Source organism: Sturnira hondurensis, unplaced genomic scaffold (genome assembly GCF_014824575.4).
Source record: "Sturnira hondurensis isolate 20B ecotype Veracruz unplaced genomic scaffold, ASM1482457v3 Scaffold0014302, whole genome shotgun sequence".
NCBI lineage: Eukaryota > Metazoa > Chordata > Mammalia > Chiroptera > Phyllostomidae > Sturnira > Sturnira hondurensis.
This window is the reverse complement of record NW_028086933.1, coordinates 5,519,170-5,591,258: the sequence shown is the minus strand read 5'-3', so window position 1 is coordinate 5,591,258 and position 72,089 is coordinate 5,519,170. Positions and strand designations below refer to the sequence as shown.

Below are 72,089 nucleotides of genomic sequence, written 5' to 3'. Positions count from 1 at the left end.
AATAGATTTACTTGCTTTTTACATTTTTAATTCCATTTCCCTCCCCAGAACTTTTATTTTCCTTCAGTGCCCTGTGCTCACATCTAGGGCAGTATCAGGTGTAGAATGGATGCCCTTTAAACATTTCCTGGGTGAATGAATGACCTTGTCAATGACTAAAAACAAAGAATGTCATTGTCTGTCAACTCAGTTTTCCCTCACAAAGAGCCCATGATGACAATGGGTCGGGAATTCTGAGTTCTGTGATACAAAACAAAAAACGAAGACATCAGAGTGTCTTAGGATTCTTGTGATTGCAGGTAACAAAGACCCAGAAAAACAACAGAAAGAACGCCAGCATCATCACAGAGTGTGTCTTACAAACCAGAGTGTAAATGCACAGTCACATCTTCAGGCAGGATTTCAAATCCCTGGTAGGATGGGAACACTGCAAGGTGACTCTTGCTCCTTCCCTTGGATGGCTCAAGAATGCACTAAGACTCAGTCTCCCTTTCCTGTATTTGCTCTTCTCTTCCTCTCTGCCACATTATTTTTTCCCTGCAGATTAGTCTTTTCTGCTCCTTTGCCCATGTGGCGGAATGAAGCTTTCCACAGTTTGCCTTTTATCAACCGTGCTGGGAGAGAAAATCTGATGGGTAAGATCCAATTAGCTATGAGTAAAATGTATGCAGATAAGACAGGCAAGGTTCCCAGAGACGTGGGAATCATTTTGAACTGATCCAAAACCCTTAAAACTATCTATTAAAAAGTAAGAAAGACATGTTCAAAAAGTAATACATCTAAGTAGGGGCAGAGGCTGGACTTGAACTGGGGTCTTCCTTTCTAAATCTTGGGCTTTTTGAACTTCCCCACACATACTCTTTAGTGAGTTACCCATGAAGCTTCTATATTCCTCTAATGACCATAAACAAAAGTAATTACTTCTTCTTTTTTTTAATTTTGAACTTTTTAAAGGAAAAAAAACATTTAGTGAAAGAAAAAATCAGCATGTAAGGATGAGGACTTGGATATTCTGAGAACCCAACTCCAATTACCATGCTTCTGGGAGGATGGCGGCGGCAGCCAGCTTGCTCTGCCCGCTCGTTCAGAGCTGCAGTACCGGGGAACCTGGGAAAGAGAAGTACGTGCTTCTTTCGTGGTCCCGGAGAGTATACCCAGTGCTGCATCAAGGGCATTGGTCTGGCATAAGTCCACCACTGGTGAGCATAGCCTGCTCTGTAAAATATTTATTTTATCAAGTTTACTTCAACTTCATTTCTCTGTGAAAAAGAAATAGAGGCAGCTCAGTGCTCCAACTAGCTTATAAAAAAATGTAATTTACTTTACTTTTTGCCCACAGTTAATTAAGCCCCATTGTGCCCTTGCCCCAAGTTCACGGAAATGCGACTTCACTGGGGAAGAATCCATGTAAATATTGTACATTATATGTTAATGTCAGAAAGGTGGATGAGTTGACATCGCGTAATGGAGAGTGTATCACCCTTTTACTAAGAGATGTAATAGCAGAAACAGTCTTGACTGTGGCGACTGCCATAATAACTGCTCTGCTCATATTTTATTGATGATGGATAAAAATTCTCATAATACTGAAGCACAGTAACTTGCTGGAATATAGCTTCAGGCTGCCCCTGGGGCAGACTTTATTAATGCTTCCCTACTTTCACTATTTGTAATGATAACAATAGTGTTAATAATAATAATAATAATAAATATCAGTGTTTTCTGAAATATAATAAGCACTAAAAGTCTCAGCTATTTGCACCTCGACCTATCTTTCTGCATCTTCTTTTAAAGATGTACTGCAAGAAAAACCATATAATCCTTACCATTGTTCTGGTTGCTAATAGACCTATGCTAGCAATTTGGAACAGAAAGCAAAATCTGCCCACTGTGGGTTTGGCTGGTTTTACAACTATTATGGTAGGCTTTTTAAAAATTATTAATTTATAAAGTGCCCTGAGCCTTACAGAACATAAGCAACTGAGCAGGCTGGGGAAATAAAGTTAACGTAAATCTCTATTTAGTAGGACAAACCACAGTGACCCTACAATGACTCAATGCAGTCATTTCAGGAGAACAGACACAATCAGGAATTTTCAAAACCCTGGAAAAGAAAGTATATCAAAAAGTAAGTAAATTTGTCTAAAGGTTTATAAAGGGAGTGCCTTAAATGGAGATTGATGGAGATTGCAAAGAATCACAAAAAATTCCCGTAAGTTCAGGGGAATGTGTGAAATTCTCATTTAATTTGATATTTTAATGACTTTAGAATACTTGTGAGAGCATAAAATCACAAACATCAAGAAGATGACTCACGGTTGCTAATCATGGTTTCCCTGAACTGGACATGTAATTCACCTCATCTTGTCATCACTAGATTCATTGTCTGAAAGCTGTTGGGGACGCTGTTCAATACACTGTGTTACAGCGTAACTTTGTCGGGCACAATTCGAGAAATTCCTCTCTGAGCTTAGTATCAACAACAGTGGTCCTTCTGAGTAACGCAATTTTCTTTCTTTTTTTTCTTTTTTCCAGTGGGCCCTGGGAACTGTATAATTGACCAAGTTTCCCTTCTCATACTGGTTATAAGATGGAAAATTCTCACTTATTGCCTTTCCATTATCATGTATAAGTTCTTCTTCTGTGTTTTCATCATCATTTCTGGATCCACATCCTGTTCCTACACCACATTTAATTACATCCAGTTAGCTTTATACATCTACTTAATGGCCTTACCTAACTCCTTACTGGAAAGAATGTGGGGGTTAAGGAAGACAAAAAAAAAAAAAGGAAGAAAGTTGAAAATTTTAACTGAGACCTGAATATAATCTTCTATGACTAATTATAAAATCCAATTTCCTGTATTTATTAAAAATTACTATATTCCTCTTGAGAGACCTGTATCTTTAATGCTAAGTAGCTTTGATAGTAGACATCAGTTCTAATTTGTGTCATATTTCTGGGTATAACCATATTAATCCACATTAAAATCACCTCACAGTTTAATACTACAGGATTTTTGCTAGGTTTCTCAATATAAGTTTCAATTTATTCAACTATAAAATGATCATAATTGTATATACCTTGAAGGCTTGTTGCAAAAATTAAAGGAAATCTATATGAAGAGCAAGTCTTAACCTTCTTGTGTCTCAGTTTTCTCACCTATAAAATGGGCATAAAATAGTACGTATATCACAAATAGGTTGTGAAGATTAAACAAGTAGGCATGTGTATTATATTTAGGAAAATTTCTAGCACAGAATAAATGGGGTTATTATTATTTCTTATATTTTTATTTTACAAAGGTGTTAGAAATAGTCTAAATTAATTTTTTTCAATTTAAGGGTTTGAGATATAAGTTTACTCTAACCAAGTACCACAGTAACCTTCTTAAATGATCTAAAAATGGCCATTAAAAAATTATATGGCCCACCATAGAGCAATAGTTCTCAACCAGGGGTGATATTTTCCCCACCACCCCCAGCCCAGAGACCTTAGGTAGTGTCTAAAGTCATTTTTGCCTGTCAAACCTGGAAGGAGTGTTAATGGTACTTGGGTAGAGGCCAGGGGTACTGGCCAGGGGTACTGACCAGAGAGGGGTACTGGTCAGGGGTACTGGCCAGAGAGGCTATTCCACAGGACAGTCCTCACCACAAAAACTACAGAGCCTCAGATGTCTGTAGTGCCACGGGTGGAAAACCTGGTGTTGAGTTTTATGCCAAAAGGAGAATATCAGAGGGGATGTCAAAGAGCTGGTGGAAATCAAAACCTTTCTTACTCAATTATTGATGTTTCTGGCTTTTTCATTCAGATCATAGTTTCCATTTTTTGTCAGAAGCCTATCAAATATGAAAAGAAAATAAGGAAGCATAGACTGCCTTAACCATCTGCCTCTAAAAATTTTTCATAAAAAATTTCACTTAAAAAAAGCCGCCCGGGCCCAAATTAAGAGCCTCAGAAATATCGAGCAGAGGTCACACAGACACCTGTTCTAGATTAGCATTTGTGTTGGTGAGTCCGACGGGCTATGTAGAGCAATACTTCCTGACAACAGTGAAACGTAACACACAATGTGAATAAGCATGAAAAAGAAACGGATGGTCATGGGGACGTGAAATGCAACAGAAGGAATATAGCCAGTGATATTGTAATAACTATGAATGAGATCAGGTGGGTACTAGACTTAGAGATGATCACTTTCTAAGGTGTGAAAGTGACTAATCACTATGTTGTACATCTAAAACTAATATAATATTGAATGTTAACTGTAATTGAAAATAAAATTAAAGTGAAAAATGAGAAATGGTTGTAAAATGTAAATTTAAAAGTAAGTGAGCTAGATATGTATCAAAGTGGATTGAAATCAAACATAATATTGAGTGAAAAAGCAAATTGTAGAACAACTTGTTAGGGTAACACCATTTCTATAAAAATCTTAGAAGCAAAACAATATGTTACCAGTTAGGATTGTGTTTGGCTGCATTTGAAGAAATGTAACAACAGTGGCTTAACCAAATAGGGCTTTTTTATTTTGCCTTAAGTTCAGCAGAAGGTCATCGAAGTGAAGGTGTCTCCAAGATGCCATCTCTCGGGTCCCACAAAGGGAAGGGGTGGACATTCATCCGTGGACCAGGTCTGGTGGTCCAGAAGGGGAACAGGGTATATAACACATGGAAATATGTTGATTTGTCCACATTTGCTGGGAGACCCAAAAATTACTTTCAGGTGGGCTCAAACCTGCAAACCAGGGACCCTTCCTCAAGGCTCATGGCTCATTCTATCTTGTCTTCAGTCCTCAGGATTGCAAGACAACAGCTTTGGCATCACGCATTGTAGCCGTGCCTATCCACGCTTTGGATCCAAAGACAGGGACCATAAAAGATGAATCTGAATAAAACCCCTCTTACCAAAACAAAGGTTTTCCTAGCAGCCCCACCTTTTAAAATTGTTTATATCTCCTTGACTAAAACTAGATCACATCCTTTCTACCTACCCCAGCACTCTTTAGCTGCAACAGAACCTGAGGGGGGGAATAATGGAACTTCTGGGGCCACTGCTGCCTAGATTAAGACCAGTGTTCAGATAGAATGCAAAAAGGGCATAATAACAATTAGGTGGGCAACTGGATTTTTTTTTGCCTCAACTATAACATAATGTTTAAAGATAAGTAGTAAGATATAAAAACTGGAAGAATATATCACAAATGTGCGAAAGCGCACGCCTTTGGGAAGGAAAAAAGAGGAATACAATTGAGTAGGAGTACAAGGAAGATTCTCATTTAATCTCTGTTTTATTCATGTATTTAATATAAAATTATCCAAAGCAAATGGGAGAAAATATTACAGTTTTTTGATCTGGGTGTTAGATGCCTGAGTCTTATATTCTGTCCTTTTCTGTATAATTTTTCAAAATTAAGGAAAATTGTATAACTTTCATTAACCTTCAAAATACGGGGAGTAGTGGTGAATATTTTCTGCTTTGAGAGAAAGAGAGACATGAAAGCATTTGTCCAAACAATGAGAGGAGACCTTGAACCGAAAATTCTGTGGAGCTATATTCCTGCCAGCCACTGAACTGGACAATTCTTGGAAGCTCCAACTCTCAAACTCACATTGCATACACTGTCTCCCAGGTGTATACTCTTGAAACAATTAAGCTAGGATTTAAGCTGAACCATGGGGGGAAAATTTTAAGTATTCATGATTCATCTTGTTCTTACTGAAAGTCAGCATGAAAGCTTGCACGTACAATGTTTCCAAATAGCTGACTGTCCTAACATTTTCTTTCATAAGAGATAGGTCACGCAGGATACTCATATAAGAGGTGCTTTTATGAAAGGCACTTCATCCACCCCACCACCACCTAAAAAAAAAAGTGTAATGAATTATTTTCCAAAGCTGATGGTTTCAGAGCATTCATTTTCATGAAAGTCAAAGTCACCCCACTCAGTAATGAATTCCTTTTGGATGTGATTCAGACTTTCCAAGGTTACCAATTCAGGTTTTACAGAAAAAAATTCTATCAGTCTGACAAGAGCTATCCCTGGGAAGTTGAGGGACAAAAAGTTAAGGAAGCAGAAGACAGGATGCGGTGACTGGGTGTTTAATGAGCACTTGAAGAACTTATTTTCATGCCAAATAAAGAAGCCAGTTTACAATAGATTTTAATTTATGCAAATGAAGAAGTCAGAGAAAGAGGAGAAAGGAAGACTTACTGTTTCAATTTCCCTTTTGCTTGCTGCTCACTCTTGTCCCAGGTCACCTCAAGGGCTCCAATGAAAGAGGAAGAGCTGGGGAGGGCAGGGTGGGGCAACATCCGTGTCAGGGAAACTCAACTGTCTTCTGTAAGAGGCTCCACGTACTCCCTGTCCCGTGACGTTCTTTTATTATCTTAATTGACTTAGAAAAGGTGGTATGGGTTTCAATGTGGGAAGGACGAAAAATGAGTTTTACTTTTCTCAGCTCCATTAAATATAGAAAAGAAGAGAATCAGAAGAAAAACACTCTGACATAAGGAGTCTCAGTACCACAGAAGCGGCGGCAACAGTTTTCTTTGAACAAATGTGTACAAGCACGTCTCTCGCTGGGAAGAGGCATTCAGCTGACTCCAATATTCCTAAAGATGGAAGCTGCTGGGAGCAAAGCAGTTCAGGCCCAACAAAATAGACTGGCAATTTAATTCCATCTTGATTATGCTGCTGACATTGTTGTCATTTTATGAAAGTGGCTTTGGACCCACTTTCAGGGACAGCAGAACCATTTTGCCAGTCAAAGGTAAGTTTGGAAAATTTCAGACCAATGGACAAGGCAGATCTATTCAGATTTTTAAGTTGGTTTGTGCTCACTGCTGCTCACTGATGGAACAGCATCATTTTGTAACTCATTCCTGCTTGGGAATCTTAACCTTTGGACTTGAACGTCTGCTCAGGCCCAAAGACATAGATTGCCAGTCTTTTGGCCCCTCTGAGTATTGATTTTCTCATTGGACTAAGACGGAAAAAACCTCGCCTTCAGAGTGGTTTTGAGGATGGAAATGAACCACTGATGTGAAATCATAGAAACTCTAAAATGTTGGGCAGATCAAATTATTTTAAGGGTATTATAGATATTATATGTCATTAGCAGAAAACTAAATGTTTAATTTTGTGTGTTTTATTTTATATTTTGTTTGTATCTTGTCCTTGTAACAGGCCATTTGGCTTGGAATTTGCCACTTACCGGAGCACAACTGGGACAACTTGTCCCAGGCTTTCTTCCTCGGCTTTCAGAGAGGGAAGATCCAACGTCCCTTCAAGCTGAGAGGCACCAAAGGTATGTGACTTCAAGTACAAATAAAGAGCAGAATCTATCCTGAGTAAAACCCCATGTGGCAACATTGGAAAAGAAATCAATTGCATGATTCTAAGTGAAAGAGCATTTTTGAGGCACACAAAGCTAAAAAGTAGAATGTATAATTGTTTGCTTTGGCTTCTCCAAGAAGTTGAAGAAACGATGTCTATATTCTTTGGGAGATTTTGACTGAAAAGAGGACTTTTATTAAGTTTTAGAAAAGCCACAAGGCAAGGATGAATTCCGTGATAGCTGCTCACATATTTCCCGAACATTATCCCTTTCGAGGGACTGGAGCTTTGATGAATGTGGCTGTCATCCCCAGAGATGCCACATTCCGTATAATAAATGGATCGGTGCCTGGGCATTTAGTCTTCTGCGGAAGAACACAGCACACAGAGATTTGAGGGTAAGCTTATTTTGCTGGGTGCTGATTTTACATCTGTGCGGGGAGGTGTGCGATTTCATTTTAAAACACAAATTACCAGGATGCTATAGATCACCAGCGCTTAGTCTGCGAAGAGGCGTGCATGTGCGGCAGAACCAGAGATGTCTGTGAGTTCAGTCAGGTCTGACTCAACAGTCTCTAAAGTAGAAGCAACGGCAGATCCAGAAATACCAGCCATCGCCACTCAGGCTGCTGACTCTCAAACCAGAATAAACTGGGCTGGATGAATTTTTTGTCACGACTGATTCAGCAGCATGCAGCGTAATGGGCTGCCTCCCCAAAGAGAGACGTGGTGGACATCTGCTCTCAAAACATGACTGGCATGTTCCCCAAACTAGCATTTTTCTCTAAGGCTGTTATGCCATGTATGGCTTCAGTAAAATTTTAAACTTTTTGGAAAGGACTTGCAGAGATTTAATGGAGGAGATGGTAATCTTCAAGTATAGCCAAAATATGTCTTTCTTCTAAGATGGTGTTGCTATCATTCAGATTTCTAGATTGTGATGATCCTCAGTATTCTTCCCTTCAGCCCAGGGAATCTATAAAAATAAAGCTCCCTCACACGTGACAGCTGAGCCTCATCTGCCTTGGACATCTGCTAGGAATGCACATTATGTTATTCTGAGGGTCCATGCGATGCTTTCAAGCCATCCATGGTACTTTCACATGAGTAGAATCCCGCCATGTTAAGCACAGAAGAATGGTTGGGTTCAGGCAAAAGCCTCTCCAGAATAGCTGTATCCTTTGAACAGAAGACAGCAGAGTATATAGCCAAAATCATTACAACTGTGAGATGAGCTCTTGCCGTGTTTGAGAGGTCTTACAGTGGCCAGCCCACAGTGATCAAGAGCCATCAACCTACAAAACGTGTTTCAAAAAACAAACCACTCTCATTCCTTTCAAATCAGCCCTCTCAGATCTCCTTTCTTGTTTGCATCCCTCTCAAGTTTCAAAGTTCGTGTTGGGAGCAAGGCTGGGGACATCAGGTTCTGCACAAAACCCCCAGAGAACCAAAGCAAGCCCTTCACTGGCATGAAGAGAGGTGGTAGGGACCAAAGTATATGGAGGTTATAGTAGCATTTTAAAAAAAACCATGGATATAAATTTCCTCAAAAGCAGGGGCAATGTCTTACTCATTTGTGTATACCTCGCACAGCTGGCACTGGCTTGTGTGTAGAGGACATGAGAGGACACTTGTTGATGCCACCCATCATTCGTAGGGACAAAAATTGTTCCACCTGTTCCCTGAGAGTCTCTGTGGGCCACGGAAGGATGGATAAAACACGGTTCCAATTCCAGAGCTTCTCATATCACCGTTTTGTCCAAATCTCAAGTTCACAAAAGGCCTGAGAGACAGACCCTTTTCCTCTCTCCACATGAAGTTATTCATGCCTTCACAGAGGCGACACTGACAAGTTTGGGAGCTGAAGCTAATTCATCAAACATATTTAAAGTAAGCCACAATTTTTGTAACTCTTGTGCTGTTTTTATTTGTAAATATTTAATTAGTACATTATCCCATTTGTGTGCACTATACCTATCTACCATCAACCTATTTATCTATCATCTATTTTTCTATATGAAATAAAAGATTCATCAAAGAATGACCTCCAAAGTACTCATAATGAACGTTGTAGTAAGATGGATGTTCATGGGATTGTTACTCTCTTCCTTTTACTGGCCTGTGTGTTTGAAATCTTACACTGAACATGTGTGACATAAGATCAAAGAAAAGCAACAAAATTTTATTCATTATGCAAAACAAGAAGTAAGATTCAGCAAATGTGTGAATGAGGAGAGTCAATCAAAGTGCTTGAGCCAAAGTGACTGAAAGGATGGTCGCTCTATGAACAGAGCAGATATTGAGGGTTCAAGAAAAGGCACTGACTTGGGAGAGGACGGCGCATTTCAAAACCAATTGTGGATACGTTGGCCTGGAAGGGCCAGAAGAGCACCCGCCTGGAACTGTGGGAAGGGCATTTGGGGGAAAGCTGGGATGGGGCCATCGGTGGGAGGGAAATGGCAAAGGGAGAGATTAGTCCACATGGACAAAATAAAACCTGTACAATTACGGAGTGAAGGAATGAAACAAACCCAGGGATGCAGAAGGAACCTAACACCAGGGGAGGGGAGGAGGCCACGAAGAAAAGGGTTTTACAGCCCCCAAGGCAGAGTGGCAAGGCAATGATGGCTGGGAAAGCCTTAGTGTTTGGTGTTTTGTCCTGCCTTCACACTGAGGAGTAGGTCGGCATTATGTTCTCAAGACCAGTTAACATTCAGAAAAGCTTAAGAAATGATAACAAGTGGATAAAACAGCATATACGTAGTATGCATTTAGTTTTGTAAGAGAATTATAAATATAAATAGGCACAGAATATATAATGTACTGAACCGTAGTTTTGAAGCAGCTAGCTACTGGGGACACAGAGATGAACAACATAGATACCCTTGACCTCTACATTATAGGTTGGATAGACAGTAAATAAATAAACATATAAAGTAAAGATAATGCTGACTAGTGGTAGATGGTAGGAATAAAATAAAAATCAATGTGATGGGAAATATTGGGAGAGGGGACAGTGGCAACCTCTCTGAACACCTTGTATTTAAACTGGAATCCCAACGAGAAGAATCCAGCTGTCAGAAAATGGGAGATGGAGCTAAGGGCTGGCCTAGGAAGGAGCACCTGCAAGAACAAAGTCCGGAGACAGACAGAGGCTTGGTGAATGCTGGAAATGGACCAAATTTCTGCCTGTCTGGAGCTGTGTGGTCATTATAAGATATGCCTGTGCCCTCATACAGATCACAGGCTTGGTGGAGACAGGCTTGCAAACAAACTGTTACATATAGTATGATAAATACCAGGACAGAGAAAGGTACAAAATGCTATGAACGCACAGTAAAGAAGAGGCTGTTCTGGAAGCAGGCAGGTGTGGTGTTTGAGCTAAGCCTTCTGAAGCGTTTGTGGGAGTTTTCGTTGATGTTGGTGACTGCTGAGTGGGAAATGTTGCTAGGAGGGAGAATTTTTGCAAGGAGCAGGAGAAGGCATCACTACGGCAATGTAAGTAGAAGCCTTTAGGTTAGCAAATACCGGAGAAACTGCTTAGTTCAGCCAGACTGGAGAAGAAGAGGGGACCACTGACCTGTTGCTTATCCTGCAGGCCCTGGTCCAAGACCATGATAAGCGACAAATTCCACAGCTCTTCATCCTCATTGTCCTACCCAGTGTCCTCATCAGCACTGCTTCCTTGAAGGAAGCCCTAGAAACTAGGGATCCAGGACTAGAGAATGTCTCTGCTTTCAGACGATGCCCGTGCTCGCTGTCCTGCGGTTCCCATACAATACAGAACAATCTCCTCCTCCCCTAGCTGTCAATTCTGGATGGGGAAGTGGGCCGCCCGTGAGAGGTAGGAGATGAATAAACAGGAATCAGTAATGGAGTGGTGGCAATGGAGGACATCACTGAAAAAAGACATAGCAATGTACACAAACACATAGCAGTACAAAGAATATATAATGACCAGTTTAGGGGAGCATGAGTACTATGTTATGGTGGCAGCTGTGTCTATGTGCGTGTGTGCTGTGATGGGAAGCAACGTTGAAAAGTAGGCTTAGAACCAGCTTGGGAAAGCTGCTCAATAGTGAATTTACCTGGGACTTTTTATGCTTGATCTTGTTGGCACAGAGGCATTGTCAATGTGTCTTAAATAAAAGAGACATATGATCAATTATGCATTTCAGAGCAGCTCTGAATGCAGTTTGAAATAATACAAGGGGGAACCCCCAAAACCTGGAATCATCTTGCGGGCAAGCCCCTTGTAGTATAGAATTCCCATATTAGGTGAGTGTTCTAGGAACCCACCTGTATCAGTGTGCCAGCTGGTGTTGTTGTGAGAGGCTGTGCTCAGCTTCAGTGACTTTTCTTTGAAGACTCCTTCAGCGCATTGCCCATTTCATGATGAGTGATTTATGAGCACACCTGCCCATACCACACTGAGTGTTCAGCAGTTTTTTGACCAAAAATAGCATGACACCCATGCCAGGGGTCTCAATTCACTCAATCTCATCCAAGTAACTTTATTTTGTTTATCTGGATGAAAAATGTTCTCAAAGGGAAACATTTTGCCCACACGGAGGAGGTGAAACAAACAAATGAAAATACCAAAAAAATGACAGAGGCACCAAAAGACACCAACATTGACAAGTTCCAAAACTGTTTCGAGCAGTGGAGAAAACGCCTTGATAGTTATATTGTATCAAATGGAGAGTGCTTTGAAGGTGACTGAAGCTTAAACATATAAGAATGAATATATACTTTTTATGAATAAATTCTGTTTTGGGGGGAGAGTCTCCTCTTGTATTACAGAGTATTAACCAGGAGGTTGGATGACCAGTTGGGAAGGGACAGCAGTCACTGAGGCAGGAAAGGATGAGGCCCTAAATTAGGATAGTAGCATTTGAAACAGAGAGAGGAGCTTCAAGACTGAAAGGAATTACAAGCAACAGAACTGAAAGGTCTTGCAGATGAGTTTAAGTAGAGGGGATAAAAAAAGAAGAGCCAAGGGTGCCTGAGTGGCTGGAGATGCTGCTAAGCATTATACGTAGCACAGAGTGTGGTAAGATATGTACTCTACATGTACTGAGTGTGTGATGCTTGCAGAATACCCAGGAAAAGAGATGCAAATTCGGGCATGGAGTCCGGGAAAGGTTGTAAGTAGATACCAATAAAAACTGCCAGTTAGAGGAGTCTGTTGAAACCAGGAGAACTGATGGAACAATTATAGCTTTCAACCCAGCTATTAGCTGTCGCTCAGGTGTTATGGGAACCTGTGAGAAGCAGGGAAGAAAATTCTTTGCCAGAAAGTAGAAACAACCCCCAAGATCCCAGAATCACCGCCATCTGAGTTCTCCAGCTATGTGCTTGGCAGAAGCTGAACAACAGCACCCACAGAGAAAACATATTTTGTCTTGTAGATCCAATTTTCCCTGCCCAAAAATTTTAGTTTGGATATAAAAACTATATGATATCTGGCATATGGTTGGTTAAGGAATTTTTGTTTTCCTCATTCATTTGGTCAGATTTGCATGTGATCCATTTGATCGCTTATCACAATCAATTGTAGGGTCAGTAAATATTTAACAAAAATCTAAAAAGCTTATATACACATGAGTTAGACATGCTATGAATATGAACTAGGAAATAGATGCAAGGTTTCTTTCTGAAGTTTTCTCTTTCAGGGTTCCTTCCCTTTTTCATTTCTCCAGGGGAAATCAGCTGGACAATAATTCAATGTGAAATTCTTCTATGGTTTTTTTTTTTGGTGGCTCCATGAGTGTCAGAGAGGTGAAAACATCAGAGTGGTTATTGCGAAGTATCTCCATGGTACTCATCAACATCCAATGTGTTTTAGTCAGTTGGATTTTTTGTGGTCTTAAAGATCTAGTCATTGTGTAAATGTCCCATAATTGTTTCATCCACTCATCTACTGATGGACACTTGGGCTGCTTCCACATCTTGACCATTGTAAATAAGGCTGCCAGGAGCATGGGGGTGGTGCTTATGTCCTTTCAAATTAGTGTTTTGGGTTCCTTCAGATATATTCCCAGAAGTGGAATCACTGAGTCAATAGGCAGATCCATTTTTAATTTTTTGAGGTATCTCCACGCTGCTTTCCACAGTGGCTGCACCAGTCTGCATTCCCACCAGTAATGCAAAAGGGTTGGAATTCTACTTGGCCATTAAAAAGAAAATTTTACCATTTGCAACAGTGTGGATGGACCTGGAGAACATTATATGCTAAGTGAAATAAGCCAATCAGAGAAAGACAAATACCATATGATTTCAGTTAAAAATGGAATCTAATGAACAAATTGAACAGGCAAAACAGAGACAGACTCATAGATGGAGAGCAGATGACAGCTAGTGGGGAGAGTGAGGTTGGGGGTAGAGGGACTGGGCAAAAACAAAAAAAGATTCATGGACATAGACAACGGTGTGGTGATTGCTGGGGGGATGGGAGTGTAAGGGGACTAAATGGTAATGGAAAAAAATACAATAAAGATTAAAATTTTAAAAAAGATCTAGTCATTATTTTACTTTCCTAGGTCTGGTGTTTCATAGGGCAAACAGTATTTGACATGGTTTAAACCTTTGATTTATCTAAAGCATCTGAAAATCATACTTAGTTACAATGGCTGTTTTTCTTCGGTGAAAGTGATTGAAGTGTTTTTGTTAGGGATATCAGAGTAACTGTACACTGTAGTAGTCTCTGTAAGTTGGTGAGCTTTCTTTTTATTAATAATTGTTTTTAAAATAATAAAATAACACACACACTTCAAACTTTCAAACTATGGCCCTGATCGGTGTGGCTCAGTTAGTTGGGCATCGTCCTGCAAAGCAAAACGTCACCCAGTGGCTGGATTCCCAGTCATGACACACACCTGGGTTGTGGGTTTGGTCCCTGCCCAGAGAGGGTGCAAGAAGTAACCAATGGATGTTTCTCTCTCTCACATTGATGTTTTTCTCCCTCTCTTTCTCCCTCTCTTCCCCTATCTCTAAAAATAAATAAGTAAAATCTTAAAAAAAACTTTTAATCTATAAAAAGCATAAATGTAACCTAAAAAAGGAAAAGGTGGGAACGTCCATGGTCACTGGAAACTTGGGCAACATTTCATACACTTAATAGCCATCTGTAAAGGAATGGATAACATTTCTAAAAAGAATGACACAGTAACATCATGGTTTGTACTCTTACTTTTACCTAACAAAACAAAACAAAACAAAACAAAAAATCTGTGATTGTTCCTTATCAGCGCTTATGGCTCTACTTCATTCTTTTTTTTAAAGGTTTTATTTATTTATCTTTAGAGGGGAAGGGAAGGAGAAAGGGAGAGAAACATCAGTGTATGGTTGCCTCTCGCGTGTCCCCTGCTGGGAACTGGCCTGCAACCCAGGCATGTGCCCTGACTGGGAATCGAACCGCAATACTCTGGTTAGCAGGCCTGAGCTCAATCCACTGAGCTACACCAGCCAGGTCTACTTCATTCTTTTTAAAAGCTATATGGTAATATGTAGTGTGAATGTTCCAAAATCTATAATGACCCTATCAATGCAACTACAGCAACTACTATTGGTGGATACTATACTGCTCAGAACAGACTTATACACACATTTTTGCATACATTTCTCTGTAGAATACATTCTTAGAAGTTGGGTTGCTGGCTCAGATGATAAATGAATTTTTAATTCTGACTCATATTGCCAAACTGTCTTCCAAAGAAGTAACAATTTGCATCCTCACTAGCAATGAATAAGAATGTCTGCTTCCCTTGATCCCCTCTAATACAGCATTCTAAAATATTTTTGTATCTTTGCCAACCTGATGATTCAAAAATGGTATCTTGTGGCTTAGTTTGCATTTGAGAAATGGCATTTCATTGTGGTTGGATTTGCATTTCCATAACTATCCCTTTTTCTGTGAATCATATACTTACATATTTTCTCATTATCCCAATGGGTGTTTTCTACTTTTATTTTTTCAATTTTTTTCTAATTTTCTCATTAGGAAAACTAACGTGTTGTTACATTTGTTGCAAAAATATCTACCCAGTGTGTTTAATCTGTGAATTCACTTATGGCATTTTTATGATGTTATAAGTTTAATTTTACAACTTGAAATTTATGAATAGTCTATGCCTATGATTTCTTTTGTACTTTGCTTAGAAAATATTCTCAACATTACAAATAAAAGGCAAAGTTTTCTATGTTTTTAAATTTTTATATTTAATTCTTTGATCCATCTGAAATGTTGTGGAGATAAGGAATGAGGTAAGGGTCCAGTCTGATATTTTAAAAATCTTAAACCACTTATAATACTCTATCACTTCCTCATGATTTATCATATATCAAAATCCTTATGTAATTTAGTCTATTTTTTGACCTTATTCTGTTTTTGACCTTATTCTGTTCTATTCTTCTGCCCGACAAAATCAAATTCTCTTGGTTTGTCATCTCTTTCTCTCAATTTTTTTCTCCTGTTACTATTTTCCAGGTAATCTTTCATGCTTGTTTTATCATAAAATATTTAAAAACAGCTTGGGTAGTAAATAAAAATTAAAATCTTATTGATAACATTTGAAAGATTGTTTTAAATTTATATATCAATTTAGGATAAATTGATACATTTAAAAATATTGTCTCCTTACCACTCCCCAACAGAATATATCTTTCCATTTGTTAAATTAGTCACTGATGGTCCTCAAAATTATTTCAAATTTTTCTTCACATGGATCTTGTACATTTACTAGACTTATTCTTATTCATTTTTCATTTCTAGTTCATGTTGTATGTAAGTCTATCACTCAGATATGTACTCTACATGATGTTTATACATAAAAAAGCCATTGATTTTTTTCAGGATTTTAGATTAATTTTAATAGTTTCTTTGGTGTTTATATGCTTTTCTTTTTTGTTTGAGACTCAATTTTCTACAAAAAATAAGTTGGTTCTTCCTTTCTAATTTCTATACCAGGAAAGAAAAAAATAGCAATGTATTCATGATGTCTTTAGCGACTCAGAAATTCTAAACCCGTAGATAGGAAAAGCTGTCAATCTCCACTTTCAAAGCTTCTGAAGTTCCTATATTGCTTTGAAAGTCTTTCCCATTCTGCAAATGCTAAAGACACATTCTTCTATATTTTCTTCTAATATTTTATAGTTTTCAGTTTTACATTTAGATCTTTAATCCATCTGGAATTTATTTCTATATATTGCGTGAGATAAAAATCTAACTTTATTTTTTCCAGATGGTTCGCAAAATTTCCCAACATCATTTATAAAATTGGTCAGTCTTTCCTCACTAGTTTGAAATGCCACTTTAGTCATACTCTAAATAGATCAGTTTTTTTTTAAACCAGAGCTTAAAAACTAAATGAAATGAATTACAGTAGAGAACAAAGACAAGAAATTCAAGGAAAAAATAGACATCGAGGTAAAGCTGGAGGCAAATTACTTTATGTATATAAAACAAAATACAAAGGTCATTCATAGCAAAATATTATAAATATGAATAATTCAGAGAAAATATTCTTATAAAATACAGGCTGGACACTCATAATATATAAAGCCATAGCAGTTGTTATTCAAATGTTGTTTAGAGTTACTCCTGTCATATGGAAGGTTATTTGGAGTCTCAGAGCTATAAACACCCTCCAGCTGTAGTTTAATCCCAAATCAGATCTTTCAGAGAGTGGATCAGAATGTCCATTAAATGAAAAACACAAAGTCTGACATTAGAAAAAGAGTAACAATCTTTCCTTGTAATTCAGTTGTTTGCTTTTTCAGTTAACTCTCCAAGGCTCTGTAATATTTCAGATTCTCACTTTCCTGGCACTAGAGTAGAGTGAATGTGGACAGAGACTTGGCCTCTTGCAATTCTTTCTTTTAGCAGGAGAGTTGATTAAGAGTCATGGAGATTAAATGCCAAACATGGTGAGAGTCAGTGTTGAGCTCTGAAACCAGGGTGGAACCCCTAAAGCATGAGCACCTACAATGCACGCCTTCCAACACTTTGAAAAATTGCTATTAAGTTAGCAATTAATATTACAATAGTAAATCCTGATATTTCTTAGCCTGTCTTCCTGATATTATGAGTCCTGAACTGCTGCTGCATGTTAGTGAAACAGCAACAGAGCCAGCTGATACATTTGGGTAGCAATCTTCATTTGGGAAGATTAAAAAGAATGTTATTGACAACTCAAATTTTTATTTTTATATATCATCTGTTTCAGTTTAAAATGAACTCACAACATCATCAAAGACAGAGACAGTTTACTAATCTTGCAATGTCAGTTACGTTCTCTGAGATTAATCTAGGAAAGGTAAAGAAAACACACAAAATGTTTATGAGATGAGTTTTTACACAGATCCACTAAAACATGTACATTGTGATTTCTCACAAGTGAACTATGTTTTGAGAGAGAATGCTTGACTGAGCTTTAGTCAAGCAATTAAAATAAAACAGTGGTAACAAATAAGCCACTTTCTTCAGTGGCAGGGCACTGGCCTGTGTCTGTACAGGATACACAGGGTCTGTACAGGTACAGAGGTGTGGCCTGCATTACATCATACAGATGATCAGAGTCACTGCTCTATTACAAATTAAAGGGACACAAGTCCCAGGATGTCAGCATATTCCAGCCACTTTACAGCAAACACTTGGATGCTTTCAAACATCCCCATGTTTAGCATTCTACTAAAAAAAAAATTCTACTAAAAAAATAAATTTTTAGCTTTTCATGAGGGGTGCTAGGGACACAACTTACGCTTAAGTTTTATTTTTAAATGAGCTAAATGGATATAGATTTTCTTTCTACAACAAGAACAGTAATTTCAAAAGACTTGGAGCACTGGCAGTTAGGTTAACAAATGATGCCCCTAGTAGATTTTCCCAGAAAATGTTGCCGGAGCATGTTTCTGTTCTTCTCACCATCAGTTGCTGGGATGGTCCCGGGTGCTCTCTGCCTTCTTGGAGCTCTAAGTGCAGCTAAGCTTTGAACTTCATAGTTCCCAGGCCTTTGGAAGAATGCTAATTACAAAATACTTCACTTAAATACTAGAAACTCATTCACAAAGCCGTGCCAAGTCTTAGATGCGAAAGCGTTTAAAAATATCCTTGCAACAGCCCGTATTACTTTATACTGATCTATTTTTAGAGGCCCACTGTTTGTTTTGCTGGGAAAAAAATTAAAACATGAAAAGTATGCCATGAGCAAATCTGCAATAATAAGTAGCACATACATGTTGTGCAGGAAAACATTCGCCATAAAATAGTCAACATAAAAACAGACTGCTGAGGCGTCTTTATAAATAGCAGTTATTATTTTGCTTTCAGTTGTGAAGCATTTTAAATAACATGCCCTTAAAAGTTGTCAAGTTTCTTCCTTTATATAGATATGATTTCCTGATCTTTCCATGAAATTATTATGGAAAATTATAAATGCATCCCATTAGTTTCATGTGTAACTTTACAATCATATTGTTAAAATGAGAAACACATGGAAGAAAAACAGAAACATGGTACTAGGCACTGAAGAACGCGTTAGTTGGAAATTACTGATTTCTCTGTATAAAAACAGAGATTGCTTATGAAACTTTTTATCACATGTTTGGAACAGATCTCATGTCACATGGATTTATAGATAAAATTGTCCCAGTTAATTGTCAGTAAGTTGCACCTAATCTAAGGTTATACCCTGCGGTATCTCAGAGTCTCTCTGTGTTCCTGAGGGTAATAAGAGGAGTAACTATGATTTGAGCCCCAAAAGAATAGTTTTGAAACTGTTTGCCTCATGCAATTACTCTGATATGGCCGGGTAAGTTTGCCATGTTGTATGTTTAAAAGCAAAAATAAGAAAGAAAACGTTCTGAATCACCTCCATCTGGAAAGTACAGCCGTGTATAAAAAAAAGTGTGACTGTCTCAATATCGGAAAAATGAACTCTTAATGCAGAGAAGAAAGGCAAATGGCCTGATTTCCATAATGCTGTACCATAGGTATTCCAACCCCTATCACTAATCGAATGCCGTGGGCCGTGGATTCGGCTGATGCAAGCCTCCCTCACCCGTCCCTTTCCTGAGACCCAAGGCCATGTCTTGTTGTGGTGGCTGAGAGGGGCTGCAGTGACTGCTGGCAGGCACCAAAAACTACTGTAGGTAACCCTTAAAGGGCCTGAAACCCCATTATTCACTGATTCAGTGCTTCCTTGCACCGACTCACAAAATTCGACTTGGCTATACAGAAAACAGTGAAGTGCAGTTAAGAAAAATACTGACAAATTCTGCACATCACGTTCGGAGTGGAAATTGTGACTTTGCTAGCATTACCAGTATTTCCTGCCTCGCAACCAGTAGATCTCTAACTGAAATGGCTTGCTGTGAATTTTGCGGAGCCCAAGCCAAAAGCAATCAAATTTCTATAAGGGCATATGCGCCATGACAGAACACCACATCAGCCCAGAAAAATGACTTTCTGGGAAGGCCTGTGCAGCAACGAAGAGGGCTCTCCGTGCTGCAGCAGCTAGGCTGAGATTTTCATTGTCTCTAGCACACCCTGAGGTAATTTTAAAGACACATTACCCTTTATTTGTTCTGCATTCACAGAATGTACTCTTTTTTTTTAATGTCAGAGGGACATTGCAGAAAAGATCACATGAGATAGTCTGACAATGAAGCCAAAGTTCAAAGCTTCTCTGTTTTCAGGTAACAGCTGGAACAGTTTGTCTGCCCTGAATCTCCCGAGGGCATGTCATTGGAACCCGGTCCACGGCTTTGCAAACCGTTCAGGACAAACAAATCACTTAGTCGTTGAACAACTCTAACATCTGATACCATCACACAGAAGTCGTAGCCATGGCCACTAATCAAAGTTCTTTCCATTCAGTTAAAAAAAAATTCTCAGCTTTGTTTTGATAACCTACAACTACAAGCCCTTCCAATGTGAAAGGCAATAAACATTTATTTGAGATCGATAAAAATAGCTATTCAGAAAGCACCGATTCAGGGGGAAGCCCAAACAATGATCCATGAGGAGACAAAGACAGGGGTGGTTTTGAGAAAGGGAAGGAGAACAGTTGCATCAAAAGAAGGAAGGCAATTAATTCTATAGGTGCACGTGACATAATACTCGGATGCTAATGCTGAACAAGGTTTTCAACTTTTGGTCAGGTAGCTGGGAAGTCCTGCAGTCAGAATCTCTACTTTCTTGTTATCCTTGCAAACAGTGTTTTGGGATACAATGTTGCTTTAGGCCCCATCCAAACAAAGGTTGTTTTGTTCTGTGGTTTTAACCTTCCGAAGTGTGAGGCATCAGGCCTGCAAGGCGGTTCCTCCCCATGGCAGCTCCAGCTCCATCTCCATTTTAAAGTGACTCCATTGACATTACTTTGACTGGTTTAAGATCATTTTTTATGTTGTTCTTTTGAAAATTATTATAGGCAAGGTTTTTTTTTTTTAAAAAAAAGGAAGAAGGAAATTCTGTTTGTAAGAAAAACTGGCAAGTCAATTCACTTGCATGCTGCTGTCAACAAATAACTAGGGCGTGGGGTAAGCATCCTCGGAGGTGACTGGCGAGCCCCGCAAAGGCATAGCCACGCCCTCCTTGGAGCCCCTCTCCGGGTCCCCAGGTGAGCCCCCTCTGTCAGCTGCTTCGGGGGGACCACTGTGCTCTCCCCGCAGGACCTGTGGCTGGCTTTGCAAGGAGGCGCGGACAACCAAGACCAAGATCACCAAGCGGTAGAGGTGTAACACCACCACGAGGAAATTCTTCACAGCGAAGAACACCAGCATCTGGTTGATCACGTTGAAATGGGTCATCAGTACGAGCCGCACCGTAAGGAAGGGGCCGTCTTGGAGGAAGACAGTGATCCCGATGTTCCACAGATCTGCACTGTGCTGGCAGAATAACACGCTGGGGAACGCCCTCGCTCTGAACGACGAGGGGCACATGTCATGCTGCACTGAAAACACAAGACAGACCAGTTAATGTCTCTCTCCGAAACGTCGAAGAGTAAGTCAGAATGAAACGGGGACAAGCCTTCCACAGTGGGTGCTATGCTAGTTCATGATCGGGAGTGACTGACACGTTGTTCTGTCGGAACGGGTGAAACCACCCCGCCGTTCAGCACCCTCGGTCATTTTACAGTCCAGGCTGACAGGTTGCGTTTCCAATCAGACGCACCAGAGAAAGCCGGTCTTCCGGTTTACACCCACGTGGAAAATGCAGATCGCCTTCTAGTGCTCACACCGGGAAAAGCACAATTACCACGGATAGAGAAAATAAAGAACGGAGGAAACCTTCCTGTCTGTCCCTGGGGTCTACAGGTGCAGGGAGGTGGCCCAGCCGGTGCTCTAGGTCTCAAGTCAGGGGGCCTGCCTGCCTCTCCTTGGCTCCCTTGTTCTCTAGCACGGAGATGCTGGGCAGGTTATTTCATCTGCCTGGGCCTCAGTCTCCTTCTTTGTAAAGTGGGAAACTGGTATCTGTGAGGAGAGGGGCCTATTCTCTGATTCATTTATTTCTGTTGGAATAACACGCTTGGCTCCTTTCTCCTTTCTCACACTATCTTTCCCTTGGGGTAATGAAGGACTTTCCTGGCGGCCAGGTGTGGAGAAGAAGCAGCGGATGCGTTGCTCCTGGTTCTTCGGGAACCTCTCTTTGAGATCTACCTGTTCACTGCTTGACCTACTTGACCCTGTGTGTGTATCATGCTGTGAAAATTCTAGCACTTATATTCAGATTCAAACTGCATTCGCGTTGAACATATTTTTCTGATGGCGGTAAAAAAAATGCCATTGTTATTTTATTTTGTCTAATTCCTCATGGTTTTGTTTCACAGTTTATAAGAAAAACTGGATATAATTACTGATTTTCCAGTTGAACAAAAGGGGGTCCAATCAACACGTGAAACTTTTTGGTTTAAATTCTAAAATGTGAATTTAATTTGGGGTCAACGGCAGAAAATAATTCTTTAATAATAATTATGCCTTTCATTTGGAGTTTTCAAACAAAGAATGCCTTGTCTACTAAAGCCAGCAAATATTGTGAAGCTGCTTTGATATGAACGTACTGCTCTGTTTGCTGGAAAATACAATGGTAATTTAAGCAGAAGTAACATTTGGTCTTTGTTTTTCAAACAGCTGCATAACATTATCACCCCTGAAAGTTTACACAATTTCTTTCTTAAATAAAAATATTCTTAGCAAGGCTGTAAACCACAAGATATGGGAGGGTGATGACCAACAGAATGAATGACAAAGGAAAAACCAACATAAGATCAATAGCCTTTCCGAAGAAGTTAGGGTCAGGAAAAGGCTTCCAGGGGAGCCCCTAAGAGTATTGTTCCACATCTAGACTGTTGGTGCCTCATATTTTGTCAGAAGACACCAGCTGACCAAATGGCTATAGGGTACCTTCCAGGGCACATTACGAATAATCTCTCTCTCTCTCTCTCTCTCTCTCTCTCTCTCTCTCTCTCTCTCTCTCTCTGTTATTGGCGTACATTTGTTTGTAATTGTTTACTAGTAACTAGGTAAAGCTACAGCCACTCATTCCATCTATTCTGGTGGTAATTTTGTTTCAAAAAAGTAGATGTTTAAGTCAAAAATGGCCTCTGAAACCTCTGGGCCTGCCAAAGTGAGCCCCCAAAAAGATTNTAAGAAAAACTGGATATAATTACTGATTTTCCAGTTGAACAAAAGGAGGTCCAATCAACACGTGAAACTTTTTGGTTTAAATTCTAAAATGTGAATTTAATTTGGGGTCAACGGCAGAAAATAATTCTTTAATAATAATTATGCCTTTCATTTGGAGTTTTCAAACAAAGAATGCCTTGTCTACTAAAGCCAGCAAATATTGTGAAGCTGCTTTGATATGAACGTACTGCTCTGTTTGCTGGAAAATACAATGGTAATTTAAGCAGAAGTAACATTTGGTCTTTGTTTTTCAAACAGCTGCATAACATTATCACCCCTGAAAGTTTACACAATTTCTTTCTTAAATAAAAATATTCTTAGCAAGGCTGTAAACCACAAGATATGGGAGGGTGATGACCAACAGAATGAATGACAAAGGAAAAACCAACATAAGATCAATAGCCTTTCCGAAGAAGTTAGGGTCAGGAAAAGGCTTCCAGGGGAGCCCCTAAGAGTATCGTTCCACATCTAGACTGTTGGTGCCTCATATTTTGTCAGAAGACACCAGCTGACCAATGGCTATAGGGTACCTTCCAGGGCACATTGCGAATAATCTCTCTCTCTCTCTCTCTTTCTCTCTCTCTCTCTCTCTCTCTCTCTGTTATTGGCGTACATTTGTTTGTAATTGTTTACTAGTAATTAGGTAAAGCTACAGCCACTCATTCCATCTATTCTGGTGGTAATTTTGTTTCAGAAAAGTAGAAGTTTAAGTCTAAAATGGCCTCTGAAACCTCTGGGCTTGCCAAAGTGAGCCCCCAAAAAGATTTTAAAAAATTAACTATTCCTGCCCTACGGTTAATTCTAATCCTGGGGGTAGGGCGCCATACCAAATAAGACAGACTTCTGGAAAATGTAACTAGTAAACCCTGGAATTTTTGAAGTAAAGTGGGGTCCAGAAGAATTCACAAATCAGGATTTCAGTGTTCCTGGAACTTACAGAAAACTCCGAATCAGTCCGACGGGGCCTGAGATGGTAGAAATGTTCTGTATCAGCGCTGTCTATGACTGTAGCCACATGTGGCAACTGAGTGGTGAAATGCGGCTGGTGTGACTGAGAAACTGTACTTCTAATTTTATTCAATTTTAATTAAGTTTAATTTTCAACAGCCACATTTGACTGGTGGATACCATTAGACAATATAGTTCTTGATCATCTCTAGTATGAAATATCTAGAAAATGATTTACTTCTTGCCAAGTCTTAGGGGTTTATATCTTTATTAAAAGAAGACCAGTGAGATTTCTAGAGCCACTGAGAAAAATTTTAATTTTCCATATGGCCCTGAAACTTCTTTTACTCCCTGTGATATTCCAATACATAGGCCTGACAAAGCCATGAAAATAACCCCTTAAAAATATCAAGAGGTAACAATTATGTGCCAGCAACTGTGCTAGGCACTTTACAAATGATATCTGATTTAGTCCTCAGAAGAACCCTCAACCCCAGCTCCCAGGAGGATCATCCCCGTTCTGGGGGTGAGGAACTGACACACAGATGTGTTCACTAATTCGCAGGAGGTTTTACCAGCTTACCTAATGGAACCCCTCCGGGAGGTGAAGGTAGAGCCACGCTCTTACTCACTCGGCTCTCTCAGACTCATCACGGACCACAGTGAATCTCGGGTGGCTTTTCTAAATTTTCATCTACTTTGTGTCTAAACTAAACTGGAACTAACACTGAGATAGCAAAAGATAGAAATGGTAATTCTCTCAAATTCCCCCCTTAGCTTCATTACAATCAAGAGTTGCAATTTTCTGTTTCTTTGAGAAAATATCAAGACACTTACCTGCCAGGTCGAGTGGAAACTGCAGCAGGCCCCAGGTCCATATAAAAAGGATGGCATAGACGAGGGCAGGGTTGTTCCTAAAATGGAGATGAAACTTTCAATGAGCAATAAAAATATTTTCATGTGCAGAAAAATCTTTCTTCTTTCTTCTTGTATTTGTGTAAACCCTAATAAACCTCTTTATTATATCATATACCTTATTTTATAAGAAAGATACATTTTTGTTATATTTTGGTGATATAAAAAATCCATGAATAATCTTTGCATAATTATCATCAAATAGTTTTTTAAAAAGGGACAAACAGCCTCCAAAACAACAAAATTCAGAGAGGTTGGTTTCAACCACATGTGCGACATCTGTGTGAATTATGGCAAAGCCTCTTAGTCCTTTATTGCTGTCTGTAGCTTTGCAAAATCAGGCCAGTGTTAAAGGAGAGAATGCTAGGAAAAAATGTCAGACATTGACTTGGAAATTCAGAGGGCTGATTTCAAGACATTTCAAGGATAAAAGTGAAAATAGTTCTAAGATCCCAGGATTGGATTCTAACTTAAAAGTACATCTCAGAGAGCTAGATGATGTCCAAAAATTACAAGCACAGCACACAGAGGAAAGCTATCCTCAGTTGGAAAACAAGTGGGAAGATAAATCCAATAATCAGATTTACACCAGACTTTAGGAGGTGAGTCAAGGAACAGGACTCTCTTATTCCCCTCTGCATCCTCAGTGCCTAGAACAGTGCCTGGCCAATAGGAAACTCTCTCCAAATCTCTGCAGAAGGAATCGTTGAATATGCAGAGGAAGGGCCCATACTTAGCCAACATACAAAGGGCCTAGACCTGGAAGAATGATCTTGAAGACTAAAGTCATTAAGAATAGAGGTTACAAAAATACAAACCATATTTCAAAAGTATCAAAGTTACATTTTCTTAGCAAAAGTAGGAATGAAGTTATCAATTTCAGGTTAATGGTGTAATAACAGATTTTGTTGCCAAGTTCTGTGTCAAGAGGGATTTTCAGATTGGAAAGGAATAGAAAAGCATCAGGGAAGAGTAATTGAAAGCAAACTAAATGAGGTGTTTGGAATGAATACCTTGAAATGCTTCAAGTATTGAGGTCTCCAAAAATTAGATCTCAAAACTCTGAGAGAGTTTGTAAATGAGATTTCTAAGCCGTCATTATCTGTCTTGGCAGTTAATAGTGGAGACACAGTTGGTGACAAAAAAATAAATAAAGTCCTACCTTTCAAAATGAAACAGAAGTATAGCTTAAACTAAGTAAGGTACATTTACTATTACTCCCTAGTTAGATTATATGTGATTATTTGAAAGATTTCTGAGAGCCCTTAGGGGAGAGAGTAATGACTAGGAATCAGCATAGGTTCCCTGAGAACAACTGCACTCAACTCTGATTATTCTCTCTCTCTCTCTCTCTCTCTCTCTCTCTCTCTCTCTCTGGCTCTCCGTCTCTGTCTCTGTCTGTCTCTGTCTCTCTCATAGAATTTGGATTACGAGGCAAGTAGTGATATATGAATTAATAATAGACATTGGGATTTTAACTAGGCTTATGAAAAAGCCTCTCATGGTGTTCTTATTAACAGGATTAAGCTATGTTCTGGGTGCGAGTAGAGTTAGGTGGATCCTAACTGCATCAATGACTCCCCAAAGGTAGCTCTCTAATGGGCTGCGGCAGGCTCTGCCTCTGATTCTGTTCTACTTCTGTTTCACAAGTGGCTTGGTTGCCAACACTGATGGAAGCTTCTCATAGGCACATATGAGAGGTTGGATGAGAAAACTAAACCCTGGAAAATACAATCAGGATCCTGAAAGATCTTGACAGGGTGTAACTGGATAATCTAGAATAAGATAGAAGCAGTATTTCACAGCAACAGCCATGAAAAGGCCCAAAGATTTTTCCTTACTCTCATCCAATAATGAGCTTGCAGTGTAACATGATTCCTGATTTTCCAAAATCAAATGCAATCACAGGTCACTTCGCAAGAAGTATAAGGTCTAGACTTTTAGGTCGAAATGCCGAGGGAACGCAGGCTGTAACTTTTCCCTCTCTGCAGCTCAGTGTCTGTCTGTAGTAGGCCTTCCATGAGTGCCAGAATTTTTAAATAACTTCACGGACAGTGTCTGAACTATGTTCAGCCTGTTTTCTAAATGTTTAATTCTGTGATCACACTTCATCCTCATACCAACTCTACAAAGTACATACACTTATCATCCTTACTTGACCAGTGGGGAAACTGAGGCATAGGGAATTGAAGAAACTTGTTCAAAGTCATGTAGTTAAAAGTGTTAGGAGCAGGAATAAAAAAAAATAGTTGATTTCAGCATCCACCCTTTTAACCACTGTGCTGCACTATTTCCTGGGAGGAAATGGAAAGTTTTATCTCTGCTCTATTCTACAATGTTCAAAATATATCTGAAGTATCACCTGATGTGTTTTGTTTTAGGAGGAACACTTAAAAAGTTTTGGGTCTGAAGGCAAGAGACCAGGATGGTGGGAGAACGCAGAGCCATGTTATGTGTGGAGGCGCTCAGGAAACTGAACACTAGAGAAGATTCCTTTAAATTTTTGTTTTATCCTTATTTAAAGAGCTATCATGTGGGAAAGGAATTAAACTTATTTCTTGTGACTTCAGGGGCAAGTTCAGGTTCAAAGGATTTTAGTTGCACCTATAAGAATGAAAATTTCCTCACAATAGAGGACAGTAAACTCTAATAACATTAACTTAAAATAGAATGACAAATACCATATGATCTCACCTTTAACAGGAAGCTAAACAACAAAACAAGCAAGCAAGCAAAATATAACCAAAGACACTGAAATAGAGAACAGGCTGACAGTGACCAGAGGGGAGAGGGGAGGGAATTTCAGGGGAAATAGGGGAGAGATTTAGAGGAACATATATAAAGGATACATGGACAACAACTGAGAAGGGTGGAAATGGCGGGGAGAGCACGGGGGGTGGGATAGGATGGGAGTAATAAACAGAAAATTGTATTTGAAAAATAATTAAATAAAAAAATTGGAAAAAAAATAGAATGACCTGTCCCTGGGGTTAGTATATTCTCAGTTAGTGAAAAACGTCAAAGAAAGGCTGGACAAAAACTAGTTGAGAAAATTTTGAAGAGGATGCTGCAGTAGATATAAAATAGATTTTTCAATAGGTAGTCACTTTTGAAGTTCATCTAATCCAAAACTTCAATAATTATACCAAAACCTCATGTACAATTTGTCTTCAAGGCAGCAGAAAGTGGTGATAAAACATAAGCTTTGGGACTCGTTGCTCAAGTTTGAATACAAGCTCCACTCCTCGCCAGAGAGATGTGCACCTCCAATCTCAGATTGGTCATTAACCAGCTACACGAATAGGAACAACTGATTTAACATCTATACGCTTTAATGCACCCATCTACAATATGAGGATAACGACGTTACTAGCTACTGTTTTTATATGGTGATTTTCTTAGGTGTGTTGTTTAAATACATTGGACATATCAAGCTCTTAGAACAGCGCGCCGTACAGACTAAGCATAGTAGATCACTCTACTGGTTGGTTATTTTATTTCTATTTGAGCTTGAGACTGTCTCAACTTCTCTTTCCCGTCACTCTTCAGTTTTTAAAATGATGGCAATGGTAGTATTTACCTCATGAAGTAATTCTTATAATGACTACATTTATTACGACTAAAACCTTTAGAACAGTGTTTAGAACACAGCAAGTGATAAATAAATTAGTCATAGTAGTTGTTCTGTTTTTATGATTATGTGAATATACTTCTTTTTTTTTTTAAGATTTTATTTATTTGTCTTAAGAGGAGAAGGGAAGGAGAGAGGGAGAGAAACATCAATGTATGGTTGCCTCTGGTGTGTCCCCTGCCGGGAACTGGCCTGCAACCCAGGCATATGCCCTGACTGGGAATCGAACCGTGACCGTGTGGTTCACAGGCCCGCGCTCAATCCACTGAGCTACACCAGCCAGGGCTTGATTATGTGAATATACTTCTTAAATTCTTTATGTTTTAATTTCGTCACTACAAAATAGAGATAAATAATATACTAACCTTAACCCAAAGTAAGCCCAATTCTAACCCTGCAACAATGAATGTCTTCTGCATATGCAAGGATTATATGAGCACACACAAAATTCAGGACAATGTGTGTGCTGAGAAACTTATTAGTAATGTTATCAAAAATAACTTTGGAAATGATGGCCAGAAAATTTTTGAAGCAGACAAATTCATATTATTAAATCAGACAGTTAACATTACTCAGGAAGGTTAAAGGTTGGAATGTAGATAAATCACAGAATTTAAATGGCAAATATTCAAAAAAATTGTGAAGGGATTTTGGAGTGAATTTGTCCAACATTGTCTGCATTGTGTAACTGTCTCCCGCAATTGTCTTGCTCCATTTTCTCATGTGTAATCTGTCTTCATAAATGTCAACTGAGAAGCATGTAAGCAGACAATGAACTCTATTGATAAAGAGACAAAAGATCTGGAGAAGTATAATTATAGGTGTGAGTATCACTTCTATACTTGGAAAACTGGGAGGATGAAAGATTGGAATTTGATAGATCAGTACACCAAATCTACTGAGTGAAAAATAAAAATAAAGTCATACATTGTTAATTTGCCTAACTGTTTTTTGGAATTATAAATATTCCTGCGGATGAGAAATAACCAGTGACTAGAATTCACCTAGTTTTTTAAAAAGCATCACACAAACCTCTTTAGAGGGGATGGGGAGGGATTAAATGAAAGAAAAAGAAAAATAAAATATTAATTTAGCTCGGAAGAATGTTTCACAAAGAAAAAAGAGTTACATAGAAAGAAAACAGTGTAAACATAAGGAAATTCTTTTTTGTGCATTTAAATATAGTAAAGTAACAGTAATGCTATGAGAACAGATTTTATCTTTTTAATGAATGACCTGAGCTAAAAAAAAAAACTGCACAGAGTGAGCCCCCAAAGGTGCAAATAGCCACCTAGCTCTTCCCGGCAACGACACAGTGATTTAGACTCATTAAGATGTCAGAGGATGGCTGTGGCAGAAGGAAAATGACAGCGAGTCCTCTCCCCGACAAACATACATAAAAATGGATGAATTGTCAAAAAACAACAATTAAACAGACAAAAACACTTCAAGTCTATGGAAATCAACCAAAGGTAAATAACAAACCGAGTAATATTTATTCATGAAAATTTGGTAGAACTTTGGTAAGAGCAGTGGGAATCTGAGGCACTCAGGCCCAGGGGATGGTCCCATGCTCTCCAGCTTGGCTACGTCAAGGAAAAATTGCAGCAGGCAGAGGTAATTAGGCAGGGGAGATTTTACTCAGGACTACTGCAGTAGTGGAGAGAGACTGAACTCACCCCTACTGAAACAAAAGGCAGGAGGGATTTAAGCACCAGGTTAGCGAGCCAGTGGAAACGTAGTAGAGGACATTAGAAAGGGAAAAGTGGTGTCAGAGCCGTACATTAAAAATCACAAAGCAGCCCTGGCTGGTGTAGCTCAGTGGATTGAGCGCAGGCCTGCGAACCACATGATCACGGTTCCATTCCCAGTGAGGGCACATGCCTGGGTTGCAGGTCAGTTCCCTGCAGGCCAACCCCCAGCAGGGGATGCACAAAAGGCAACCATACATTGATATTTCTCTCCTTCTCTCCTTCCCTTCCCCTCTAAAGATAAATAAATAAAATATTTTTAAAAATTACAAAGCATTGCTGAGATAAATTAAGGGACATTTGAATAAAATAGGAGATATTCATGTTCACAGATTGGAAGGCAATATTAAGATGTCGTTTCTTCACAAATTGATGCTTAGATTTAACACAGTTCTAATCAAAATTCACACAAGATTTTTGTGTAGAATCTGACAAGCTGGTTATAAAACTTTTAGGGAAATACAAAGGACCAAAAATAGCCAAATGATTTTTTAAGAAGAACAATGTTAGAGGACTTACATCTAGTTTCAAAAATTAACATAAAAGTCCAGTAATCACAATAATGTGGTGCTATCATAAAAATAGACATACAGAGCAATGGAACCCAGTAGAATGTCCAAAAACAAAAAAACCTACTACATATGTGGTCAATTGATTTTTGAAAAGATGACAAGGCAATTGAATCGGGAAAGGATAGTCTCCTCAACACATGGTGCCAGGGCAATCGGTCCCAGCTGAGACAAAAAATAGTACTGGAACAATGCCCACAACCAAACAAGACAAAACATGAAATTAGACTCTTACCTCACACTACACATAAAAGAAATAAGTCAAAATATTACTGCAGAGAGTATTTCTAATTTTAGGTGGGGAAAATATTTCTTAGCTATGACACCCAAAGTACTACATAAAAGAAAACATTGGTACATGGGAATATATCAAAAATTTTTATCGGTTCTTCTTCAAATGACATTAAAGAATAAAAACTAAGCTGTATGCTGGGAGAAAACATCGGTATTTATATATCTGATGAAGGACTTGAATCCAGGATATAAATAGAACCCTTACAACTCAATAATAAAAAATCAACCCAGTGAAAACTGGGCAAAAATTCAAGCAGACAGTTCACCAAGAAAGAGATAGCTATAAATAGCCAATCAGTACATAAGACGATGTTCAACACACTAGTCATCAGAGAAATACAAATTAAAACCACAATATGATACTACTATGAACCCATTAGAATGGTGATCATCGAAGACAAAGGAAAGTGTTGGTGGGGTTGTTGGAAAAATGGAACTCTCATTGTTGGTGGGAATATAAAAAGGTATATCCACTTTGGAAGAGTTTGGCAGTTTCTTAAAAGTTACTCATGTGCTTGGGAGAAAACCCCGTCATTATACTTCTACTTATCTCCTTAGTAGAAATGAGAGCAGTTCCATCCAAAGGCTTGTAAATGGATGTTTATAGTAATATTGTTCTTAGTAGCAAAAACATAGCAATACACATGTATGTCAACTATGAAGTTGGTAAGTAAAATGTGGTATATGTATGGAATACTATTCAGGAATTTCAAAGGAATTAACTACTGACCGATGCAACAATGTGAATGAACCCCAAGACATTAGGCTGTGAGAAAGCCAGACACAAAAGACTATGTATTTCATGATTCCACTTACGCGAAGTTTCTAGAAAAAGACAGAAGGCATATTGATGATTGCTGAGTGTTTGTAATGGGAAAGAGAATTGACTGCAAATAGTCATAAGGAATCTGGATTCTGGTGATGGTTATACAAATCTATAAATTTATTAAATATCATTGGACCACAGAATTACAATAGATGAATTTTATAGTGTGTAAAGTCAAGTTGTTAAGAAAAAATTCAATATGTTAATTTATAAGAATAAAGCAGATTAACTTCATGTGGGCATAATGAAGGAATTTGATTTAGGTTAAAAAAATGAGCTTGAGGTTTCAGCCAGAATGAAGGAAGGAGGTAGATATTATTGAATGTACCCATCATTACAGGCTTTTTCCTAATCAGCCCAAATTATGAAATAGAATAACATAGAAAATACAATTTTGTAATGATATAAGTAATGCTAAGTAGGCCGTAATGAAGTAACCCTCTTTGTATTACATGTAAATATCCTCCCCACGTATATTAAATTTATTCTGCATGATTGTCTCTTTGAGACCTAAGGGGAAAGCTATGCCACAGTGGGAAAGGGTTAAACCTCTCCTTTGAAGAAAGGGACATTTGAAGTGTCAATTCTTGCAATACAGATGGACCCTAAAGTGAAACAAAAATTGGAGGTGGGGTATGTTTTAGGACAGAAAAAAAAAACCCTAGGTTCTTTCTGGGCCTTATTTTGGAGTCTTTGAGTAGTGAGGGAAACTGCAGGGGTGAAGTAGAGACTACAGAAGGTCACAGACACAGTGCAGCTATGTTAAAAGTAAAATGCCTTCCGCCGGAGACCATGAAACCTGGAAAGAAATTTAAAAACAAAAACCATGGCATAGTTGGTTTAATCTCGTTCTCAGGATATACGGCAAGTTTAAAATGAGAAAAAGAAGATTTGTGAAATCTTCTTTTCATAAATCTGTGGCAGAAGAAATTGCGGAACTGAAATTACCTGGGCTGGGGTGGGACTGTGTGTCCTTTCACTCATCACACGTGCACCACTTGCCCCCCAGTCTCTGAGAAGCATGTTGCCTGGCACACGCCAGGTAACCAATCAATACTGGGTGGGTCAAGGAATGTCTCATGACATTCATATCGCTCTTGAACACCCCATTTCTTACCTAATACCCCTCCCATCCCCTATGATATTTGGCATGTATGTGTTAATTTTTATATAGATATAGTTAATTGTCTTTATATTCTCATGTCTGTCACTGTGCCTTTAGTTATTTATTGTTTTTATGTGCTTGGTAAGGATTTATATTTTTCTTGTAACTGCTTTGCATTGTAAGTGTCCCAAAGTATATGAAATTTGTCATATTATGTAAATCACTGACAAAATGGAAAGTATTAAAACTACCCAACTAATATCAACATTTTGAAGATAATGGATGGACTTAGATTGGATTCTTTTTAAAATTCTATGTCCACTTAATAAGGGATAAGAAAAATAAGTGTAAGTGAGACAGGGAATGATAATGTGATGGTAACCATTGGTTATAGATACACTTTGTGCTATAATTGGGATATTAAGTTTACTGAGTAAGTCAGTGTATTTTGCTCAGCTTTATGGGTTTTTTTTTTGTCTTAGAAACACAGCACAAAGCAAACTGTAGCATTTAAAGCCAGCCTCATTGCAATTTATTTTTATAGCATAGTGCAAAACAACCCAAGCTGAAAGTACATTCAGGCACTGAGATTTAAATCCCTAATGGTAAGAAATAAGTTCCATGAACAGATGTGATCATGGATTCTGAATGTATTTGCTTGTGGCAAAAATAAAAATACCAACTCAATAAGTTTTAATTTATAGGCATCTACTCCAGAAAGCCTTGGGCACTTTGAACAAAACTTACTAAAAATAAAATTTAGTAAAATAAAAGCTAATATTCCCCATTCCCCATTCACACTAGGGAATATAAATTTTCCAACTGGGTAGGGGAGAGATTTTGCCAAGTTTCTTGTAGGTGCTTTCTTGGAATTATAGCTGGGTTGTGCTCTAGAGGAGACTCTGTGACTGACCACGTGCCTGGACACATGAGAATGTGAAAGGAGAGCCAGTGATGGCCATCCATTGCCAGAAGGTTTTTCAATAACAATAGCCATACCTACCCTGGGGTCCTGCAAAAATGCAGAAATGTTTTCTTTTCACTTGTGGGAAATATTTGTTGTCCTATTTCTCTACCAGAAACCTTCTTCTTGTATTTGAATCTGTATTTTTATAGCCATATCTATATCTACATCACCTATCATCTATATCTACATCTATATCCATGCATCTCTCTCCACTATGCTAGTACCCAACATGTATCTGAACAGTAACAAATTCTATGATTCTACCCTTGGGCATATAATATACTGAAAATCCTTATCCATGCAGTGTATAAATGATGGAACAAAGGGAGAGGTGTGTGACTCTGACCTTGGAAAGAAGGTCTTTTCATTGCAGGGCCTTTCATTGCTTACCTCACATTTTTTTCTTTCAAGGTCTCACTTGTGAATTCCAGTATGTCAGCAGCTGTCCCCACAAACATAAGGAGAAGTTCAGAGAGTTGGTTCCGAGTGATTGTGCCCCCAATAGGTAGAAGCCATCTCCCAATTATGAGCATTAACAAGAGTGTCTGATGGAGCGCCAAAGTCCAGTCTTTCTCGGGGACTTCAGACAAATTCTGTATAAACACTCGGGCCTGTTTGATAGAAATGTCAGATAACATGGAGGATGAGTTACCGGCTTGGAGAGAGAGCCCTTCTTCACCATGGCTTTCAATCAAGAGTTAGCTTTTGTGGAAGGTTCTTTTGAGAGGATGATTCTTCACTTACTAAGGAAAGTCAAACTCTTTTCAACTGAATGATGTGAAAAAATAAAAAAAAACGAATGTGGTCCTGAAAATGAACAACCCTTTCACTAGAAGTAAGTTAAACCTTACACTTGCTAGTGGGAATTCTTTTGTGTGATATTTAAAAGCCAATGTTAAGCCATTTTAAAGATCATTATGTTATTCTATTATTCTCTGGAACAGACTATGGCACATAAAATTCTTAAATCCCATGTTACATATTTTTTTAAATTCCTATAATTTTTTTCAGTGATTTTAAGTCTGAATTTACAAATCTGGGAATACCTTAGCATGGTACAAATCTTCTCTCTTCTTTTTTATTGCTTTAAAACATACTATATCAAATAAAAATATATCATAATGTTTATTCATTACCTAAATGTAAATAAAGAGAATAACTTTGAAATTATTTTTATTCTGAATATTTAACATATTATTCAAACATCCATATATAAACTAGCAACCACATTTTATTCTGCCCTTATTCTTGGACTCTAGGAAAACTTATATCCCATTCATACATCCTGGATAAAACCTCTTGCCCATTTAACTTCTGGGTAAGTTTTGAAGTATATCATTGACCCTACAGGTTATGATCTAGAGGATATGATTCTCAAGTGGATTTCATAGTGATTCCAAATAATTTATGCAAGTAATTTAAGTTTGCGTAAATCTATTCGTGCCTTTCGATTGCTTGCTGATGTCAAGTGCAAAGGTAGGGAGGATAAAAGACAAGTCAGGACGCCAACCCGATTGAAACCATGATGGAGGTCAATAACCCTTCATTACATACTTCTTTATATTTCTTCTATGAGACTTCACATGCATTTTATTTCATTCTTATGGGGAGCATACTAGCAAGGGGTACATTAATATTTTCAATTGTCAATGAAAAAAATGGCAATACAGAGACATTAAGTGGTTTGTTCAAAGTGATATTGGTAAGCTGTGATTGGAACTTAAATTAGAACTCAATGCTAGTTCTAATATACCTCATGAATCACTAGCCTATCTTATTGTTGAAAATGTGGTTCATTGGTAAGGGCCTTGGCCTTGAGTATTTCCCGTGTATTATTTTCTAACAAGCTGCAGTTAGTTTGCCAAATATCGGGCATGTGAAGAACAAAAAAAGCAAATTGATTTTTCCTGGGAATGTTTCTTATTTTATTAATATGAATGCCTAATATATATATATATATATATATATATATATATATATATAGCAGACTCCAATCTTATATATTCCTTCACAAATATATGTGTTTCTCTCTATACATACATTGTCTGAAGTATTACAGTTTCTTTAATGCTGCAAATTAAATATATCTATCTCTATTACACATGTTAACTATGTTTAGTAAATATAAAGATACAATTGTTTTGCAAATTCCTGAGTCAGATAAACAACTGGCAAATTTCCTTAGCAAAGAATGAACTGAAAGGTGTAGAGCACATTTTCCTTTTGAAGTGACAAGATTTGCTAGACCTTTTGACATGCTGTGGGGAAAGCACTCACCGTCTCAAAGAGACCGTCCCCTCCACTGGTATGTTCTCTTGACATCAGCGTCTGATTGAAGTCTTCCTTGCTGCTGGTATTCTGTGACATTCCTTCAGATTGGCTACTGTAAGACTAAGAATTTTTTAAAAAGCCAATTTGTCAAAAAAAAAACACCCCACAGTAGGTAGAAATTAAAGTGGCTTCAATTATCTAAGAAATTATGAGCAGATATATGGAATTTAAACAGCATGCATAAACATCTCCAGAACTCAGACTATACGATACAAAACCAATTTTCAATTAATAGACTGAAAAGACAGTCTATTATACATGTCTTATTTTTCCACAAGTCTCGGAAGACATAGATTCTCTGAGTTCATTGTAGAAATCTGTTGAATTTACATAATTGGGATTCCATTTTGAACATTGGGACAATTGTAAAACAAGCCAACAGCTAATGACAGCATGGAAACCTGTATGATCCAGGTCAAAGCACTCACTCTGAGAGTTTGTTTCTTGTCTAGAAGCCTCTTTACCAAAAATACGATTTTTCTTAAGTAGATGATCCAATTATTTTCAATCTCGCCTGTTAAGCACTATAACAACCAAAAAATTAACACATTCGCCCACAAAAATATATATTTAGTGCCAATTTAGAAGTCAATTTAGGTTTATATAAAATTTGATAATAGACCTAAAATAAATGACATTTTTCCCGTCTCACTCCTTCACTTTGCAGGTAAACACCTGCGAGTGAACTGTGCAAGATTCTTAACCAGCCAGGTGCTAGGACTCTGAGGCAGAGAGAGAGAAAGTAAATAGGGAGGAAAGGGGTGGCCCTTGAAGATGGAGCTGTAGCAACGATAATTACACAAACAAGTAAAAAAAATTATAAGATTGAAGATTTCTGTGTACATCCACAGGGCTAACATACTTTTGAATATAGCACACACACCACCATTGCCCATCCACGGTCGCACATGTGGATTTAGAGAGAAACTATTTTCTTAAATGCTAACACTGTAAGAAATGCATTTTTCTTAATTATTCTGGATGCTTTGCCAATCATTCTATGAGCTATTTTAAAAAGTAGAAAAGCAAGTCTGTCAAGGAGCTATTTTTTTCTATCCTCCATCAAAACCGTTAAGTATTAGGGGTGAAATGACAAGAATAATTAAGAAAACTGGCGGTGTGCCATATCTCCGAGAGGACAAAACAGCTGTTCACACACTTTTTTTGTATAGCTAAGGCTCTAAGGAAAGATAATAAAAATAAAAAATAAAATGTTGAACCAAGCAACAAATTCTCCTTGCAGAGTAACTCGGTGACTCTCGTTGAGAACCCAGGGGTCAACGGGAAACAAACTCGGACCATTCTGCTTGTAGGCATTGAAGCAGATTGTATATTAAAAGTGTGACATTTTATACCCTTTTATATGTTTTTATATCCTTATCACTAAAAATCCAAAGACAGTTTCTTGTTTTGAAGGAAAATAAGTTACTGCTCTGCAGTAACTTGATAGCAAACAGCTCAGCCATGCACATTGTGATGTTTGTTATAACCTGCAACCCCTTCTCTCTCGTAATTCCATTTATAATGCATTGATGAGACTTTCCTTTGAGTGGCAGCTGCCTTAGGACAGAAGAGAGCAATTGGCTTGACTCTTTAACCTAATCTGACTTGACTGTGTTTATGATAATAACTGTTCGCATTCAGCCCCCTGTAGGTGAGTTTGTATACATAACCTGGGTGCCAACAAGCCCCTTTTCTTATGGGCTATGTCTTTAAAATTCTTCTGAGCTTCAGAACTATTCCTTTGGGTCAGACTAGACTGACATCATCAAGACCAACAAGTTTCCATTGCTTTAACTGTACAACTTCATGAATAAACCTAAGAGTGAAGGTCATGATTGTTGTCATAACCATTTTGTTTCCAGTCATGCAGACCTTGCCAGATTCAGGAATGAAGGTACATAATTGACCATCTAGGAGAAGTGTCTGCATGGAATAGGTTATTCCAGGCAGTTGTGGAATAACCACGAGTCAAAAATTAAACAACTGTTAAAACAGCCTTTGTAGGCTGTTTTAAAAATTAAACAGAAAACAACTTATTAAACAGTTGTTTTTCTAATAACAAGTCATAGGTCAGAACATTTAGGACTTAGAGTATATGGAGAATTGAAAGGAAATTAAATCACTCTTTTCCATCAGAAAAAAAATTAGATGATTTTGACACTCACTCCTCTAAAACAGAGTACATAACTGAGACATGGGTCAGGATGTAGGTTCTAAGTCCCAGGACATAGGTGGTTAGCTGTGTGGCCTTGAGAAAATTACTTAATCTTGTTTGAGTCTTGGAGTCCTCTTCTGTAAGACAGAGAAGTATATACCATGTCTACTCATGTAGTTGCTGGGCTTATAAATGAGGAAACATATCTGAAAATACTTTGAAATAAAGAGAAAGAGTGATTATTATTACAACCAAAATTTCCTATATGAATGGACAAAGAGCATTCCTTAGTTCTCATTTCTTTAAATGTACCTTTTTGTCTCTTTTGCTCTCACCCTTGTTCTCTTTCCCACTCTGCCCACCCTGCCCAATTCAATCTTTGGGCACTTATGTTAATTCTTTATGTCAAAACAAGTCAAATCCATTACTACAAAAGGTTCAATTTCTTTTGTAGTAAGAAAATTAGAGAGGCACTGCCTGTGGCTCAAAAACCTTTTTTTTTTTTTTTTAGTTAAAAAAGAAAAAGAGGTTTTGGTTGCAGGCTATTTGTTGTAACAGGATTTGACCTGTGTATCAATTAACTGTGCCACCCATTTATATTATAAAAGCATTTGGGGAAATGAATTGTTACTGTGGATGATAGTCATGTCACAGAATTGGATGGGAAGGGAAAAAATGATTTAAATCACCAGAGCCTATTTCCATACCCCTTAAAGTAGTAAGCAAGAAGGAAATTGAAACAGTCCCCTAACTCCCCGTGGTACAATTTTTAAAAGCCGTGGTAACTTGAATGAACCAATCTACTGTCACAAAAATACTTTGGCTGCAGGGATGGAGCTCCCCTATCACTGTAATATTTTTAAGTGGGAGATTTAAGACAGGTAAATGTGTTCTTCATGCCTGTATTATGGTACATGCTTGTGGAATTGTTCAAAAATAGTCCACAGAGCTAAATTCCCCTTTGTGGGGTAAAAAGTATGGGGCAGGTATTTTCTGGATAGGTTTGAATATCGGAACCATATCTAGGGGGTTTCACTTTGCTATAAAATGACCAACTATAGCAAAGAAATCTGTAGAGGGGCAAATTCTCACAGATCTTGCCTAACCTATTTTATCAGTGAAGGTAATAAAGTAATATTATATCATAACTACGGTTTATCCGTAAAGTGTAGTCTTGTAACCTGGCCCCTGAAGATGTGAAGTCCAAGCTGGTGCCTGATGGACTTTACTAACGGACCTTCCTGGTGTTGTGCAGGTGCACAGAAAATGAGACAGGGCTGAATCCAGCCTATAGCCCGCTACCTAGGTTTGCCTAAGTAAAAAACCAACTCACTTAAAAATCAGAGACCCTCTCTCTCTCTCTCTCTCTCTCTCTCTCTCTCTCTATATATATATATATATATATATATATATGAGGGTCTCTTATTGAAAGCCATCATTTATTTTCTAGCTGACTGTGGTTCTAATACATATAGCCCACGTTTTCTGATGGTGGTTTCATGACTCTTCTCCTTCACCGTAAGTCGGGGCTCCAAAGTAAAATCCCTGTTTCATTAAAACAGCCCATGAAGCCCTCAGAAGCGAATTTCTTATAATTTGCAAAGCCTGTACTTTAAGACTACGTGAACAACAATTAAAGTAAATAAATTTAGAAAACAAATTTTGCTTAAACAAACTTTTTTAACTATTAAAAAAAGATAGACGATCTCAAATATCCTCTCCAAGTTTGATTGCATTTGTATAGCAGAGTACAAATGATGGGGCTTTCTTTTTGTTTTCATTGTTCTTAAAAATGTCACTTTGTAGAATGTTAGATAATCCAGCTTTGGCCATTCTTAGTCCAGTATAGAAACTCACTGATGCTGCAAGGGTTAAAAAGAATTTTTACAGCCCCATGTAAACTCTGGCATGTTAGGGGGTGGGGAAGTCTCAGGAACAAAATCTCTAACACAAATCGTTAATTAATTAATTGTATAATCTAAAGTTTTAAATGAATGTAACATTTTAATTGGTTTTGACAGATCATGAGTTCACTTCCTTTTGCTGATAAACTCTTATTTATTCTATTCTTGATAACTCCTGTTTCTTAGAGAAAGTGCATTTCTGACACAAATTGGATTAAAATATGAAAGGAGTTTACTGCTGAATATTCTACTTTTCTAATTTCCGAAAGGACGTACCTGGGTCCCGTGGTGCACCTCAAGAATCCACAATGATGGAACGATGTTAATTAGATATACAAATATGGCTGGTGAAAACCTGTGAAAGAGGGAGGGGGGAAAGATAGTTCAGCTTTTACAAAAAAAAAAAACTTTAAAAAGAAAGAAAAAATAAATGCACATGTCCTGACCACAGTGAGTCAAACCTTTTTTATCTCAAGTGTTTATTTCAATGGGGAAAAGGCATTATGTGATTTCTGCCATATGGATTATAGAGAAACAAAGTAACTGTAAAAGGCGCTAGCAGCTGTCATTCTCACTGAATTTCTAATCCAATTAATAGAGGTTAATTTTAATATGGTTTAATGGGACACTGCCAATTAATTTCAGGCACAAAACTGGATATTTTGTATTTAATACATTTTGTAAAAAGCAAATACAGCAAGAGTAAATCTTGGATTTTTTTCAACATCGTGATATCAGGAAGAGTGATTATATTTTTCAATATTAACGTGGGATTCTGAGAGTTCAAATAATAACATCACACTAGAACAAAAAATCATGTAATAATGAATAGGCTTTAATCAACTAGCTTTAATTGTATTTGCTAAACTTACTAAAAATAAAAATACATACAAACAACAACAGAGGAAAGGTTTTGTATTTTGTATTTTGTTGAAAGACTGTACTCATTATTTTCTGGCTGAAAATTCAGAGGGCTATCCAAAATCAAGTAGGTTTGTAGTCAGATGCTCAGGTTCAAATGCCAGTTCTGCCACTGACCTCTCAGTTTGCATCCTAGACCACAAAATGAGGACAGTCACAGTATTCATCGGCTTAGCTTTCCATACACGATGTCGTAGACTGGTTGGCTTGACAACAGAGATTGACTTTCCCCCAGGTTGGGATGTTGAAAGTCCAAGATCAGGGTCCTCTTATGGTTGAGATTTGGTGAAGGCTTTCTTCCTACTTTGTAGGTAGCCATAAAATTGCATTTTATTTTAGATTGGGCTCTAATAGACCACCTCAAGGTCAAAATTGTAAGTAAATGTAATTTTGTTAAAACACTTGTAATACATACATGTGATGGTTTAAAATGACCTGAAAAATAGAAATGTTAACTGTTCACCCAGTAGAATTATTTGAGATTTAATGTTACTGAAACCCTACTATTATAATCGAGAAGGGGAAAGTGAAGAAATCTAAATGGAAGAGAACATTTACAATAGACTTCTTAAAGGCTTTCAACCCTTTCACTAACATCTCCTTTCAACTTCTGGGAAGAGGAATAGAGAAAGGATAAAAGAAAGAGTTTTTTAAAAATCAATATTTAATATAAATACTCCTCCACTTTGGATTTCTGGCAGAAACCAATTTTGAAACAAAAGGTTATGGATCACATTATTAAAATTTGACTTGGAAGATGGCGGGCTGCAGAGAGATATCAACGGCTCCCAATTTAACATGTTCTTGAAGAGAAAAGACACAATTAATTTTTGACATTACATATCAAAGGAAACATCAGGGAAGAATATTTCCTTTGTGAGACTGAGAAAGGAATTCTAGTTGGAGGGACAGTCGGAATATGTCAGTGTTTGTCTGGCTACCTCACACGCTGGCTGGACAGCACTTCCGCTGACCTCTCTTGGGGCTGATTTTGGGGATTGTCCACCCTAACGACGCCATCACAATAATAACCGAGGGAAACCATAGACTGAAAATACAATTGCTCTTGAAAGAGGTTAAAAATAAAACAAGCAATCCCCCATACCATTTTTTGTGCACGAGATTAATTTCTATAATTGGAAAAAATGCAATCCTGTTTCAACTTATTTTCTCTAACTAGGAATCTAGTTATGTTAATAAGATTTTTTAAAAAGAAAGAAAAGAAAAGGTCAAGATCCAAGGTTTTCTGTGTTGCCCACTATAGGAAATCTAAATTCTACAAACTGATATTCCAAGTTCCCACTGTCTAGTCTTGTCTCCAGTTCTTCCTCTTCCTTGATCACATCCTACCAAGCTAAGCTACTTGAAACCAGCTGTATAGTTCCCACTTGCTGTGTATTTAGAAAAAAAAATGTTTTGGAAACCTGCCCTGACATCAGTCCTTCTTCATTAGAGTTATCTGACATAAGTAAAAGGGAGTAGAAAGAAGGAATCACAATGAGGGCCCAAGAATTAATCACATTCAACTCCTGAGAGTCTGTCTGACTCCATAATCTTTCTCGAGGCTATTATTTCCCACCCTCTGAATCTAACACTTTAGAGGAGTTCCTGGAATTTCAAAAGGCTTCCAGGTAGAGTTACTAATGAAATGCATAGAACCACGTAGTGATAAAGAGCAAATCAGCCTCAGGAGTTTCCTTCTCTCTTTCCTCTCTCTCTAATTCTCTAGTAGCAGGCCATAGCAGGGGTACAACTCAAATTCTCAAAAAAAACACGTATGGAGAAAATGAAAGTTTTATTTAGAGAAGTATTAACATATTTTATTTTGGCTATGAAGAATAAATTTCAGCCATATATGCTTTGTTTGACCGTGGGTTCCCACTAGGAACAGAGCGCTCTATGCACCTTTAGCTTGGCTAGTCTCAGAAGAGACGTTCTGAAATGGCTTTATAGCAAATGTCCCTTCCAAGTATGACTACTTGCTTTGGAATGCCCTTTCTTTACATCTCTACCCAATCAACATCAAACTGTTATTCCAAAGGCATACTGGGAATTAATCTTGTATTTCTCCTGTGACCCAACACATTCTCCTCTGTTTTATAGTTACGGGTATATGGGTCGTGTCCTTTGAGGAATTATTACACTGCAGCAGAAATTTCACAGACCCCAAATTTGAACCTTGCTTCTTCCGTTCATTCATCTTTGGAAAATCACTAACTTTCCTGAGACTCTATATACCCTTGTCTATAAAATAGGGATAATAATACCCATCTCATAGGGCGATAGTGAGGATTAAACAAGACAGTGTGGGTTATGTACGTGAGTTGCTGTTTCATAGAGGCTTAGCTCTGCAAATACACTCATGGCTGAAAGAGGACCCAGAGGATACCCGCTTAGAAGACTGTCTACGAATAGCTTATAATCAAACCTCTTTTTAAACTATGGTTCTCAAAACTAAACCTATTTAAGACTCCTTGAATTGAGGGAAGTTGTTTGTACTTCTGAGGATGTCATTATGCCTTAACTTAATATTCACTTGTCAAAGCAATTACTGTCAGTCACATAGCCGTGGTTCACACAGGCCATCTGCCCCGCACGACCTACAAAACGCTGCCCAGTCAAGGCTCTGCCTACCTCTTGGGCTCTGTTGCTTGCCAGTCTTCCTCACTGTGCTCCTCTGACAGTGTCTTTCTTTCAGTTCTGGAAATAAAGCTAAGTGCCTTCCTAACTCAGGATTTCACTGATGTATTTCTCTCCCTTGAAATACCTCTCTCTCACTTTTCACCTGATTATTTCCTTCTCATAGCTCATGTTAGCTATACGGGACTCTACAGAAAAACTTTTCTCGCTCCTGCAATCTAAATTAGATCTTGTTCTGCTTGTCCCTCGGCGCTCTTTACTTTAAACCTATATTTTTCAAAATGTATCATTATGCATGTACATATGTGTATATATATATATGTACACGTGCCTAGGCACTGCTGTCTCCCAGCGATTCTAAGCAATAAAGCACACGAGCTGCATCTGTCTGCTCGTCATCATATCCTCATCTCCTTCCACACGTCATAGCACATGGTGGGCTCCCTGCAAATACGTAGTGATTTCATGAGGTCGTGGTTGATTTACAGTTCCTACTTACCATTCCTACTTTCTTACCACTCTGCTGCTGGTTTGACTGGAAATCTCTTCCTGAAATACCACCATGAATTGATTTTATCGGAAGGTTTACTGAAGGAAAGTAATTGTTTTGTTCTTGTATGGACTTAATATTATTTTGCTGCAGTGAAAGATTTTAACATTTCAAGGTGACATTTTAGCCATTACCTATTATTTGGAAGGTTTGCCATATTTTGGGTACTGCATCGCCAGTGTGATTCATTTTTGGAACCAAAGAGAAATGTGAGTTCTAAAAATCGAAAGCTAGGCTCTGTCCTACCTTGTTGTATATAACTAATGAAATTGGATGGCCTTTTAGCAGCTACCAAATCATTTTATTCCATCTTCATGTCTTAGCAACATCAGAAGAGAGTGGGCACCACCATGACTGGTGTGGCACGGTTGGCTAGGCGTGGGCTGCAACGAGAAAGGTTGCTTGATGCCAGCCGGTGCCCATGCCTGGATTGCTGGCCAGCTCCCGGGTGGGGCCAGCAAGAGGCAGACGATGGTTGTTTCTCTCACACATCAGTGTTTCTCTCTCTCTCTTTCTCCCTTCTTCCCCCTCTCTCTAAAAATAAATAAATAAATAAATTTAAAAAGTAAGTGGCCAAGAACTTTGAATGAAGACTAATCCCAGAGATGAGTCTAGCCAACTCAAAAATAAATTAAGTTCTGGATACTAATTTATAAAAGTAAGATATACTATTCATAGACTAACAAAAACTGATAAATGTGTGAGTAAATGAACAAGACACATCCGAGTGGAAAATATTTACGAAATTGAGAATACCCTATTACTAATAAGCTACCTGCCCTCAGAAACTCATTTATTACAGTACCAATTACAGTACCAACAACACAGAAGGAGCCCAGCATTAATACTCCAATGACAAATTACCTTGCCTTTGCTCAGATATTTTTTCTAAATTAAAACCTTCCTAAAGATATTCTTTCCCTCCACAGAAATTTTTGTGTTTTTTTTTTTCACGGACCATAGCCACATATCAATTCTTTATAAAGTACCCGGCAGAAGCACCAACTTAAAGGATTTTTTCTTTATTTGTTTATGGACTAATTTACTAATCAAAAATGTTTATGATACATAGGTCTTGCTACATGCTAGATACTGCTCTGAGCTCTTAAAGAGCTATGATCATTGTATTTCTTTTCAGTTCATTTCCTCCAAAAATGAAACATTATTTATCATAAAAGTTGTCATTTCAACAAATTATAATGTTTTTCAAAAAATGATTATGTCATGACACTTAGCAATTTAGCCCTGCTATGAAATTATATTTACTTCAACTCACCATTAGTCTAGAATTAGGATTCCATTTTCATCATTCTAAAAATGACACTCCATTGCTTTATTATTGAAAAAGTAACATTTGTTCATTTTAGAAACATATAACAATAAAAAGAAGCAAATAGGAGAAAAATTAGCCATATTACCAACTAGGCTGTTCAGCTTTGTTCTCTACAAATGAAGATTCTAGTCTTACAATTATATGCATAAAACTGAAAATAGATAAGATTTAAGTGAAGCTAAAATAATGTTCCAAAAATTATTTCAATGTGAATTGTAATTTTCATTTCACAGTATTTCCTACTCTACAAAGGGGAGTGGACTTTTAAGAATACTAGACCTAAGTTTCAAAATCTTACATTAAGCTGCCTTGAGTGTTCTCAATAAAGTTTCTGGAGCACTTTAAAATAATAGGCCTACTTTCATGGAAATCAAAAAAGTAGGTCAATTTACCCTTTTGTGGGCCCCTAAACCCTGTCTAACAATGTAAGAACTGTCTGTCCTCCTTACATGCACTGGGACTGCTTTCTCTAAGTGGGCCTTAACATACACGATTTCCACCTGGGCTGCTCAGCAAGGGCCCTTCTGTGACGACAGGGGCAAGGAGTAGCCAGTACAACAGCCTCAACGTGTCATCCACACCTCTTCAGCCCCCCAACATGCACCTTGTGTTCTTGCAGAACACACAATCCTCAAACACCTGCTACATCACAAATCTGACTCCAGCCACTAACCCATTGTCTTCTGAATTAGAAGGCTGCTCACAATCACCGCCCTCCAAGATCCCTCCATCTGTGTCTGCCCACTAAGGAGGGAGGGAAGCTGCAAGTAAATGGCCATAAGTTCATGAGAACTACCCCCAAATGGAGAATTAAGTATGGAGTGTGTGTGTTTTAATAGGTGCCAGCATCAGATGATATGAATGCTTTGTCGGGATCTGACGGGGGAGCAATTGAATAGCCCGAACAGAAAAGATGAGGAGGAATTTCAAATGGGTTGGGAATGCTCACTGCAATGAAAGCATTCTTTATACTTCCAAACCCCTTAAAGAATGTCCACATTTATGTTTTGTCAAAGGAAAGACTACTTTGGAAGGTGAACATTAAGGCTCTGAATTATAATTTTCATTGTTGTTGCCCATTTGAAAAATAAATCTATAATCCCAAATTATGCTATAAACCAGTTGTAGTAGTACTTTATACTTCATTTAACTTAAAATTTTCCAAGAGAATACCTAAAACAAGAACAAGCTATATTAAAATTGAAGTCCCCCACATTCAAACCTCAATAGTATACTCCAGTAGGATTAAACTAGTTCCAGGAACAAAACATGGATCAATTTTAGGATCTAGGTATAATTTTTCTCATAAAATTACTGAGGCAAAGCAAATCCTGACATCTTCCTAAATGAATTGGTTCCAACTGAAACCTTAAGTACTGCCATCACGATACCCCCTGAGCTGGAAAAGCCCTTGTCTCTTCTCTCCACTATTGTAAATCCACCAGCTACTTCAAAGGCCAGTAAATAAATCACCTAAAGAAATTGTCCTTGTCCAACAAGCCTACCATACTGATTGTATCTTGTTCAGCAGCCTCTCTGCACTCCTGAACTTGAATTGTGGAAAGTTCTTTGGTACTCAGAATGTTGTTCTCAATAACTGCATGCATTTTAGATTCCTTCAAGACCACCATCATAGCCCCTGGTACAACACAGTAAATGATTGTTTAATGAATAAGTGAACATAAGCACTAGTGACTACAGGAATTTTAATGGTTTCTGGAGGGTAGAATGCATTATGGGTATTATTTACGTAAGACTTTATTTCATGTCATCCTATAAAAGACAATGATATTTAGTTCTGTTCTGTAGAAGGATTGGTTTTTCTCTTTAGGAGTAAAATATAGACAATTTAGAAAATTTTCCCCCTTCTGTTTTCTTTTACATTCCATTTTGGTTGAAAAGGATGTCTGCTTATGTAAGAGTGTCTTTGACTATGTCCCTGTGTAGTCCGAACTTTCCTACATTTTGTTCTAAGCAAGATTATACCAACGCTCATTAGCAGGTCACCTGGGATCTACCTAATTTGGAAAAAGAAAAAAACATTGTGACTCTCTACTATAGGGGATCTTTGACATTAAAAATGTATGTAATTGTGTGGTGCACAGGCAAAACCTGATTTGTTTATTGACAGGCGAGAATTTAGTAATTTAATTTAGTCCTGCAATGGGGAATCTTTCTCTAAGCTGTGGCTTTCTGATTGGCCAGTAAGAACAAGAATGGTACCAACAGGGCTGTTGTTGGGGGCGAGTGAGGGATTATGCTTGTCATGCGGATGCCTGGCTCAAAAAATTGAGTGCTCACCAGAAGCTAGGAATTGGTTTTGTGATTTATTATCACTAGTTGTGGCCTTAGATAAACAATCTAACCTTGCTGTGCGATAAAGTCTTCATTATAAAATGGTGCTAAAGGTGTAAACTAACTCATAGAGCCATGGCAAGAATTGCATAAAAAAAAATGAATGCAGAGCAGGCTGGGAGTATTGTCCGTACTCAATAATTGATACCTGTGACCACCTCCATTATCGCCATCACTTTCATCATATTCTTATATCTATTATTAACAGGCTGTCAGAAAATGGCCCAACCACTTTATTAAGAGGCTATTTCATGTGGATCAAACAGGTGTGAGGGACGGGAGGCTCAAACAGGGAAATGAAAAGGCTGAGGGGTACTGCAAAACACGACCTGGCAGCAGCGCTGATGTAAATCTTTAGCAAGATTTACTCTTGCTGTATGTGCTTTTTACAAAATGCATTAAAGAGAGGACATGTTCTTTTGTCCTAAGTATTAGTAACGTCTATCCTAATAAGTGAACAACATTAAATCAGCTGTCTACCAGTTACCTCTTTGAGGCCGGTCAGACAAATGGAAGATAAAACATAACACACTCCCCTTTCCTAAACAACTATGGATAGAAGGCTAATATAGGGAGAAGAGAAACAAAATTGGTTTCCACCTTGGCATTTTATATTAACAAGCTGTCTGTCCTTAATATTATTTGAATATGAGTTTCAAAAAGTTCATTTTGATACCCGTGTATATAAAAATACTATTTAAAAAGTTCTGGTTTTCTTTAACACAATGTTTTATACATCCCAGGTTTAACTCTCCCGATACCCGTATTTTCAGAATAGTGTGGGGCATGCACGGGGGAGAATAATGCTTCATGTGAAGATGAATTTTCCATTGTGGGAAAAGAAGTTTCCAACTTCCAACTATTCAGATTTGTCCTGAGAAGGTAGGCATAATAATGCCACCACTGCGAGGAGGAGAAGTGCATGGAGTTTAGCAGTAGGGATAGATGGATACTGGCTCGTGGGAGCTTCCCACACTTATTTGCTCTTTGCTCTTCTCCCAGTCAAGGGAAGAAGTTACAAAATATTATAACCTTAATTTTCAGTTCTAAATGTCTCAGTTGAACATAGTCATGGACAAAGCAAAGACATTCATTGTTCAAAGGTTCAGCTTCCTAGGGAGTCCCATTACACGGGCATAGTTATGGTTTGGATCCCAAGTCCATTATGAAATCTAAAAAATGACTTTTTCTTGGGAGTGAGCATGGTACTAATTCAAGTTAGCATAAAACCACGACTCAGATCATTAAAAACATAGTCATTTGCTGGTAACGTTCACATGTGCTTCCCAAAAGGACACAAATTTAAGTCACCCTTTTGCATTGAGCTCAAGGTGCAGGAGATAAAACGCACACACACAACTGCATGTGGAGATAACAAATACTATAGAACTCTGGATACACAGTGTAGGTGGCATGGATCAGTCCAATGCACAGTGGAAAATGTTACTGGAATAACCAAAATGCTAAGGAGAGGTTTCAAGAAGTATGAGCAGCAAGTGTGAACAAGGGGAGAAATAGTCTGTCTTCTGAGAGAATCTCCAGGGCTCAAGTTGGCCAAATGGAAATCTCAGCGTCTTTTTCCCAATCCTTCCATTTCATCCTCTCTGATATCCTAAAATGTCATCAGGAAAAAGGGTGCTTTCACTACTTTATTTCCTTTCTGGCACTTTTATAAACAATTTTGGTGGAGGAAGATACACAATTTCAAATACTATGGAATTACATCACACAGAGCTCTCCTACCCTACTCAAAGCTTATTCAAGATATACTTCATATGTTTCCTAACTCTAGGTTTTTCATCTCTGCTGTTGAACCATCTAAATACAATTGAGTAATCAAAACAGATTTCATGGAGGTTTTTTTTTTTTTTTTACAAAATTGGTTTAAATTTGAAATCAATTTAGGATAGAATCTCTTCTGATTCCTAATTTATCTTTTTCATTCTCAGTTGGTAGATGCCCAGACATTTCTAACACATGATGTTTCAAATGAGATATGTTAAAGATATGAAATTTAGAAGAAATTTTTTACTTGGATGCAGGATACACAGGGAGGAGGAGAGATACGCAGGAGAAGAAGATAAGGAAGTCAGTGTTTATCTGTCTTCGGCGAGTATGCCCCAAAGCACATTTCGCTCTCCCCTCTCTCAACTTTTCATCTCCTTGGCTGTTCCCACGTCTGGCTCCTTCTCTTCTTTGACGGACTCAGCTTAGATATCTTCTCCCCAGAGAGGCCCCTCTGACCATCTAGTGGGAACTTCCCCCTGGTTCTCTGTCCCCCTATAAGCCATACCCCTTTAGGCCTTCTTAGTTCTGATAATTCATTTGCTTACCTGCTTATTGTTACACATTTGCTGACTTGTTATTTACTTCTGTATTTTCCGAGTCCCCTGATTAAAACGTCAGTTCTTTCAGGGCAGGGTTTTTCCTGTGTTATTCACCTGCGTATTCTTGGCACTCAAACAATGTCTAACACACGTTGGATGTTTCCCATGTCTTTGTCGAATGAAGACTGATAAGGCTCTGTACTTGCTCCACAGAAGTCCGCCCAGGTCTCCCCACACTCACCAACCTCAGGATGTCCTTTACACACGCAGCCTCTGCACCCCTGTCTCTTAGCCACTTTTCCTGCCACAGATCAATGCTGTGGAGGCCCCTCTCGCTCTGCTCCCCACTGCAGTGCTCCTCACCACATCTTTTCTCCTCTGAATTGTTGCAGTCTTAATATTCCTCCTCTCCCAGTTACCAAGTGATCCTAAGGAAAATGATTAAGCAGCTCTGTCCCTCTGCTTTCTCATCTAAAAATGGGTGAAAACAGAGAAACAAAATAATTGTACCTTCTATCAGTATCAGATGGGATAATCTGTACAAAACATTGAAAGCACCTAGAAAATAATAAATACTAAATGTCATAATTATTCCCACACATGTGAGCACTTAATTAAAATGCCAACTTTTCTTTTAATATCCCGGGTGTGTTTGTTTGCTGTTTCCTCAGCCTGCTCGTGCAGTGGCTAGCATATTAGCAGCATGCGTACAAATTAGGCAACTCAACAAATAGTCGTCTGACTGCTCTTAATAAAGAGGGAAAGAGAGATAATGAAGAAAGGTGACCTAGCAGGTGAAATATTTTATTAACTCATTTATATGTACCTGTATTCCTCAAATTTTGAGGAAGAAAGGCCAGTGTTTCAAAGTCTGTACTTTTGCCAATAAATCCAATGTAAATTTCTACTTGTTCTCAGATACTGTCTGCTTTCAAGTGAACAGGGTTCAAATATGCCACAGTCTTGGGGAATATTTTATCACTATTGTGTGGAAAGCAATTAAAATACTATCTGTCTTCAGTTTGATTTCACCTTGATGGTAACTCACAAGTCCATTGGATGGTTTCCCAGTTAACAGAAAATCAAGCAAAATGACACTAGTTTCTATCTTATAGAAGTATAAGTAAATTGGCAGGTGAGATTAATAAATGGTCGGTGGAATGGAACAAATTCCACTAGCACACATTTATTGCACTTAACAAGGGGTGTGTAGTTGGCTGACCCTCTCTATCCTATAGAATTCCGATGAGTTAAACTTCTCCAACTGGCAAGTTTTCAGGGTTGATGTAATGCTGTCTGTCCCTGGACGGCTGAGCTCAGCAGCTCTGGTTCCATTTTCCTTTCCAAAGGATAGCTGAAGAAACATTCTTTGGACAAGCGTAATATGTTTGCTACATTTTAAGAAATTTTGTTCACATTTTCCTCTGTAACTCTGTTTATTGTCCCGTGATTTCTGTAGATTTCATTTTGGGGGGCCAGGTGCCAAATACAGTAAAAGAATGATGTTCAAAGGAGCCCAGGGTAATCTAAAGGAGGGGCATGGATCTGATGTTCCAGAAAGGAAATTTGTACCTCCTGTGGGTACAGCATCCAGGCACTGCTTGGTTGACTGATACTCAGTATGGGGGGCTTTCTCCTTCTTCTCCTTCTTAACTTGTAAATAGACAGTCTATTTAACTGATACCTATGGTAGTTTTTGGACAAGTACTCTTTTTTCTTTTTTGTATTTTCTTTCCATTACCATTTTCTCCCATGTCCTCTTCCGCCTCCCCACTCCCCACAATCACCACATTGCCACACTGTAGTCCAAGCCCATGGGTTCTCTTTTTTTTTCTTTTTTGCTCAGTCTCTCCACCCCTCTAATCCACGCCACCCCCACCCCTGAGCTGTCATACATCACTCCTGTAGCCTTATTTTCCAGACAATACACCATACACCATGGACACCCTTCTAGGTCAATAGCTAAAATCTAGTCATAGTTTTTAACATCAGCAAAATATTTTAGAAAATTTTCAAGAGTGAATTTAAGCAAGATTTACATTGTTTTAAGAGACAACACTCACCCCTCCCCCATCCCCTGCACTCTCATGAAACGCGGTCTTTTGTAGAACTACAGATATGCAGAACTATAGAGAGGGTTTTTTTTCTTTTAATGTGGTGGCTAACTATAATTTCATACTGTGTGTTATTCTTGAATTGGCTAGTACCTTTTTCTTTCTTATAAAATTATGTAGTTTTTTAAAGTATTGACATATATGAAAGCACAGCCTCATTGTTTTTAAAAATTAATACAGGAAGAAACCTGTCTTGGAGAAGTTTTGGGATGAAATCTGCAAGTGGAGGGATGGAGGTGGGGACTCTTTGTAAATGGCAAGAGAATCTTTTCCTCATTTCTTCTCTTGCCATTCAAGTCTTTGGGGGAGGAAAGAAAGCATAGTGCAGAGCCTGTAATTCTTGCACGTTGAGATTAAGTCTGAACCACCCCCTGCTCGTCCCTCCACCGGCGTGGCACCCCATCTGAAACAAGATGGGCCGAAGGGTCCCAAGTTCCCAAGCATCCAACCCCAGACACTGGAAGCTGGTGCCCTGTTGGGGAAGGAAGAGAAGCGGCTGAAATGCCGGCCGGGTCTTCTCGCCCTTCATCGCTGCCCCACGCACACAACCTCTTGCTAAAGTCCCTGATGCCCAGCAAAGGGCATTCCCACACCTGCATGCACGCAGAGTAACCCCGCACAACCACACACACTAAATACAGAAAGCAGGACACATGGGCATCTTCTTGCCCCCAAGACTCCCTGATTTGGAGCACGTTCTGCAAAGAAGGCAAGCGCTTCCCCTTTTTTTCTCCTCAAATTTTCCAAGTTGCCCAACCTGGGACTGGGTGACGCGTGACTGTGACTCGAGCCTTCCTAGTGTGGCTCTGGGACCAGGAGGCACTCCCTCGTGCCAAAGAGAAGCGCAAGCATCTCGCGCTCCTTCTAAGCTCCAAGCGAGGACAAAGGGGATCCGAATCGAGTAAAGGGTCGGAGGGCTTCGGGGAGAAGGTCTCTTGGGCTACCTGCGAGCAACATAGGGGACAATACCCGGGGACTCCGCGCTCTCCCTTTCCCGGGGTGTGCTCACCATTTGTAGCCTCTGCCGCGCTTGAACTTGAGGGTGAGCGCAGTCTCCAGAAAGAGCAAGAGGGTGAGCAGCGACAGCAGCAAGTACATCGGCTCCTCATATACCTTGGCCACTCTCCAGACCCCAACCAGCGAGTGCAGGAAGAACAGCAGCCGGGTGACCAGCGCGTTGAACAGGACCAGTCCCTCCATGCTGGCTGGCGCGCTCTGCCCTCCCGCTCACTCGTGCCCCACGGACCCCGCCAAGAGCGACTGACCCCGTCCGTCCGTGAGCAGGAATGTGACAGTTCCGAGACCTGCTGCCACTGTGGTTCCTCCTCACCCTCCCGCGCGCTTAGAACAGGAGAGAGTAGCTCGCCCCTCCCCCAAACTTCCTGAGAACTCTTCAAAGAGCTGGAGACTCCAAGTCCAGCTTGTCAGGACTGCTGGGCTTTCCCGGGAGATAGGGGCCCGCAGTCCCAGCTCCTGGGCGTTATTCTCCACTGCTGCCCATCCCCTTCCCAGTCCCCGGAGCTAGTCTCCACCTCTGCCCTCTCCCCACCCCCAGTACCAACCCTCCCCCCCACCTCCTCCGAGTCCCCAAGAACTTCATACTCCAAGGGATTGGATAGAGGAGAGAAGTGGACTGAAGGTCAAGGTGCTGCATAGCCAAAAAGGGGAGGAGGACGCATCTGGGTCACCTTCTCCTGGCTTTTCCAACTGAAGTACCTGAACTCCCTCACACTTCCTACGTAGGAGGTAAAGCTCTCATGGGGACTCTAAACTGGGAAGGAGAAGAGCCAAGGATTCTGCTGTCTGAGCAGTTTTAGAAAAGAGGTTCCTGCCCAGTTTGAAGAACTAAAACTTCAAGGAATAGAAGAACTCGCACTTTCTCGTAGAAGAACACTGGGCTTTCTGAGAGCTCTCTACACCTCATAAATGGGAAACCGGGCGTCTTCTGTTCTTCAGACACAGTGTTAATAAAGAAAAGAAATAGTCTTTATTATGTCATCTGCCCCCCTCACCCCCTACCCCCACCCCCACCCCATTTTTTTCGGAAAGCATATAGTAGCAAGACAAGAAGGCAGAGGGGAAACTGAGGGAGGAGACCGAAGAGAGAGCTAAGGGTTAGCCTAGAAGAAATTTACGAAGCAGGGAACTAACTACACCTTGAGATCAATGACGAGTAAATTAAACTCTGGTCTTGCCAGCATCCAGGGCAAAGAGCAAACTGAAGTCAGGGTTTCCCAAAATACCTTAATGATGTTTGTTTTCCTGTTTGGTCTTCCACCACCGGCACCACTATTTACTCAACATTTTCCTTTAAATAAACTCACATTTCTACCAAAGTAATTTTAAAAGGAAACTTTATACCACTTGCAAATGGAAAATATCAGTACAGCAGGCTACAGATAGAAGGTAATTACAAAAGTAAATAAAATGAATCTAAGTTACTGAACTCTCCCTAGACCTTATTGCTTTCTCAAGCTCTGTGCCTCAGTATCCCTTTTTCTGGGGAGATAAACAAATGCTAGTCACATTACTACCAAGTCAAAATGCTTTTTTGACCACATTAGTATAATTGAAAGAAAAATGCAAAAGAAAACCTTTTTTAGCTAGGCTGATTTAACTTAAAATCATGTCATACCTGTCTTAAAATAAGGTTGAAAACTCTGAATCTGATGACTAATATCCTTTTAGATTAAAAAAAATGCAGCTGCTTAGAAGGAGCTCATTTATTTCTGGGACTGCGAGTAGAGAGAAATGTTTCTTTTTCTTGTGGGTCTGTATTCTCTCATATATTACAGAAAACCCAGCAGTGATTTCCTGGGGCTGCTTATTCTAGTGCCCTCCAGTGCAGGCTGACGGCCTGTGACCTGTGTCACACACTGGGGTGTGCAGCGGGAGAGCCCCGCAGCCCACCGGTTCAGCTGGAGGCAGCGTGGCCTGGACATCGGAGCCGCAGCACCCGACCAGCTGGCTACCTTGGATTCTTGGCCTAGCCACTTTGTAGTGCTGTAAACTTTGTAGCTCAGTTTCCTCATCTGTAAATGGGGTGCTGGGCCTATGGACTCAGAGGGTCATTGATGGGATCGAATGAGCTAATCCATATAAAGCACCTGGCAGGTGATGAGTGCTTGGTAAATGCTGGTGATTATTTCCTGGACCAATCAAAGCAGCTCTTCGATTACCAGAGACAATGATAGGAGTGGAGTCGAGAAACATGGCATTCCTAGGCCTGTTAACACCCTCCAGCTGAACACCATCAGGAACACAGCTGTTGCTGACCAAGTTGGGTTATTACTCTTTTAGAGAGAACACACTTCATGGAGAACCATGGGGCATCTCAACAGGAAGGCGTTGGAGAGCTTAGGAAGGACTTATTAGAAAGGATTCGGGCTGGTGCTAGGTGAGTTTTGGGAGGGGTTAAGAAAGTGGGGCTTTGCTCCTATTAGATGATATCGGGAAGTGGGGTTGATTCTATGACTGAGTGTTTTAATAAAGCTTATGAGGTAGAGGAGTGTTTGTTCGTGTTTGTTGCTTAGATGATTGTCACGTTTTCCCTGTGTTTAGAAACGGTTGCAGGGTGGCCCTCTCTTTGTGCTGACCCATCACACTCAGAGTGGCCTTGCCTGCTGTTGCTGTTCCGTGAATTCTTTGTGTTCAACAGAAGGCTACCAAGGCCCAGCTGATGGTCCCAGACCAGTTGCCTGCTGCTGGGGGTAGCTTTCCTTTTACCCAGCCTCCTGGGAGGGTTCTCCAGGAAAAGCGTTAAATGAAAGAGGGAGGTCAGTCTGACATCTTCCAACCCACTTTTGTGGCACTCTGTCTTGAAGGTTTAGATTCAGTATAGGCTCTGTTGTCTCTGGATCTGAAAAACAGAACTGTTATTAAAGAGAATGTTAAGGTTACTTCTTTTTAATTTTCTCCTAAGCCCATTTTAGAAGACTGAAGGCTTTGAGAAATATCTTGGGACCTTCAATCCAATAGCCCAATAATCTTCAAAGAAAAAAAAAAGAAGAAGAAGAAAAGAAACTCGGTAATTTGTAAAAATTTACTCTTTTTTTCTTAAAAAAAGTGATTTTTAGAAAAAGCAATGTCAGCCTCCACACACCAGGCTCCTATGGTATGGGCTGGGGTAGCACTGAGGTGGAATGAGCTCGTCCCATAGTCTGAGAGGACAGCAATCAGCAGGCAAAGTGAACACAGTTTCCAGAATTCTCTTCAATTACAGTGATTTTGGTTGCACACACACAAAAGTATTTCTCAAGAGAGCTCAAGTAAAAGGCATAGTTATTGAAAGGATGTGCATGACCCAACAAGGGAGGTGGAATCCTGTGGAAACCAAGCACAGGAGGTGTAGTAGGGCAGGGCCTTGGGCACCTGGAACAAGAGGACAGCTGTGGACTTAAGCAGCTCCAGTATCACGTGGTTGCCGTTTGTGGACCTTTCAGAGTGACTCTCTGACTCTGCCAGTTTTCAGTCAGATCTTTCCATAATCTAAGTTCAAATTCCTGGGAAAATGTATTCAATTGAATCTCTTCAATTCTAGGTAGCAAGTCCATTCGTGGACCGCTGACAGTGGCCATTCCCACATAAAGACCGATTTAGTGCTTTCGTCATTCTTCAACATGGGGTTCTGGGTAGGGCAGTTTGAGCTGGGGGAGGAAGCGATAACAGGCACATTGACTGACACATTTAGTGCCATTCAGCCCTGGGGTGACATGCACACATCCTGTACGTATAATGCCAGACATGTCCCTGCCCTAAACATTGTGCATACCATCACGGGCCCACCTACAGTTCCTAGCGGTGATGTAGTCCAAAGTCACATCTGCATCTGGAGGCCACTAAAGCTGCAGGTTGGTCTCAAAAGCCATAGCCTCCTAATAAAGTTCATTCCTACCTTAGCTCCATTTTGATCCTATTCAGACATCACTCTTGTACATATACAAATACACAATATGTATGTATACATATATAATTTATTGGAAAAAATCATACACTATAGGAGACTACATTCTATTCCCTGGAGGAATTATTCACAATTAAAACCTTCCATCTTTATTTTTTCTGGTACTTACAACTACATCTTTTAAAAAATCTATATGCCTATCGAGAATTGATTCACCAACTTATAAAAATGTTGAAGTCTCAGTTTGAAAGTTGGGGTGTCCAATACTCCTACAATACCGTCTTTCTTCCTCACTCCGCTTCTACTACCCAAATTTTATTGGTAATAACACTGTTTTTTAGTTGTTGTTAAATCTACTGCCTTGTTAATTGGTTAATCCTAAAACTTGAAAACCAATTCAATGTATTTTTCAGATGTAATGTATGCTTCCCCTAAACCTGGAAAACCATCACTCTTTTCTAGAACTGATAAGAAGTGTTACTTTTAAGGAGTCTGGTGTTCATCCCATTGTCTTTCCTTTGTGGATAAGTATTTTTTAATCTCTGCAATTTTTAAAGACTTTTGTTATCCTTGGAATACTTATCATTTCAATGTTTCTAGATATCGGGCTTTTTTATACACTCCAGTGGATGCAATAGTCATGTCTTTATTTAGACAAGTCAAACCCCCTGTTATTTTTTTGATAATTTCTTCTTTATAGTTTGTTTCTCATTCTGAAATGCTTTATATTTCCTATCTTTGTCTTTTTTATTTATTTTCTGGTAGAGCTTCTAAATGTTATCCTCCAGATGTCTAACTTAACCTGCAGATGATTTTATTTTGTTGTTCAACTTTATCAATGATTGTCTTAATCAACTTATTTTGCAACAAGCCTTTCTAATCATTGAACCCTGTTTTCCCCCCTACGGTATATTGTTCTTGTTTGATGGATGCAGTATGTTTTTAAATTATTCATAAATATTACTCATAACTTTTTAATGGTTTTTGTCTTGAGTTATTTCTGTTTGCATTTGTTGGTTGCTCAGTTTATTCAGTTCTTTCAATTTCAGGATTTTATAATCTGGTAATCCTCACATGATCTAACAATCCTTTGTTCTTTCATATTTGCAAATAAAGAACTGGACTGGGTAAAAGACATAGCTAGTATAAGTGTTCTGAGTTGCCATCTGTCTATTAAATGGAAGAGCTGGCCATGGTCCTAGTGCTTGGGCAAGATACACTGTGGGTCAGCCTCCCTGTGGAGTGCAGTGAGAAGCAGGCAGTGTTGTGAATGTAAGGAGGGTTCTTTTGAAAGCTGGTGCTTAGTGCATCTCATTCAGTCCTTGGTGGAACTGCTTTGATTTCGCTCCTCTACCTCATCCCCCAGCACGGGCTACTTCATGATCCAGATCCAAGCCCCAGAATGCTTTGATTTTCTTTATGCTTTTAGTAGGAGTCTCAACCACCCATTCTTCTTTAAAGAACAGTTCTCAGGTTTTGGCTTGAAATCATTGATGACTCTCAGAAAAAAAGCAGAGATGATCTCCAACCACTTCTACTGTTCTGAAAATAATCATTGAACAAATGCTTTGAGCATAACTGCTCTTTGCATTTGTGGGTATGACTTCAGTTCCTTGGGGTCTCTCACAGAAAGAACTCTGCTCACTTCTGCTATCTTAGTTTTTTTTTTCTTCTCCTTACTGTTTCTCCATTGGCCCAATCCTATCTGTATTCTGCCTTCCTGGAATTCCTCAACATCCTGCTCTTCTCTTTCATGCTTTCTAGCACTGCTTTTATTGCTTTCTTTTTGGTTTTAAAAACCATTAGTATTATTTCAGAGTAAAAGACTTGGTTTCCAGTTCACAAATTTCAATAATAAAACTCAAAGATTTCTTTGTTAATGTTTTATTTTTATTGTTGACATTATTACAAATGTCCCCATTTTTCCTCCTTAACTCCCTCTACCCACTCCCCACCCTTTCCCCTTTCCCATTGCCAAAAACTCACAAATTTCTCAACTGTTATGAGACATGTGGATTAAATGGGAACGGTAACTACAGTTGTATCACATCATATATAATAATGGAGGAAAAACAGCTTTAAGTTAGCAATAATTGTAGAATTACTCTTCTTAGAAAACAAAGTAAATGTCAGCAGTAATTATCAATCTTCAGACACTTCAACAGCTAACAAGGAAGAGAACCCTGAGTCAGGTGAAGGATCTAGAGTGAGGCTACCTTCTTCAAGTTGCTCCTTCAAGCCTTGGCTCTGCCTCTTAAGTGATATGACTACTGGCAAATTACTTAATCTCTTTGAGTCTTGATTTCTCATCTATAAAATGATAATGATAGTACCTTCGTGTTTATTGTAAAGATAAATTTGATTGATATTTCCAAATCACCTACAAAAAATGCCTGGAATATAGCAGGCACCCAGTAAATATTTGTTGAACAAATAAATGAAGATAGGAGTGCATGTCGAATAAACAACACTCCAAAACACCAATGTGTTATTTCCTAGTTTGTACCATAGCTGAGTCCTCTTCTAAGGCCACCTGCTTGTAAATGATTGGGTAAATAATGAAGCTAATAAATGTCCTTGGTATGAACTTGATGCCTCACTCTATCATGTGAATGGAAGTCACAGATCAGTGAAAACACTGCATGATTGGCTCTGATGATAAACCAGTCTGAAACTATGGTGTTTTTACTACGCGGAATAGTGTGAGACTCCTAGGATAGCTGAGTAGTTAATCCTTTGACTGTGGACTCACATGGCTTGAATCACGGCTCCTATTATGGGCTGAACTGTGTTTGCTCCAATTCATATGTTAAAGTGATAACCCCTAGTATCTCAGAATATAACCCAAATTCTTTAAAGAGTAGATTGGATTAAAACACAGCCATTTTTAGGGTGGGTCCTAATCCAGTTTAACTTGTTCCCCTACAAAAAGGGGAAAAGGGAAATATGGGCACACAGAGTGACGGACACCGGGTGCCTGTGCACAGAGGAAAGGCCAGACAAGAACGCAGCAAGAAGGCAGCTGTCTGCACGCCAAGGAGGGAGGCCTCAGAAGAAACCCACTGGCAAGCACCCTGATCTTGGACTTTCTGTGATCTACGACTATGAGAAAATAAATGTCTGGTTTTGTAAGCCACCAAGTTTGGTATTTTGTTAAGGCCATCCTACAAACTAAATACTTTAAGTGTATTATCTGTGTAAACTTGGGTGAGTTGTGTTATCTTCCTGAGCCTCATTTCTCACTTTCAGAATGAGGATATTAGTAGGACTTAACCATAGATTTTGAGAATGAAATGAGATTATCATTATCGCAGAGCCTGCCTCAGAGTAAGAGCTAAACGCATTAGCCATGGTGTTGCTGCTGTAATTGTAATAATTATCAGTGCTGTTGGCACTAATGTCTTCCCGTGGACAGGTATCAGGCCCCTTCCTTATCTGATTGAAAAGTGAGCAATATCAGTACATACCCCAACTGTCCTGTCTTTTTGTAATCACAAGCCTGTTTTACAGATAAGGAAACTTTCTTTTAAATCATTTTTGAGGTCTGGTAAGAAGGCTTGAATATTTCAGAAAATAAACTATGACTATGAAATATCAAATGATTACCCCGTTTTAAAAAAAGTTTATTCCAAACGTGAATTTAAATCATGACGTTTAGTTTGTATAGTTTGTTGGCTGTTCTTTGATTACTTTAGTAGGGACATTTTGATCCATACTAAATTGGTTCAAACAAGCTTGGGGTTATAGTTATAGCTGAAGATACCATTTATCATTTAATCATGGCCATTTTTAAATCACAATAGCCATAAAATGAATTATGCTGCAAAGCATTGTGAGATGTTGCTCTCGTAAATGCTTCTTTAGCTATGGTGCAGAACAGCTGGTGGGGGCGCTATGAAGAGATTGATGGGGTGGTAGCCACGGTGTCTTGGTCCCAGCCCCTGCCTCAAGGTCTACTTTCATAAAACGGAGCTGGCAATACCAGCCTTGCATATCATGGGCCATAAAAGAATCACACAAGGTAACAAATACGAAAGTGCCCTGTGAGATTACGTGGAGATGGAGGTTAACGTCTGAGTGATTACTCATGTTGACAGTACGTAACTTTGATAGATGTGAGGAGAATGGCACATTATCTCTGTGGTCTTCCTCCCCAAGACCCATAACCACAGATGAACCATGAGCAGCATAACAGATTAACCCAAATTGAGGAACATTTTGGATGACACCCTACCACTACTTCTCAAAACTGTCAGTCAAGAAAACAAGCAAAGACTGAGACCTCTCACAACCCAGAGGAAATTACGAAGACACAATGACGAAGTGTGATGCTGTGCCTCGAATGGGGTCCTGGAACACAAAAAGGGCATTCATGGAAAACCTAATGAAATCCAAATAAGGGGGAAGTTTGGTCGGTCGTAATAGAACAACATTGGCTCTGTAGTTGTGGCAAATGCACAGGGTGACATAAGATGCTCATGAGTGGGAGACCGAATGAGGGCTGTACAAGAACTCTCTGCGCTATTTTAGCAAATTGTATGTCAATCTAAAACTATTTTAAAATTTAAAAATTATTTCAAAATAAGATTGATATGAAGACATAAGATTTTATTTGGTTATTTTATTTTACATGAAAACAGCTTGTAAATAAAAAACTCGCCTTAAAAATATCAAAGGAATATTATGTAATATTTTGAAAACACTTTTAGAATAGTAGAGTCAATTATCTTTTTGCCGTATCCCATGAATGGAGTTTATTATTACTGTCATCAATAAAATGGTCTCAATGCTGAAGGGTCCACAGAGTTTACCCAGTCTAATCTTCTCACTTTGCAAACTGAGGCCCAGAATGGACAAGTGACTTGTCCAAAGTCACAACTTATTTACTTTTTGGTAGTGCTGAGAATGTGAAACAAAAGATATCTTTTATTGCACATAAAGGACTAGACAAAATATGATATATATGTGTATATTTGTGTCACAAATATGTATACACACATATATATAGTACATATTGTATATTGCATTGTATATATAATCTTTTTAATACAAATAAGATGTAAAAGCATATGATAGTCTCTTTAGTTAGTCTGGTGGAATTTGTGTATTGAATGTTAGGGAAACACATTCAGCTCAGTTAAGGCTGGCAGTTGTTGGTTTGGACATTTTTGCGGGGGGTGGGGTTTGTTCTGTGTGTGTGAATATGTGTGTCGTTTCTCAGTCTCCTGTGGCCTGACTTTCCAGGAAGTAGTAATTTCTACTTCCACATAATCCCTACTTCTCTCTACCACAGGCCCAGCCCAACTGGCTCACAGAGTGAAAACCATATCTCATCTTCCCAGAGTTCTTCCTCCTGGTCCTAGTTGTTCACAGTCCCCCTCACTGTCTCTCCCCATTCTAAATCTTCTGTTCCTGTTGGTTGCATTAAGTCTTTCTTGTTTCACCCATGGCTGAAGCAAGACTTGTGATCATCCCAGATGAGCTAATATTTGGCACTCATTTAATTCTATAGTCTATATTTAAAATCTTTTTTATTCCTATTCTCTCACCCACCTCCCCTTTAACAGCAATTAGCTTGTTCTCTATATCTATGGGATTGTTTCTCCTTTGTATTGTTTATCTATTTGTTCTTTTAGATTTCTCAGATAAATGAAAGCATAAAATATTTATTTTTCTCTGTCTTCTTTCATTTAGCAAATAACCTTCTAGGTCCATCATGTTTTTGCAAATAGCAAGATTTCTTTTTTTTTTTTTAATCTTCAGCTGAGGCCTTTTTTTTTCCTCTTTAGAGAGAGGAAGGGAGTGAGAACAATGTTGATGTGACAGAGAAACATCAATTGGTTGCCCCTAGTACATGCCTGGACTGGGGATCAAACTCATAATCTTTCAGTGTCAGGACAATGCTCTAACTGAGCCACACTGACCAGGGCAAGATTTAATTCTTTTTTTTTTTAAAGAGAATCTTTTTTTGTAAGATTTTTAAATTTATTTATCCCTAGAGGGGAAGGGAAGGAGAGAAGGAGAGAAATATCAATGTATGGTTGCCTCTCGTGCATCTCCTGCCGGAAACTGGCCTGCAACCCAGGCATGTGCCCTGACTGAGAATCGAACCGCGATCGTGTGGTTCGCAGGCCCGTGCTCAATCCACTGAGCTACACCAGCCAGAGCTAATTCTTTATATTACTGAATAATATTCCATTGTGTGTGTATATACATGCAACATACATGAGGTATGTCAAGAAGGTATCCAGCTATGTAATATGAAATACAGACATTTATTAAAGAAGATACAAGGTACAAGAAACATTGTACATAGTACAATGACACCTCAGTTCCTTTCAAAGTAGGCAACTTGGGACCTCATGCAGTTCTCCCAATAGCCATCAGCTGCCCTGTCGTATTTTCCTAAATCTCATCAACAGTCTAAAACCTCTTCCCTTTCAAAGGTGATTTTAGTTTGGGGAAAAGCCAAAAGTCACTAGACACCAAATCTGGGCTGTAGGAGGACCAGGTCACCTGAGCAATTTGATGTTTCACCAAAAAACTGTGCAAGACATGATGCATAGGTAGACATGTTGTCATGATGAAGCTGCCAATCACCAGTTGCCCATAGCTGTGGCCTTCTGAATCACGTGAATAGTTTCCGCAGAAGAATGCTCAAGTTTAACACAAAATTTGACGCAGATTCACTTCTCTAATCACTCAGTCATTTGGAATGCAATGCCTACCTAGTACACACACTCACTCAGTGGCATCCTTTTGCCACCACTGACTAGTACAGTGAAGTTGTCATTGTTCCACATGGCATTCCAATCTACTCTTCTTGGCTGCCAGGTTACATGGATATCATGCAAATGTTTCTTGTTATATTAACAATGGTTGAACTTTTTCTGGACAGACTCTGTGTGTGTGTGTGTGTGTGTGTGTACACACACACATTGATGGTCATCTAGATTGCTTCCATATCTTGACTATAATTAGTAATGCTGCAATGAGCATAGGGTGGGTATATCACTTCAAATTAGTGCTTTTGTTTTCTTCAGATAAATACTCACAAATGGAATTGCTGGATTGTATGCCAACCCTATTTTTAAATTTTTAAGCATATTTTATTGATTATGCCATTACACTTGTCCCAATTTTTTCTTCCCTTTATTCTCCTCCTCCCTGCACCTCCCCCATCACCCTCCAGCATTTCACTCCCCACTTAGTTCATGTCAATGAGTTTTACATATAAGTTCTTTGGCTTCTCTATTTTCTATACTATTCTTAACCTCCCCTTGTATATTTTATGCCTACCAATTTTGCTTCTAATTCCCTGTACCTTTTCCTCCTATTCTTCCCCCCGCCTCCACTGATAACCCTCCATGTGATCTCCATTTCTGTGATTCTGTGCCTATTCTAGTTCTTTGATTCGTTTTTGGTTTTGTTTTTTTAGGTTCAGTTATTGATAGTTGTGAATTTGTTGTCATTTTACTGTTCATAGATTTTGATCTTTTTCTATTTCTTAGATAAGTCCCTTCAACATTTCATACAATAAGGGCTTGGTGATGATGGTCTCCTTTAACTTTACCTTATCTGGAAAGCACTTTAACTGCCCTTCCATTCTAAAGGATAGCTTTGCTGGATAGAGTAATCTTGGATGTAGGTCCTTGCCTTTCATGACTTTGAATACTTCTTTCCAGCCCCTTCTTGCCCATAAGGTTTCTTTAGGGAAATCAGCCAATAGTCCTATAGGAACTCCTTTGTAGGTAACTCTGCTTTCCTGTTGCTGCTTTTAAGATTCTTTCCTTATCTTTCATCTTGGGTAATGTAATTATGACGTGCCTTGGTGTGTGCTTCCTTGGGTCCAATTTCTTTGGGACTCTATGAGCTTCCTGGACTTCCTGGAAGTGTACTTTCTTTGCCAGACTGGGGAAGTTCTCCTTTATTATTTGTTCAAATAAGTTTTCAATTTCTTGCTCTTCCTCTTCTCCTTCAGGTACCCCTATGATTCAGATGTTGGAGTGCTTAAATTGTCCCAGAGGTTCCAAATTTGTCCTCATTTTTTTGAATTCTTGTTTCTTCATTCTGTTTTTGTTCCAAATTATTGATTTGAGTCCTGGTTTCCTTCCCTTCACTGCTGGTTCCCTGTATATTTTCCTTTATTTCACTTTGCATAGTCTTCATTTTGCAGCTGAACTCAATCAATTCTGTGAGCATCCTGATTATTGGTATTTTGAACTCTGCATCTGATAGGTTGTCTATCCCCTTGTTGCTTCATTCTTTTTTTGGAGTTTTATCTGTTTTTTTTTAATTATTATTTGGGCCATAATTCTTTGTCTCAGTGCATCTGTTACACTTAAGGGGCAGAGCCTTAGGTATTCACTAGGGCCAAGCAACCCTCTTCGATGCTGTTGTGGAGTTGTCTGTGGGGAAGGGGTCAGAATGGGAACAATACCACTTGCTCCGCTCTCTCTCCTCACTTTCCACCATTTCCCTTGCTTCTCATAAGTGGATGGTACCTTTTCAGGTGCTGATTCCCACATGGGTGGATTTGTGGACATTCTAGGATACCATGGGCCACTCCAGTGGACTCTCCTATGAGACTGGGTGTTTCTCCCACCTTCACAAACCCCATAGAATTTTATAGCCAGAGGTTTTGAATCTTTAGTTTCCCAGTCAACCAGCCCACACCTTGCCCACATGGTCCTTTGCCTCATGGTGCATCTTCTCCACCTAGCTGCCTGTCTCCATCCCTTCTACTGGTCTGGATGAATGTTTCTTCCAAGATAAAATGAGCTTAGGTATTTTGAGCATGATTTGGCTGTTGGATGAATGTTGCTTTAACTCCTTGGTTGTCAGAGTTTCTTGTAGTTTGATTTTCTGACAGTTCTGGTTGTTTTTGTTTTTAAATTGGTTGTTATCCTTCTTTTGGTTGTTCAAGGAAGAGAAGCATTTCTACCTAAGTCTCCATCTTAGCTGGGACTCTATTTTTAATTTTTTGAGCAATCTCCATGTGGCTGCACTAATTTATAATCTCACCAACAATACATGAGGGTTCCCTTTTCTTCAGATCCTTGTAGGTACTTATCATTTGTGAATGTCATTTCCAAATGGTGATAAGTACAAATGCCATTAGTAATTTGTACTTATCATCATCTTTATTGATGATAGGCATTCTGACAGGGGTAAGGTGATAGCTCAATGTGTTTTTAATTGACATTTCCTTGATGATTAATGATGTTGAATATCTTTTCACATCTTTATTATTCACCTGTTTGTCTTTTTGGGGGAGAAATGTTTCTTCAGGTCCTCCGCCCATGTTTTACTTGGATTGTTTGTGTTTTTGGTGTTAAGTTGTTTTGAGTTCCTTATATACTTTGGATATTAACTCCTTATCAGATCTATCACTTACAAATATGTTCTCCCATTCAGTAGGTTGTCTGTTTGCTTTGTTGATAGCTTCCTTTGTACTGCAAAGGCTTTTTAGTTTGGTGTAGTGTTATTCACTTTTTTTTTTTTTTTAGTTTCTTTTACCTTAGGAGACATATCCAAAAATATATTGCTAAGAGTGATGTCAAAGAGTTTACTGTTTTATTCTGGGAGTTTTATGGCTTCAGCTCTTACACTTGATCCTTTAAGTCATTTTGAGGTTATTTTTTGTACATCATGTAAGAAAGTTGTGTAATTTCTTTTTTTGCATGCATGTCAGTTTTTACAACACTATTAAACAGACTGTCTTTGTACCAATTGTATGTTCTTACTTCCTTTGTCATAGATTAATTGACCATATCAAAGAAGATTTATTTCTGGGCTCTCTATTCTTTTTCCTTGATCTATATGTCTGTTTTTATGCCAGTACCATAGTGTGCTGATTATTGTAGCTTTGTAATATAGCTTGATATCAGGGAGTGAGATACCTCTCATTTTATTCTTGAAATCTGTTTTGCTATTTGAGTCTTTTGTGTTCCATATAAATTTTAATATTAGTTCTAATTCTGAGAATAATACTATTGGTATTTTTAACAGGGATTGCATTGAATTTGCATATAGCAAGGACATTTTAATAATATTAATCATCACAATTCATGAAGCAAGGTATATCCTTCTATTTAATTGTTTCTTTTAAAATGTCTTTGACGCCATATAGTTTTTAGAATACAGGTCTTTTACCTCTTTGAGTAAATTTAGTTCTAGGTATTTTATGCTTTTAGATTCAATTGTAAATGAGATTGTTTTATTAATTTCTGCTTCTAATCATTCATTACTGGTGTATAGAAATGGAACAGATTCCTGCATATTAATTCTGTATTCTGCAGATTTACTGAATTCATTTATTAGTTCTAGTAGGTTTTTTTAGATAGAGTCTTTAGGGTTTTCTATATGTAGTATCATGTCATTAACAAATAATGAGAGTTTTACTTCTTTCTTTCAGATTTGTATATCTTTATTTCTTTTTTTTCCTTTTTGTCTGATTGCTGTGGGTTGGACTTCCAATAGCCAGTTGAATAGAAGTAGTGTTAATGGGCAACCTTGTCTTGCTCCTGATTTTAGAGGAAAGGCTTTAAGCTTTTGCCGTTGACTACAACATTAGCTCTGGTTTATCATATACAGTGTTTAAAAAATTGTTAACAGACATGTATTTATTGACATTTTATTATTTATATTTGACTATTTTTCTTCTTCTTCTTAAAGAAGACCCTTCATTTCATATAAAACTGGCTTGGTGATGATGAAATTCTTTAACTATTTTCTTGTCTGGGAAGCTCTTTATCTGTCTTTCAATTCTAAATGATAGTTGGTTATAGGTTCTTGCTTGAAGAGTCTGTGCCAGTCCCTTCTGGTCTACCATTTCTGTTGAGAAATTAGTTGACAGTCTTATGGGAATTCCTTTGTAGATAATTAACTGCTTTTTTTCTTCCTGCTTTTGAGATTCTCTATCTTTAATCTTTGGCATTTTAATTATGATGTATTCTAGTGTGGGCCTCTTTGGGTTGATCTTGTTTTGGAGTCTGTGTACTTCCTGAACTTATATGTCTATGTCCTTCACTGAGTTAGGAAAATTTTCCGTCATTATATTTTCATATAGGTTTTCAATTCCTTACTCTCTTTCTTCCCCTTCCTGTACTCCCATGATGCAAATGTTGATATGCTTCAAGTTGTCCCAGAGACTCCTCATACTATCCTCTTTTTTCTTTTTTGCTATTCTGATTGGATGTTTTCTATTTCCTTATCTTTCAATCTGTGATTTAATCCTTTGTTTCATTTACTCCACTATCGATTCCATGTAAAGCATTCTTCATTTCATCTAGTGTATTCTTCATTTTTTAGTGTGTTTTATCTCAGTTTTTATGTTTTCTATCACTTTGTTGAAGTTATAAGTTCATCCACTCTTCCCCTAAGTTCACTGAGCATCCTTATAACTAGTGTTTCAAACTCTGCATCTGGTAGATTACTTTTCTCCATTTTGTTTAGTTCTTTTCCTAGAAGTTTGTTATATTCTTTCATTTGGGCCATGTTTCTTTGTCTCCTAATTTTGGTAGACCCCTGTGTTTGTTTCTATGAATTAGGTAGTGCTGCTATGGTTTCCAGGCTTGGTAGATTGCCTTTATATAGTAGGTGTCCTATAGGGTCCAGAGGCACAGCCTCCCTGATTATCCAAGCTGGCCACTACAGGTACACCATTTATACTGGCTGTGTTCACTACAGGTATGCCTTTCATGTTGGCAGTCCTACTGAAGTTGAGGCTTGATTGCTGCTATCACTTCAATGGGAAGGATTTACTCCCAGTGTAATAGACTGGGAGGATTAGCTGTGCAGGTGCTGGCCCCATGGAACAGGACTTACTTAATCATGATTATTGTGTTTACTGAGTCTACCCTATAAGTGTGAGCCTTGTGGAAGATAGGAGGTGGTGCTTCAATGTGCTCTAGCAACTGTCCACCAGGTACGCTGGTTTGGGGGCCTATTGGGGTTGCAGGCCAAAGTCAGTTGCCCCCATTCCCTGCCTGGAGTCATTTGATATGAACTACAAAGCAATCTGCAGATGGTTACTACTTGTGCTGGGTTTGAAGGTACCCATCAGATCCAAGGCTGGCTGCTGCTCATGTGGGTCTGGGGCCACCTAGTGAGAAGCATGGGGTACACAGAGGCCAGATGCTGCCTGCTTGAGAGATTTTAGGAAAGTCTGAAATATAGGAGGCAAGACAGACCATTTGTATGGAAAAGTCACTTGTAAAGGCTTAGGTTTGGCCTACAAGCTGGTGAGGTGGGATATTAGGGAATCTCCAGGGTAGAGTTAACAGTGTTAGCCAGGTTGATGGAGATTGATTTAGACTCAGATATTGTACCCACCTGCCAGTTCTTTAGGGTTAAAGCCCAGTAAGGAAAAATGGCCTCTGCCAACAGCTCTGCCTGGGAGAACCTCCAGCTCTCAACTAGACTACTCAATTCTTCCCTGGATGCCAGACTACTCAATTCTTCCCTGGATGTCCCTGGTATCCCACTGCTGGAACTCAGAGTGAGTGAGTCTGAATAAGTTTCTGAATAGGTCTTTTAAGAGAAATTCCTGGGACTCCAGGACCCTTCTGTTTCACTCATTCACAATCTGAGCTGGTGTTTATATCCAGATGTTAAGTGGATTTCACTCCCTGACACTGGAATCATGGGATGGGTGGACCTCCGCACATGAGACATTCCTTTTTAACGAACACCCCTAGGTGAGGGACCAGCCCTTTCTCTGTTTCTGTTCCTCCATCCAATCTTGATGTGCCTCCTCCTTCCTTTTTAAATTAATTTACTTATTTCTTTATTGTTAGAGAGAAGGGAAGGGAGAGAGAAAGAGAGAGAAACATCAATGTGTGGTTTTCTCTCACATGCCCCCTACTGGGCCCTGGTCTGCAACCCAGGCATGTGCCCAGACTAGGAATTGAACTGGCGACCTTTTCAGGCTGGTTCTCAATCCACTGAGCCACACCAGCCAGGTGGCTTCTTCTGTACATGCCCAGTATTAGGACTTGTGTTCAGACAGATTTCGGCTGGTTCTAAATGCTATTGTTATTTTGTAGTTCAGTTGTAATTTTGATGTGGTTGTGGGAGGATTTGAGTGCCTCATTTACCCACACTACCTGCTTGACCAGAACCCTCTATCCTTTATTTTATTAATGTGAGGCATCACATTGATTTTCGGATGTTGGAACACCCTTGCATCCCAAGGATGAATACAACTTGGTCATAATCCTTTTAATGAAGGATTATTCATTCAATAATTCAATTAATTATTGAATCCAGTTTGCTAATATTTTTTGAGAATTTTTGCGCCTATGTTCATCAAGACATTGGCCTATAATTTTCCTTTTTTGTAATGTCTTTGTCTGGTTTTGGTATTGGGGTAATTAATTGGGGCTTCATAGAATGAGTTTGGAAGCAGTCCTTCCTCTTAAACTTTTTGAAATAGTTTGAGAAGAATAGTTATTAATTCTTTGAATGTTTGGTGGAGTTCATCTGTGAAGCGATCTTGGGCTTTTCTTGGAGTTTTTTTGATTATTGCTTCAATTTCATTGCTAGTAATTGGTCTGTTTTAATTTTGTATTTTTTTCCTGGTTCATACTTCTAGAAACTTATACAATCTTAGATTGTCAAATTTGTTTGCATATAATTTTTCATAGTATTCTTTAATAATTCTTTGTATTTATGTGGTATTGTTTGTAACTTCGCTTTCATTTACAATTTTATTTATCTGTGCTCTCTTTTTTTCTCTGATGAGTTTGGTTAAAAGTTTGTCAATTCTATTTATCATTTCAAAGAACCAAGTCTTAATTTTTTGATATTTTCTATTGTGTTTTCTTTAATTTTCTGTTTTGTTTACTTTCAAGTATTTCCTTAATTTTGTGTAGTTAAGTATTTCCTTAATTTTGTGTATGTTGTGCTTTGTTTGTTTTTCTTTTTCAAGTTCCTTTAGGCATAGAGTTAAATGGTTTATTTGTGATTTATTTTTATTTCTTGAGGTAGACCTCTGTAGCTATAAACATTTTCTTTTTTAAAAACTGCTTTTGTTGCATCCTAAAAATTTTGAAAAGTTGTGTTTTCATTTTGTCTTGGTTCAAGGCAGTTTTTTATTTCTTGTTTAATTGCCTCTTTTAGTAATTGGTTTTTGTTTATTTGTTTGTTTGTTTTTGTAGCATGTTGTTTAGTTTCCACACATTGTTTTATGCCATTGTGGTCAAAAATATTGGTTAATATAATTTCAATCTTCTTAAACTTTTTTAGGCTTGTTTTGTGGCCTAATATATGATCTACCATAAAGAATGTTCCATGTGCCCTTGAAAAACAATGTGTATTCTGCAGTTTTTGGATGGAATGTTTAGAAATGTCTATTATGTCAATTTGGGTTAATGTGACATTTAAGTCATTATTTCCTTATTAATTTTCTGTCTGGATGATCTAACCATTGATATGACTGAGGTGTTAAAATCTCCTTTGTCATTGTAGCACTGTGGGTTTTTCCCTTTATGTCCATTAATAATTCCTTTATATGTTAAAT

The 72,089-nt window shown here is 38.7% G+C and overlaps 1 protein-coding gene across 1 annotated transcript; it reads right to left on the bottom strand.

Moving 5' to 3' along the window:
- Nucleotides 1–19,111: 19,111 nt before the first annotated feature.
- TMEM26 (transmembrane protein 26) lies at nucleotides 19,112–54,157 on the bottom strand. The gene is made up of 6 exons (XM_037062705.1): nucleotides 53,672–54,157; nucleotides 40,699–40,777; nucleotides 36,307–36,420; nucleotides 34,420–34,640; nucleotides 24,809–24,885; nucleotides 19,112–21,291 (listed from the first exon to the last, which is right to left on the bottom strand). Exons 1-6 carry the CDS (start codon nucleotides 53,860–53,862, stop codon nucleotides 20,867–20,869), a joined length of 1,107 nt encoding a protein of 368 aa, XP_036918600.1. The 5' UTR covers nucleotides 53,863–54,157; the 3' UTR covers nucleotides 19,112–20,866.
- Nucleotides 54,158–72,089: the final 17,932 nt, after the last annotated feature.

Excerpts from the sequence above, each read along its gene's own strand:
- TMEM26 (XM_037062705.1), bottom strand. The coding sequence starts at position 53,862 with ATGGAGGGACTGGTCCTGTTCAACGCGCTGGTCACCCGGCTGCTGTTC. Across the intron at positions 34,641-36,306 it reads GGGACGGTCTCTTTGAGACG|GCCCGAGTGTTTATACAGAA; the intron begins GTGAGTGCTTTC and ends TCTATCAAACAG. Across the intron at positions 21,292-24,808 it reads GTTTCCACTCGACCTGGCAG|TGCAGCATGACATGTGCCCC; the intron begins GTAAGTGTCTTG and ends TTGTGTTTTCAG.